The 72,089-nt window shown below is 44.8% G+C and overlaps 1 protein-coding gene across 1 annotated transcript; it reads right to left on the bottom strand.

Moving 5' to 3' along the window:
- Positions 1 to 32,281: 32,281 nt before the first annotated feature.
- LOC126991746 (polyamine deacetylase HDAC10-like) lies at positions 32,282 to 42,665 on the bottom strand. Its single transcript, XM_050850435.1, has 5 exons — positions 42,620 to 42,665; positions 35,555 to 35,633; positions 34,839 to 35,004; positions 34,312 to 34,469; positions 32,282 to 32,480 (listed from the first exon to the last, which is right to left on the bottom strand). Exons 1-5 carry the CDS (start codon positions 42,663 to 42,665, stop codon positions 32,282 to 32,284), a joined length of 648 nt encoding a protein of 215 aa, XP_050706392.1.
- Positions 42,666 to 72,089: the final 29,424 nt, after the last annotated feature.

Here is a 72,089-nt window from a genome sequence, read left to right as displayed (position 1 = left end):
ATAACGCGAGGGAGCATAGGCCTATACACACACACACACACAAACACACACACACACTACTTCTTCTTTTGGTGCCTGCTCCTGGAGAGAGAGAGAGAGAGAGAGAGAGAGAGAGAGAGAGAGAGAGAGAGAGAGAGAGAGAGAGAGAGAGAGAGAGAGAGAGAGAGAGAGAGAGAGAGAGAGAGAGAGAGAGAGAGAGAGAGAGAGAGAGAGAGAGAGAGAGAGAGAGAGAGAGAGTGTTGAAACGAAAGTAAGATTTGATGAAATTGCAACATAGCTGCGGTAGCTCAGTCGGTATAATGCCCACTTTCGCCTGGGAAGCCTGTAGTTCGATTCCTTCCTGGTCAGTGTAGGCGGATATCTGGTAGTCATTTCAGAGCACAATACATCACTGAGCTATGTACAGCGGCTAATTTTCATAATATCACACAAGATATGAAGCTACATTAGTAATATTTTCCTTTCTATTCTTTCGTTAGGATGACATACCACAAAAAACGACTCAAGCCTGTTCATTTGGTGGTAAACTATTTTTTGCTCTCTCTTTTTTCTTTCTTTATTTTTTACATTCTGATTTACACCATGGACAAAGAACACACACACACACACACACACACACACACACACACACACACACACACACACACACACACACACACACACACACTTCTTTCCTCTAAAATAAAAGAACACAAGCTACTCATAAAAACGAGAAAAGGAATAAACAAAGTACTCCTAAGGGTGCCCTTCGTGGTCAAACTCAGACCTAATTACCTTCCCTAGTCCCACAGGGCAATCAGATTTGGCGAGGGCCTTTAAAAACGCCGTATCCAAAAAATAAATGCAAGGATAAAAATGCAGGAATTTTTTCGGACAGTAAAAAAAAAAAAATAATAATGAATGGGTCCCCCCCCCCCCACACACACACACAAATATCTTTTGAATCTTGCCATGGCTTATTAGTCGTTAGAATTGTAAGGAATAATGAGAGAGAGAGAGAGAGAGAGAGAGAGAGAGAGAGAGAGAGAGAGAGAGAGAGAGAGAGAGAGAGAGAGAGAGAGAGAGAGAGAGAGAGAGAGAGAGAGAGAGAGAGAGAGAGAGAGAGAGAGAGAGAGAGAGAGGTTCAGCTAAACCCTTGGGAGCAGGGCGAGAAGGTTGAGGTTTCGAGGACTGTCACCAGATGTCAGGACCTCTCATGAGGAATATATTTATTTATCCTTATTTACGTCTCCCTCAAAACGGGCTCGTTTTCTTTAGACCACCTGTCGAACGCCTACGGAGAGTTACTGGCGCGCTGTAATTTATACGTATTATTAAGTGATTAATAAAGCAATTAGTAGAGGTAAATATTTTTGGAGGCTGCAGAAACTGATGACGAGTGCGTTGATATGTGTTATATAATGATTTGCGTTAGTGATATTTTTCAAAATTAACTCGCTTAGAGGGAGCATTCAGAATCAAGGCCCTCGCTGCTAAAGGGTTAAGGGTATAGATTCAGGAAGAAGCTTGTGTCTGAGTACGAGTCGCTGATGGAAGTGGCGGCGCTGTCAGCCAGAGTCCAGCTGTAACGGGCTTGTCGGGGGGCGTTTAAAGGGTGTTGATTAAGACTTCAGCTTCCTTAAGGCGAATTATATTCGTAGCCTTTATGTACAAGAAGCGACGGAGCGAGAGCGACTGTCGTTGTGTGTCAGTCGGACTCTCGTGAAGGAGTGGCGAGTTACAGGTTGGAAAATAATTGTTACAATCGGTCACGTATGTCAAGGTGACCTCCACGCACCATCGGAGTGCTAAGTATACAAAACTGAGACGGTAAACACTGACGGACGACATTCCTATAAGGTGGCGTGATCTATCTGTCGTGGGTTTTTTCCATTGACAATTGTATGCCTAATTCGTGGTGATATTAAATAATAATAATACATTGATATCCTACTATAACACTGCTCGGTCACCTACCAGTGATCGCGACCTCGCGATATATAAAAATCGAAATAGCAGTCTAGGTACCACGAACATACATAGTGGGAGTTTGTCAAGCAGACTGCCTATGATACAATCATATTAAAACACTGGCTATGTAAGAACAGATGTGGAATTATAATATATATAGGGAGAGGGAAACCACAACGTGTGTGACATGAAACATAAGAAACCTCTCAAAAGATAAATATAAGGACACATGTATAAGAAACTATCAACTGGCATAGTTACAGACAATGAAACGTTGATCTAGCTCCTAAAAAAAAAAATACAGTAGTGAAACACAGTACAATGTTAAGTATAGGAGCAGCCAGGTTTTTGTCCCCTGACTTGTCTGAGAAAAGGAAAACTACCTTGCCAGTGGCCTCCCGGCATCCAGTCGCCGCGTCTGCACAACCAAATAATCGTGCAGGACAGAGTTTCTCCTAATAAGGTAGCACATGACGACGAGACTGACGAACATCAGAAACATTGGTACAAAAAATCCAGGGTACAGGTAGGGGAGATGCAAATAATCAGGCAGCGTTTCCTCCAGGTTGCTGCAAACTCTGTTTTGTTCGCGAAAGACAATGAATTAAGGGAATTAGTCACATACGAGATGTTGGAGAAATGAATGTCATCGAGAGACCGTAGAGGAAACACTGATGGGAAATATTGGCCGTGAAAACCAGACGAATCCGGGACGGGTACGTTGTTATGTTAGTGGAGCGGATATAGCATGCTTCCGCTATGGCATAGTGACCAGTAACCTGTTGATAAGTGGTACCTCCGGGCAGATGACCGATACATAGAAGGACTGAGGAAATAGAAATAATGCAGACCCTGAAAGTTCTTTTGGAAATCTGGCTTTGGTGTTATCTGCTTGTAAGGGCACAGGAAAGAGCGTCAGACGCGTTCACGCGGGTGAGGGCGATCTCGCAAACCCTCCCCGAACTGGAAGGAAGGCAAAGAGAGACGCAGAGCAACAGAATCGCCTGAAGACCGTCTCCTTGCAATACTGCAAGAGTGAGTAGCTACCGTTGAATACAGAGCGAAATCCTTCGCGATTAGAACAAGAGACGGGACGTGTCCAGGGCCAACACACCGTCCTTTGCCGAAAAGGAACGGGACAATTGTGTGCCTCAAACACGTCCGCCGTCTGAAACGGAACATGAATGATTATGGCATCAGGGGTGAGGCTGACTCAATCAAGGGTAAAAATATTGACTCATGTCCGGGGTGAATAAAGGCGTCAGGCTATAATTTTGATACCCGATCTGGACAGTCGTTCTCAAATCGTAGAGGGAACAAGGCAGGTGTGACTTACCGTGCGCTGCATCAACCATGTTGCTAATAACCCGTTGATTAGCCGTTGCGACGGAGTGAATGACGTTTTCCAATACATGCAAGGCCTGATCTAGGAGGAGAAACTGATTCACCTGGTCGATCTGTTTGACAACTATGTTGATAACCTCTACCATCTTATTTGTCTGCTCTAGCAGTTCCTCAATGTTAGTATGCAATTGCGCAAGTTTTCTACAATTGGCGTTGATCACCCTGCGATTTCGAGCAGCAAAGGAAAGTACATGAGCGTAGTGGTCCCGCAAATCGCGAACGTCCTCGTCGGTAGCCGTACCGAAAAGGAACTTTGAGGCGGACCCCACGATGTTGAGCAATCCCCTCTTTACCCGAGAGTGAACAGAGTGAAAACTATAATCCATGTTTACCTCATCAACTTTTCCCCGTAAGAACAGAATCCTATCCTCCAGTAGTTGAAAAAGAGTCAGAGAGTTGGTACTAGAAGGTGCCTTTGATTCTCTAGTCTTGGTAACCCGATGGCGTCTGCCATGCCGAGTAGTTTTCTGAGACTATCCTGATTATGTCCGTGCTGTTGGTCAAGGAAGTATATGGATATTTTACGAGGAGCACAGCTTCTATGAGGAAGACCTCTCCTATGTGTGCCGTGAGGGCACCAGGCTTCAGGTGGATGGGTGTTGTTGCAAGGGAGCCGAGGGACAACAAGATGGTCAGAAAACGCAACATCATGATCTGAAAGTGGTGGGAATGAAGTATTTAAACCCGTGGTCTCAAGTTATAGCTATGGGTGTTGGGATTATCTTGTTGAACATATGACTCTGAGGGGGAAGTACCAATATCAAGGTCCAAAGGTGAGGGAATTACTTTCAGACGATCACTGTGAACTTCTAGACTGACTCCACTATTCGACTCGAGAACCTCGATCCGATTTCCTGACATTCCGAACAACTCGGTAAGGACCCACAAATTTAGCCCCCAGTTTCGAACTCCTTTCCGCTTGCTTAATCATGACTGTGTCACCCTTTTGAAATTCACCGACGGCCTGTTTGTGTTGTTTTGACATCATTTCAACCTTCGTAGCTTTTAACGTACACCTAACTTCTGAGTGTATCTTGGAAAACATATGCATCTGCTGTTGTGCGTACCTATCAATGTTGTAGAGAGGTTGCTGTGGGGTTGTTAGGAAGTCGTACGGAAGACGTTTCTCCACCCCATACAAGATGTAGTAGGGAGACTTCCCCGTAGAGTCGTTTATAGACGTATTTATTGAAGCGGCTATATGCGATAGCCAATCCTCCCAATTATCGTGGAGATCGTTCACGATAGGCCTGAGGACCTGTAAGATTTGCCTATTAGCCCTCTCCGCCAACCCATTAGCAGCTGGGTGGTAAGCTGTGATGAAGGATTGCGTGATGTTAAACTGAGCGCATATTTCGCTCAATACTGAGTTCCTAAACTCGGTGCCATTGTCACTCAGAAGAATTCGAGGAGACGAATGTGGACACAACACGTGAGTCACGAGGGCATGGGCCACGCGGGTGGCTGTCTTGTCCTTGAGAGGCGCTAGAACTAGAAACCTAGAGAACTGGTCGACGCACACCAATAAGTAGCGCGAGCCATGTTGGCTCTGGGGGAGCTGTAGTAAGTCTATATTAACAACATCCCATGGCGCCTCTGGTACTGGGTATTGCAACATAGGTGCTGGCCCTTTGACGGACCCCTTGTGCTTAGCACAAACGACGCAATGTGCGACATGTTTTTCTACATCAACCCGTAATGTGGGCCAGTAGAATTTTCGTCTGGTGACAGATAGCGTCTTGTCTCTTCCTGGGTGACCCGCAATGGGAGTGTTATGGACCAGCTTAAGCGTCACGGGGACGTATATGTCTGGGATGACCAGTTGGTCTATAGGTACCGGTTTGCATGGCCATGACCTACAAAGGAGGTTGTCCTCTGATAGGAAGAATTGTGAAAAGGAACTGGCAATTCAGGAAGGTTTGATTCGTCTCCCGACTCGAGGGTGTAAATTAACCTCTTCCACACAGGGTGGTCACGCTGAGCAGTGTGTAGCTCAGGTGAAGTGAAGTTGTGGATGACCTCTGGGTGGTACTCGCGCCTATCGGAACATTCCGAGATAAGGCATCTGCGACCACATTTGTTTTCCCGGTGATGTATTTTATCTCCGGATTGTATGCTTGGATCGTTAAGAACCATCTTGCCAGACGACCGTGTAGGTTTTTTCCCTTGAAAAGATCAGTTATGGCCGCGTGGTCCGTAAACACCACAATTTTGTACCCCATCACAATGTCACGAAATGCTTCAGAGCCCACACAATGGCAAGAGCCTCTAGGTGGGTAACAGAATAGTTCTTTCCGAAGCTGTAGGCACTGACTGGCGAACGCTATCACATGCTTTTTGCCGGACATATCTGTTTGCATCAGCGCGGCTCCTACTCCACCAGCCGAAGCGTCGGTACAAAGCTGAAAGGGGTCCTTGAACTGGAAAGACAAGGACCGGAGCCCGTAAGCGCTTTCTTTAAATCCTCAAAACTCGTTTGTTGAGCTGGGAGCCACTGAAATGGTACGTCTTTCTTTAAAAGATGGGTTAGGGGACTGCGCGAGCTGCGAAGTCCTTAATGAAATGCCTGTAATAACCTGCGACACCCAAGAAAGACCGTACCTTGTCCGCAGACGTTGGTTGAGGGAACTCGGCAATAGCCTTTATTTTGTCGTCCACTGTATGGATGCCGAATTCGTCCACGACATGCCCCAAGAACTTGATCCGAGGCTTTAAAATTCACATTTGGTGATTTTGAGCTTTAATCCGACCTCTGAAGTCTGTGTAGACAGCTTTTAGTGTTTCCATGCATGCACGTCCTTACTAGCTATGATGATGTCGTCTAAATACACATAGACAGAGTTGCCCACCAAGTCAAAAAATACTGTTCATTGTCCTTTGAAAGTCAAGGGAGCCTTTGAGCCTGAACGGCATCCTCGTCCACTCATAGTGGCCATGAGGCGTGCTGAAAGCCGTTATTTCACGTGACTCGGGGCCATGGGCAGTTGCCAGTAGCCACTGACCAAGTCAAGACTCGTAAAGACTTTATTTCTACCGAGACACATCAGAAGATCTCTAAGAACGGGAAGCGGAAAATGATCATCCACGGTCGCGGTGTTCACACGCCGGAAATCAATCACAGGACGATAAGAGCCGTCTTTCTTGGAACCAGGAATAAGGGCGAATTCCACGGGAATTCGATTCTTTGATGACACCTTGTTCTAACATTTCAGAGATAAGTTGTTGCACCACCTCCCTCTGACCGTGGGGAGCTTGTACGCATTGATATATACAGGATTTGTATTGGGTTTAACTTAATGTGGTGTTCAGCACACTGCGTAACTCCAAGCGGCTCGCCTGGTAGAGCAAGCGCCCCGATAATGTTCCAGAAGCTGACTAAGGTTGGCTTAATTTCGGAATAGTGTGCAACTTTAGGAACGCTCTCTAAATTAGCTGTGTCTTGTTCGGGAGAAGCCTGACACGCCGAGGTTATGCCTGAGACTTGGGCTGAAGAGTATTCAGCTGGTTCCGGGCGACATTCTCCCATACACTAGACACTGGCATAATCGAACACCGTGTTTTAAGGATACAGGGGATCCAGACGTGTTTATTACCAATGCCTCTGCAAAACCTCCCTCCTTGACTGTTGCAAGAGTTACCTCCACCGTCACGCTAGCAAACCTGCTAGAGACATAAAAGAAATCTCGAAAGGGACATACTTTTTCATGTAAGCTGACTGTTAGTGGTACTCGCCCAAGGATACCCAAAGTGGTGCCCGTCACGCCTATCACATTCAGGTCGTTCTCTTGGAGCGGCCAATTTTCCCCACTCGCTTGTCGTGTCAGTGACCTGTAAGCGGAGTCGGATATGACATTGACTGTGGCACCTGTGTCAACCGCTAAGGTGAGTGAAGTGTTGCCCACCTTGCAAGGGAGGGCAATTATGCTTGTCCGTCCCAAGGCGGCAATGACGGAGCCGGTTGCTCCCAATTAGTATTTTCCTTAAGGGACACTTGGATGTACGCCTGGGCTGTCACGAAGTCATGTCTTTTTATTCTGAGAAGAGGAGTGTGGTTTACTGTCCGCTGAGGACTTGTACTTCTGTTCCTCCTTGGCCTTTTGTATTGCAGAACAACTGTCTGAATCATGAAAACAATTCCCGTGGATATGGCAAAAGGCAGCCTTCCGCTGATAGTTTGGCCTAGGGTTCCTGTGTGATGAATGATGCCCGCCCCTGTAACCTCCTGACCTCCTATCTGAGTCCTGTCTTGAAGGTGTTGATTCCCTACGTTTCGCGAAGCAAGAATGTTCAGAATGTCCTGATTGCTTGCAAAAACTACAGGTGAGAGAGACCTTACTTTGAGCCTGTAATACTGCGGCTGGTGCGAGAGGATGCTGGTGAGGGTGTCCTTGAACCTTGAGTGGGTTGTAAGTATGCAGACGAACCCGGGGGTGAACGAATTCTGCGGCCTGTAATTGATAAATAATGAGTGCCTGAACAGAAGATTACCTTAGTAAATTCACTGGTTGTGGTATCGTGTTCCAGTCCTCTTCACTTGAAGGACGAGCCAACTGTTTAAAGGTGTCGCCGAGTTTAGCGAGAGTGTCTTTGTTCATACTATGGTGTAAATCATTTACAAAATAGGAGCATATGTTGATAGCTGTAAATATGAACCAATAACCGAACGTATGAATGAATAGTTTGCGTTGAAACCCTAAAAAGGCAAGAAAGAATGGCTAGCAAGGTGCCTGTTTAGACGTAATAGAAGTTAAGGTTATAAAGGAATGCCCTAATGATATGGGTATATATAGAAAGAATAACTATATAAACAAAGTGGTATGTTAAGTGAGTATACCATTGAAGCTCACGTTTTCTCTCGAGCGGTGAAAAGAAAACGGAGGCAGGGCACACTGATGAAGATTAAATTTGATCAGGGAAGTCACACTATACTCAATAGACTCGCTAGCAAACAATAAGAAAGAATCAATATCGTATGCGAATGAACGTTACTCTCACAATTATGACTGATTAACAGCGGTAGGAACACAGAAATAAAAAAATCGTGCCTTTGCACGGATAATAATGAAAATGAGCCGAGTCGGCATATTTGGACAAGAAGGGAATATCCACAAATACCAAGATTAATCAGCTGATGTAGTGGAGAGGGCGACGGCTTGTGATGCCCTGGGTTACGTGCAGTCGTTGTAGGCGCGTCAAGAAGCCTTGGCCGCGGCCACAGCGGCGGTGAGAGGTGAGGGATGGGCTGACATCAGAGGACTCGGCTTGGAGGTTGAAAAACTGCTGACCCAGCAAAATGAGCGGCCGCGGTGCGCGGCTGGGAGCTGGTACACTGCCGCCAGACGTATGATGGCCGCGTCGTCCTTGTTATAGTAAGAGATGGGCGGCGGTGGCAGATAAGACGACTTGGGTGTGTAACCTCTTGAGAAGACGCCTTGCAAGAAACGGTAGTGGGAACAGCTTGCAGGCACCGGGAGATGGCCGCGGGTACCCTTGCTGACTGTATGCCGGAAGAGGTTTGGGCCGATGCTCCCGGCAGCGGCGGTGGTGCCGCCAGCTGTGGAGCGAGGGGCATGCGGGGTGTCCCAAGGTCAGCGGGGCGTGCCTCCTCCTCGCTGGTGTGAATACTTCCGCCGTATCGTGGAGTGGCTTGCAGTGTTCGTAGCAGTGCTGGCTTGAAGCGGGGGAGCGGCTTGTAGATTGTGGCCCTCGCGTTCGGCTGCGTAGGCCGGAGGGTGTGCTCGGGGCTTGTAGGCTTGACGCCTGTAGAGTTGCTTGTAGCTGGTGTGCTCGAGGCTTGTAGGCTGGACGCCTGTAGAGTTGCTTATAGCTGGTGTGCTCGAGGCTTGTAGATGGCGCCTTGTGAGTTGCACGTAGGTGGCGACTTGTGAGATGCTTGTAGCTGGCGCCGTGTGAGTTGCACGTAGGTGGCGACTTGTGAGATGCTTGTAGCTGGCGCCATGTGAGTTGCACGTAGGTGGCGACTTGGGAGATGCTTGTAGCTGGCGCCTTGTGAGTTGCACGTAGGTGGCGACTTGGGAGATGCTTGTAGCTGGCGCCTTGTGAGTTGCACGTAGGTGGCGACTTGTGAGATGCTTGTAGCTGGCGCCGTGTGAGTTGCACGTTGGTGGCGACTTGGGAGATGCTTGTAGCTGGCGCCTTGTGAGTTGCACGTAGGTGGCGACTTGTGAGATGCTTGTAGCTGGCGCCTTGTGAGTTGCACGTAGGTGGCGACTTGGGAGATGCTTGTAGCTGGCGCCTTGTGAGTTGCACGTAGGTGGCGACTTGTGAGATGCTTGTAGCTGGCGCCTTGTGAGTTGCACGTAGGTGGCGACTTGTGAGATGCTTGTAGCTGGCGCCTTGTGCGTTGCCGCGGACGGCAGGTGCGGTGCCGCGGACGGCAGGTGCGTTGACTCCTTCTTCCCTTGTACGCCTGTCCCCGGAGTTGTGTTGGTGAGTTCTCGTGGCTTGGAGGAGAACGAGGTAGCGAAGGCACAGGCGCGGGGTGACCGCTGCCAACCAAATGTAACGGGCTTGTCGGGGGGCGTTTAAAGGGTGTTGATTAAGACTTCAGCTTCCTTAAGGCGAATTATATTCGTAGCCTTTATGTACAAGAAGCGACGGAGCGAGAGCGACTGTCGTTTTGTGTCAGTCGGACTCTCGTGAAGGAGTGGCGAGTTACAGGTTGGAAAATAATTGTTACAATCGGTCACGTATGTCAAGGTGACCTCCACGCACCATCGGAGTGCTAAGTATACAAAACTGAGACGGTAAACACTGACGGACGACATTCCTATAAGGTGGCGTGATCTATCTGTCGTGGGTTTTTTCCATTGACAATTGTATGCCTAATTCGTGGTGATATTAAATAATAATAATACATTGATATCCTACTATAACACAGCTGGCCACCTCTCCGGGCCCTTAGTCGTGGGTGGCATATTGGCGTAGTGTACTTTATGGTTCTTGGAGCTCCTGGCTCAAATTACAAGCAAAAGGTGTCTCAGTTACTGCCTCAAATTAGAGTATTATGGAAGATGAATTATGATGACTTACATGTCTCCAGTAAGTTTATAATTTCCTGCTGTATATAAATGCATCACCGTATCTTCTGGTCTGGTTTCAGTACTTGAAGGGCGGGAACTTCAGGCTGCTGAGTACCCCCTTGGCCGAGGGAGGGGACCAGGCCTTCCTCACACCTACTTTACTCAGGTGAGGTTGGTGGAGGTTGAGTTTAATGAGTCATTAGCTTGTCCTCACACTTCTTAAAGGTAGAGGTAGGTGCCTGTGGCACGGCTGTGGTGCTCATCTGCAAACCATTGGCCCTTTGAGCCTGTGTTGGGGAAGAAACACTCACACTGGGGCAGGCCAGGGGGAGTCCTGGGAATGCCACACTGTACCTTCCCCTGGTTTACTCAGCTGCTTGTTTATGGACCCTCCTCAAGGGGAGGATGAACAGCTGGGTGAGCTGCACGCCCTGCACAGGCTGGGATTCAAACCTTGGCCCGTGCAGTCATGGCCAGGCATGGTGACCATTGCTCCACTTTTACTGTCCTTCAAGTTATTTTTCCTGACTGTTAACTCTAGCCAGTAAGGTTGGTGGCTTTGGAGGTCAAGCTCATCATTGTTGTTGTGTGACTTTACAGGAGATTGTCACAGGCAGAACATAACTATAAGTGTCTGCAAAAGCATGATGACTTGTAAAAGGAAACAGAAGCCAGAATTGCATGTTTAACATTATGTTCCTCCTCTATGTATGTCAACCACAAGAGTCTGGACTTCCAGATCAAGTACGGGTCCAGCCTGCAGCACCTCCACGGGGTAGTGAGCCAGCTGGAGGCCCACCTGGAGCAGTCTGGCAGCCTCAGCACCCTGCTGGCCCTCGTGGAGCAGCTCACGTACAGGCTGGGCCAGCTGGCGCCAGGGCAGGCCGAGGAGGCACACCCACCGGCGCTGGAGTCAGACACAGACACACTGACCAGCAAGCAGCAGTTGATCTCAAAAACCTTGGGTAAGGTCTTGGAATGGTGTTAAGTTATTGTCTTGCTGTTTGGGGGTTCAGGAAGCTTGGCTTGCCAAGGGGAAAAAATGAGAAAGTGCTTGCCTCTCTCTGATCCTTGAAGCCTGATGCCAACACAGTGGCAGGGAAGGCACGGCTCATCTCCAAAACTTTAGGCACGGTTAGGGTAGTGATTGTCTTGCTGTTTGGGGTGACTTAGGAGGCTGGACAAGGGAAAGGGAAGGCACAGCTCATCTCCAAAACTTTAGGCACAGTTCGGGTAGTGATTGTCTTGCTGTTTGGGTGACTTGGAGGCTGGACAAGGGAAAAGAATGCAATCAAATGGTCACAACTTTTTAACCCTTTAAATTGGACACGGGCAGAGAGTGACGCTGGGTGTGGGTGGAGCAGCTAGATACATGGACCTTGCTGGGTGTGTGAGTGCCTCCCAAAAGAAGAGTTCCCAGCGCCACGGCTCCCAAGACCTCCACCAAGCTGGTCATTGGACACAAGTCGCGGCAGCCGGCAGGTGGCAAAAGTGGACGTGGCTGGTGAGTAGTGCGGACTTTGGTGAGTAGTGCGGCTTTGTAGTGATTCTTTTTATCCATGTATTTATTTATTTATTTATGTTTGGAGCAGGTTTTATAATAATTCCTTCTTCTTTTCTCTTCATTTTTCTTTTTCTCATTTTCTCCTGGTAATGTCCTTATCCTTTTTTTTCTGGACTAGGTTTTATTGTTGTAAGATTAGGTGTTGTTAGAGGAAGTGTTGTTAGGTGTTAATAGGTTTAGATGAGAGTATTAGTCTTCTTTTCTTTATCTTTTTCTCCCTTCTCCTCCTCCTAGTAATAGTGATTATTTTTCTTTTCTTTCTCTTTTTCTTTTTTTATATTTCCTCCTCCTTCCCCTTCTCTTTGTGTTCTTGCTCCATTCCTCTCCCTGTATATACAGTGATGCACGCTTTCTTTTTCTGTGTGTCTCTAAACATGTCCACTGTTCATCTCAGTAAACAAGTCTGTCTCTAACTCAGGGACTACTTGTGTATATGTACACTTCATGCATGTTGTCTTTGTATTGATAAACAAGTCTTGCTTTGTAAACTGAAGGAGGGCTGTTTATCATAGTATACAAGCCTGCTTCAACTTATGCTTATGCACTCAACCTGACATGCACTTATCTCCTAGACTATTGTTGCCACAAAACCTTTCCTCTCTGGGGGTTCTGGTAAACCTGCCTCTTACAACAATGGGTAATCCTAGACTATTGTAACTTACTATGGGTAATCCTAGACTATTGTAACTTGCTATGAGTAATCCTAGACTATTGTAACTTGCTATGAGTAATCCTAGACTATTGTTACCACATTTGCCACAAAACTTCTCCTCTCTGGGGGTTCTGGTAAACCTGCCTCTTACAACAATGGGTAATCTGTGGTTATTAGTTCTAAATTTACAAAGACTTATTCTGTACAGCTTTGGTAACCTTATTAAGTAGCTTTGAAAAGAGAAACTGTCCTTATAAGTCACATAAGTACTGCATGATGATTTACTGTTGAATGCCACTCCGAGATCCAGTGACCCTTAACATTCCTCTGGAAAGCAAGTTTCAAGCAGTGTGTTGTGAACCTCTTGTTCCAGACACATCCCCGACATACTCAGCTGAGTTGTTCAACAGTGATTTTATACTTCATCCTTGGTGATTTGTAACTATTTTCATTATGCATTTTAAAAAGACTGATACATTACATAACAGTTTCTCTTGTTTACCGGAAATTATCCTTGAGTCTACCAAAGCCGTGTCAAACTATCTCTTTGCTCTTCAAACTGCCCATGGAAATACTACTAACACAACCTCTACCAAAGCTGTGTCAAACTATCTCTTTGCTCTTAAAACTTCCCATGGAAATACTACTAACACAACCTCTACCAAAGCCTTGTCAAACTATCACTTTGCTCTTCAAACTGCCCATGTAAATACTACTAACACAACCTCTACCAAAGCCTTGTCAAACTATCACTTTGCTCTTCAAACTGCCCATGGAAATACTACTAACACAACGTCTACCAAAGCCTTGTCAAACTATCACTTTGCTCTTCAAACTGCCCATGTAAATATTACTAACACAACCTCTACCAAAGCCTTGTCATGCTATCACTTGGCTCATAAAACTGCCCATGGAAATACTACTAACACAACCTCTACCAAAGCCTTGTCATGCTATCACTTGGCTCATAAAACTGCCCATGGAAATATTACTAACACAACCTCTACCAAAGCCTTGTCGAACTATCACTTGGTTCATAAAACTGCCCATGGAAATATTACTACCAATACAACCTCTACCAAAGCCCTGTCAAATTATAACTAGCCTCGTACCACTACCCATGGATGTACCCAGAGAGTCTTATCCTTTGTTGGTGTGTGAGGCCTGAACTCTCTGAGGATACTGACCCAGGCCTTGAGATCAGTCCCAGCTATGTCAGTCAGCCAGGCACTGTTCCCTGCAGGCTTCCCACGAACTTCTGCTGTGGGTCAATGGCCACAGCAAACACGCTGATTGTCCCTGTCAGTAATAGCAAACAGACCCCAAAAAGTGATGGAAATGAACTCTATGGAATGTAAGGAAGGCAGAAAACAGTTTAAAAGCTGACATTGTTTTTTGAGCTGGTAATAGTTTGCATTTCTTCGTGAGGGAGAGCTGGCAATGCTGTTTTTCATGCCCAAGGCAAGGCTTAGGTAGTCTTACACATGACAAATAAAACGGATCAGTGGACACTTACTCTGACCTCTGCCGTGTGCATAACTAAACTCAATCCTCCCTGTCACCCCTGCCCTGATGTGCCATGTCCTCTGCCGCCCCGTGCTGCCCCGCGTCGCCCCGCCAGTGCCCCATCAGGACATCATTGTCTCCAGTCGTGTGGTCCAGCAAGTCACTGCTCTACCACACGGCATTAACCCCAAGGAAGTCCCAGTGAGTCAGTCCGTCTGTCAGTGAGGGACATAACCCCTGCCTGAGTTAACCCATCGCTGAGTCAGGCATTCATTATATGAGCTATTTCAAACCATAAGAGTAGCCTAGCATATGAGGAGGAGGAGGAGGAGGCATCCATCAGTTTACTCATGCATTATCTCAAGAGCATAATGTAACATAAGATAATAAGGAGTCTGCAAGAGGCTGATAGGCCAACACAAGGCAGCTCCTCACTATCCATGAACTTATCTAACCTCTTCTTGAATGTATCTTGTGTTGGCACCCACCACATGACTGCCAGGCCTGCTCCACTCATCCACCACTCTGTCAGTAAATCATTTCTTTCCTGTGTCCTGAATTTAGCTTACTTGAACCCATTGCTACGTGTCCTACCCGGCTCTCACACCACCAAAGCCTTATTAACACCCCTTATTAAAGCCCTTCATACATTTGTAAACCTCCGACAAGTCTCCTCACACCCTTCGCTTTTCTAGAGAATGCAGGTTTAAATGTTTAGGTCTGTCCTCATATGGCAAGTTTCTCACCCCTAAAGATGTATTGTAGAGGATTGTAACCCTTTCCCGTACACAAACACAGGTAAACATACACACATTGACCCTTCCTGACCTGTTGTAACCCTCCACAGGTCCACAGCAGGGATGTGGCCACCCCTGGCCACAGCCCCAAGTGTTCCCTGGTGGGCCATACTCACTGAGCTCCTCCTCCTCCTCCTCCTCCTCCTCACCCTGCTGCCATGGAAGGTGAGGGAGAGAGAGAGGGACTTTGATCACTGTCTTCAACACCAATAATCATAATATATTTAAAAAATGAGCTACATTAAATAAACCAGGAGGAACTACTAAATCTAGAAAATTCAAATGATAATTTTAATCTTTTCCATGAAAGAGTTTATGAATGTTACAATAAAAGTTTCCCCATTAAAACAAAATATGTAACTACAAAAAGACTTCATAATGCTTGGCTTACAGGCAGAATACCTAAATCTATCAAACATAAATGTAACTTGTTTAAAATGTATAAACTTGGAACAGTTTCTTATGAGACCTTTAAACAATATAGAAATTACCTTACTCAGAATATTAGGGTTGCCAAAATGAACTATTATTTCCAAATATTTACAATTTTTTGCAGAAATACCAAAAAGATTTGCCAAACAGTCAATGAATTAAAAGGTAATACATACAAAGCAAACAATATCAAGTCATTGCAGTATAATAATTCAGTATTAAGTGATCCGTCAGATATATCAGAAGCCTTCAATATATACTTTTCCACTATTGCATCTGAACTTGACAGAAAACTCCCAAATATAAATATAGACTCGAAAGACTATCTTAAAGGTAACTTTCCAAATTCTATGATGTGCCCTATTGTTACCACCTTTGATTTGGCTACAGTAATTAAGTCATTAAACAATAAAAAATCAGGCATTAAAGATATATCACCCTCTTATATTAAAAGAAACTCTCATTTCATTTCAATCCCTTTGACTATACTTTATAATCAATCTGTTACAACTGGAACTTTTCCATCTCTGTTGAAGACTGCAAAAATTACACCTATCCACAAGTCTGGTCCCGATGATGACCCTAAAAATTATAGACCAATATCTCACTTTACAATTTTCTCTAAAATATTTGAAACTTTAATGAAGGTTTATTTACTTGACTATCTTGAAACTAAGAATATATTAAACCCTTCTCAGCATGGTTTTAGGTGGAACTGCAGCACTTTTACAGCCTTAAATGTATTTTCTAATGATGTACTTTCTGCAATTGACAAAAAACTCCATGTCTTATCCATATTTATAGATTTTGCTAAAGCCTTTGATACAGTACACCATAACATTCTTATTAACAAAATGTACCACTATGGGATCAGAGGCCCAATACTCTCTTGGTTCAAGGATTACCTAACAGATAGACATCAATGTACTGTATTTAGCGGCGAAAAAACATCTACTACCACTGTAAAACTTGGTGTACCTCAAGGAAGCATTCTAGGCCCAATTTTGTTTCTAATATACATCAATGATATATCAAATCTTTTCTTTAAAGCTAAAAGTATATTGTTTGCCGATGACACGACACTCTACTTAACAGGTCCGAACCAAGATCAACTTGTACTAAATGCAAATCATGAACTCGAAAAATTATACCAATGGTGTCTATGTAACAGACTTACAATTAATACAAAGAAAACTTGCTTTATGCTATTCACTACTAAAAAAGCGTCTAACTTGATTAATTTAAAAATCAATAATGAAATAATTTCTAAAATGGATAGAGTGAGATTTCTTGGTGTAGATTATGATGATTCATTATCATTTAAATATCACATACATAACCTTACACTGAAAATATCAAGACACATTGCTTTACTTTATCAAATAAAGGATCTCATGCCTCAAAATGTATTAAAGTCAATATACTGTGCACACATTTATTCTCTAATTACCTACTGCAACCCCATTTGGTGTACAACATACACCACCTATTTAACCCCCCTAAGATTGCAGCTCCAAAAAATTGTAAGAATTATTACTAACAGCAACTATTAAGCACACACCAGTCCACTCTTCAAGGAAACCAAAATTTTAAAACTGGATGATATAACTAAACTGGAAATAGCTACACTCATGTACAAAAATAAGAATGAAATGCGTGACCTCCTCCCATCTCATGATTATAGTACCCGTCACCGCTACAATCTGATCTTTCCTATTCATCATCTTTCAAAATTCCAACATTCAACTACTAATTTGGGTCCTGTAATTTGGAATTCTATCCCCACACAAATTCAAGAAGCTCCTTCCCTCAACACATTCAAAAGCCGATCAAAAACTAATATTATAATGACCTATTAACTAATTCACTTTTTCCTTATAAATGTGCATATGTGTATGTACTTTAAAATATTATGTTAATGAATTAATGCAACATATGTGCAATTTACTTATGTATATGAATGGGTGTATGCGTGTGTATGTGCGCATGTGTATGTGTGCGCATATGTATATGTGTAAGCTTGTGTGTATGCATGTGTGTGTGTTTATGAGTATATATAGGTCTGTGTGTGTGTATGCATGTATGTATGTACGCGTTTATTCTATTGTGTTATCTCGCATGCTCAATATATGATTCTATTACTTTAACATTATGTAAAGTTATCATAATCATTTCATCTTAACTACAATTATTATTAATGTTGTCACAGCCACTAATTTTCAAATAAATTATATATGTCTTGCCTAAAAAGCTATGCTTTAGACAGGCTAGCTTTAGTTGTACAGCTTAAAGCTCTGTCCATATATATATGCATATAACATATATAATTTTCTCTCTCTCTCTCTCTCTCTCTCTCTCTCTCTCTCTCTCTCTCTCTCTCTCTCTCTCTCTCTCTCTCTCTCTCTCATGTACTTACTCCACTCACGCACTCACTCTCAGGACATGAATGAACCCACAAACCTCTGGTCCAGGAGTCACCACAGCTGTCAGCAGAACAACTTGGAGCGTCCGCCCTTCCTGCCACCAGTGGTCGGAGACTCACTCTTCACCACACGGTGTGCATGTCAGCAAGGCACTACATCGGACTCCACTACAACCTCCACAACCTCTACGGACTGTCAGAGACGAGTGCCACCAGTGCATAAGTCTATGATGCTCAGAGTTTTAGGTGCAGGGAGGGATATGCTGACAGTAAGTTTGTGGTATGCATTCAATATGGGCACAGTACATTAGTGATGTGCTTGCAGTAAGTTTGTGGTGTGCATTTAGTATCGTTACAATGTATTAATGATATACCCAAGTCATTGGCAAGAGGAAATACAGATGAAGGAAGGCTGTTTTTCTTTCAGAGTTTACCAGCCAAAGGGATGAAAGAATGAAGATGCTGGCTGGCTGACTCCTGCATAAGGGATTAGGGCAGCATAGGGATGAGCCAGTGTTTAAAATGATGGATGGTAGGGGTTGAGGCATGCAGCTACCAAGTTCAGGAGTGCCCGCCAGTCCTCTTTCTTATAACATATCAATACTTTCATTTAGTATCTATCAATATGGCCATTACTTGTTGCCAGACCCCTGCAGGGTGTGGGAGCCAGGCGGCCATTCATCACTTCCCGCTCGTCCTTCCACGGCCAGGGCCACTACGGGGGCCACTGGATGGGCCACGTGTGCTCCCACTCCTTCAACATGTGGCACTCCACCGCAGGTCAGTGCTGCTGGAATTTATTTATTATTTATCAATTTATCTATTTATTTTGTTTTATTATTATTATTATTATTATTATTATTATTATTATTATTATTATTATTATTTTTTTTTTACATCCTGGCCTACCGTTGGTAGGCCTTCTTTAGGGGCCTGGTGGTCGGCCTGAGCCCATCATGGCGCAGGGCAGGTGAGTATTTACAGTGATGCCATCTGTTCTGAGCGGGCAATGGGCCACGTTATTTAGAGATTCCAGCGCCCAAACACACACGTGACGTGACTTTTATAGGAGTTGTGGGCCTTTCCGTGGGTAGTTTTGTGACCCTGGTGGTAGTTTGACAAGGCTTCTGTGCCATGAACTCTAATTACCACTCCTGAGAATGCATTTTACCTCTCTCTTTGCCTTAAGAAATAGCTGGTGTGTGAGGGTCAGTAGTGTGTAAGAATCCCAGGCAAAGCATTCTCTTGTCAAGTTTATTCTTTGGTGACATGCAGCTGTGCCCTCTCCTCTACAGCAAACACCCTTGCTCTGTCCTTATCTCAAGTTGTTACCTGAAAACTTCTCATCCCATCTCTCAAAAACTTAATGTCTTCTTCTGGCACCTTGGCCCAGCCTGCCACATGGCTATTGTCCACTCAGGAAGGGACGGTCCACCACACAGCCTGATATCATGAGGACACTGTGAAGAGAACACTTAATATAACATGAGTGCATTGATGTATGGCAGAATTGTTACAATTTTTTAAAGGCTGAATTTATATTAACTTTTACATGGATGATATATTTTTGGAGTTCATATTATCAATTTTTCACCTTCTCTTCCTCCTCCTCTTCTTCCTCCATGTGCATGCTGTTTTTCACTCCAGTGTAATTGTGTGTTTGTGTGTGTGTGTGTGTGTGTGTGTGTGAGAGAGAGAGAGAGAGAGAGAGAGAGAGAGAGAGAGAGAGAGAGAGAGAGAGAGAGAGAGAGAGAGAGAGAGAGAGAGAGAGAGAGAGAGAGAGAGAGAGAAAGAGAGAGAGAGATTCTATGTCATCAACACCCAAAATGAGGCGCTGTAAGTCAGCCTATGGTCCTAAGCATATCAGGCTCCCACTGTTACTATTCCCCAAGGCCACAGAGAAGGCTAACCGTGTTTTCCTGGGTGGTGTTTTCCCGTTCAGGGTGCAAAAGCCGTGTGAAACTATCAGCAGCACCAGTCTACATCTCTGTTTGTCTGTACCTCTGTGTTCCCGTCTTCCTAAATGTATCAGGCTCCCACTGCGCCTATTTCCCAAGCCCACAGGGAAGAGTAACTGGGTTGTCTTGGGTGTTTTCTCCTTCAAGGCACAGAAGCCATGCAAAACTACCGCCAGGCTCAGGAAACCGCCCATGGAAACCCCAACAACCTCTGCGAGAGCCTTTTGAAATAGATGGAGCAAGCCTGTGAGGAGTTTGACAATATGGACCTTAACTTCATCGTCTGCCAACTTGACGCAGCCTTTCACGCAACTTTTCCCTAACCTTTACAATACTCAGCTGTTGCACTCTTCCACATGAAGCATTTACAATCTGTCCTAAATCATCTTCCTAAGTCCCTGTCACCACACTCAAATTCTTCCCTTCCTGTGCTGTCTTCTGTGCCTTCATTTCATAGTCACTGCTGTTCTGACCTTGCTAACAGCTGCTTCCTTCCAGCCTCCTGCAGTGCCCGAGGCTCTCTGCTCAAGCTCATTCCTCTGCTGGCATGGCAAACTTTTAACTGCTCCTGCTACAGTCAGTATGTTTAGTTTCTCTGTTAGTGTAAGTATCCTAAAACAAATTAATGGGAAGAGAACTTTGTGGAGGCAAGGAATATAAGTTAAGAAGCTGCCAATGGGTTTTTGTGTGCATTAACTGACACCTTTTAGTTAGGAAAAACTTTGATTTTGCCAGTACACACACACACACACACACACACACACACACACACACACACACACACACACACACACACACACACACACACACACACACCACCTTCTTCCTCCTCCCTACCAATTTAACAGAGGCAGAATATAACATAGAAGCTGCCAATGATATTTGTTTTGTTATTATTAATCAACATCTTTTAGTAAGAAAGAGCTTCACTTTCTCCAGTGCTCCTGTCACCTTTTTCCTCCCCTCAGAACACCTCAGAAATATGTCAGGGTCAAGAAATAGTTAGGAACCTGCCAGCATCAGAAATATGTCAGGGGCAAGAAATAGTTAGGAACCTGCCAGCATCAGAAATATGTCAGGGGCAAGAAATAGTTAGGAACCTGCCAGCATCAGAAATATGTCAGGGGCAAGAAATAGTTGGGAGCCTGCCAGCATCAGAAATATGTCAGGGGCAAGAAATAGTTAGGAACCTGCCAGCATCAGAAATATGTCAGGGGCAAGAAATAGTTGGGAGCCTGCCAGCATCAGAAATATGTCAGGGGCAAGAAATAGTTGGGAACCTGCCAGCATCAGAAATATGTCAGGGGCAAGAAATAGTTAGGAACCTGCCAGCATCAGAAATATGTCAGGGGCAAGAAATAGTTAGGAACCTGCCAGCATCAGAAATATGTCAGGGGCAAGAAATAGTTAGGAACCTGCCAGCATTTTTTTGTTGGTACAAATGACATCTATTGGTGAGGAAGAGCTGTGATTTTGCCACTCCTTCCCCTTCTTCCTCCTTCTCTCCTGTTCCTTCTTTCCTCCTTTCCTCCTGCCCCTTCTCCCCTCCCTCCTCCCAGACCCTCCAGGAATTATTCAACAAAGGCAAGAAATAGTTAGGAACCTGCCAGCATCAGAAATATGTCAGGGGCAAGAAATAGTTAGGAACCTGCCAGCATTTTTTAGTTGGTATAAATGACATCTATTGGTGAGGAAGAGCTGTGATTTTGCCACTCCTTCCCTTCTTTCCTCCTTCTCTCCTGTTCCCTTCTTTCCTCCTTTCCCTCTGCCCCTTCTCCCCTCCCTCCTCCCAGACCCTCCAGGAATTATTCAACAAAGGCCAGAAATAGTTAGGAAGCTGGCCGCAGTGTTTTTAGTTGCTGTAAATGACATCTTATGGTGAGGCAGAGCTGTGCCTTTGCTGTTACTCATACTCCTTTTTCCTCCTCTCAGACCCTCCAGGAATTTAATGAAGGCAAAAAATAGCAAAGAGGCTGCCAGTATTTAGTTCATATTAAGTGACATCTTTAGTGAGGAAGAACTTTGATTGATTTCCTTTTTCCTCCCCTCAGATTCCTCCAGTAGGCTGAGAAGAAGCTCCAGAGCCTGGCCCCGGAGATGGAGGGGCAGCGGCGGGCCAGGAAGCCCTCCGGCTCTGAGACGTGTGGCGCCACAACCAACAACTCTGCGTGCAGGGCGGGCTTAGAGAAAGGCTTTACACAGACCCTGGATAATGCTCTTGGTCTTGTTCCTCTTCTTGTTCTTCTTCTTTACCTTAGTCATGCTGCATTATGAATCATGTTAATTAATATATCCTTTTCTTCTTTACCTTAGTCATGCTGCATTATGAATCATGTTAATTAATATATCCTCTTCTTCTTCACCTTAGTCATGCTGCGTTATGAATCATGTTAATTAATATATCCTCTTCTTCTTTACCTTAGTCATGCTGCGTTATGAATCATGTTAATTAATATATCCTTTTCTTCTTTACCTTAGTCATGCTGCGTTATGAATCATGTTAATTAATATATCCTCTTCTTCTTTACCTTAGTCATGCTGTGTTATGAATCATGTTAATTAATATATCTTCTTCCTCTTTACCTTAGTCATGCTGTGTTATGAATCATGTTAATTAATATATCTTCTTCCTCTTTACCTTAGTCATGCTGCGTTATGAATCATGTTAATTAATATATCCTCTTCTTCTTTTCCTTAGTCATGCTGTGTTATGAATCATGTTAATTAATATATCCTCTTCTTTTCCTTAGTCATGCTGTGTTATGAATCATGTTAATTAATATATCCTCTTCTTTTCCTTAGTCATGCTGCGTTATGAATCATGTTAATTAATATATCCTCTTCTTTACCTTAGTCATGCTGCGTTATGAATCATGTTAATTAATATATCCTCTTCTTTTCCTTAGTCATGCTGTGTTATGAATCATGTTAATTAATATATCCTCTTCTTTACCTTAGTCATGCTGCGTTATGAATCATGTTAATTAATATATCCTCTTCTTTTCCTTAGTCATGCTGTGTTATGAATCATGTTAATATCAGACATGGGGTAATCGTAATCTGTAATCGTAATCGATTACAATCGATTACAGTTTTTCAAGTAATTGTAATTGATTACCCTCTTATTTTTTTAAGTAATCGTAATCATAATCGAATACATTATAAAAGTACAACTGTAATTCCGATTACTTTTGTGATTACATCATCAAAGTTTAGTTAATAGTTTCTCATACAGCAAGTGTGTGCTCTAAATATCTGTTGTAATTCAACCATTTAAATATTCAGTATGGTACATGTGTGAAATTTGCAAGTTCACCTTTCAGTCCTTCCTGTGATCATGATTGTAGTCACGATTAATACATCATGTAATCGTAATAGTACTTTATTACACCTAATTTTATTGTAATTGTAATCGTAATCGTTAAAATATGAAGTAATCATAATCGTAATCGATTACATAACATAAGTAATCGCCCCATGTCTGGTTAATATACAGTAAAATCTTGCTAACTTCTCTTCTCTCCTCCTTACCCTCCTCCCTTCCCCTCTCCCCTCCCTCCCCCAACACATTCCCTACACATTTCTCCTCCTCCCCAGCCTGAACACCTCACCACAAAGCTGTCCAAGATGCCTCACGTCCAAGAAGTCCCAGGTTTACAAGTGGAAGGGCCTGCTCAAGGAACTCCGCTGCTCTCTCCTGGACGGAAGGAACCAGGAGATGGAGAGGAGGTGAGGGAATAATGTAGGCTCCAGTATTTTAATTTTTCAGCTTATTCAGAGAGTTGGCAGTTTTGAGGTTTTATGGTGTCAGGCATGCATTCCCTTATCACTAATTCCTCCTCCTCCTGGCCCTTGTCACTTGCCTGTTACAGTGTGGAGAGGGAGGGAATACATGAGGGAAGTATTGAAAGGGAGAATTAAGATGTGATGAGGGAATGTCGTCAATTCCATTCTTTTCTTCATAATTGTAATTGTTTTCAGATTTGTTCTAATGCATATGTAGTGCAGCGACTAGGCCTGACGGGCAAGCCTCCCATAACCCACTCAGCCAGCAGGGTACCTCTTTGGCCGACTGGTAAGGCAGTGGCTCTCCCGTCACGCTGGTCACAGGTTCAATCCCCGGCAGCCAACAAAACCCTCTCCTTGTCTTGATTAATGTCTCGTGTGTTTCAATACACGCAGAGGACGTGTGGGACCGGGTGTAGTAGAAAAGAGAAAAAAATCTCGGCCTTAAACATATAACAGGGAGGCAGGACGAGGCGGCAGAACTATAGTGCTAGAAGGCAGGGAACGTATCAGGGAGGCAGGGACACACAGTTTTCTTATTTTTAGTATACGAATACTAATTCAACTTAACTTCTTCCATGGAATGAGATGAAGAAGAAGAAGAAAAAGAAGAGGAAGAAGACTTAGGAACAAAGGTAAAAAATAGCACATAATTTCTTTTTTATTCATTTTTTCTCCTTTTATTTTCTTTCTTCCATTTTTCATCATCATTTCTTCCTTCTCCTCCTCTTTCATTCTTTCTTTCTCTGCTCCTCCTCTTCTCCCTTCCTTCCCTCCTCTCTCCTCCTCCTGTCCACTCAACATGTTCTTGGTGACTGTCACCGTTGTCAAAATACGTCTGTTAGTGTTATTAAAACCCGTCTCTGGGCTGGGGCTAGAGTCTGTTGAGCTGCCCTGGCCTCTACAGGAAGGTCTGGGCACACTAGAAGGCTTGGAAGGGGCTGTTTTGCGGCTGAAAACATGTCGCATTGGCCCTGTAAATGTGGGGTCTGTTTAGGGAATTACTGTGTGTGTGTGTGTGTGTGTGTGTTAAGACCTCAGGGGCGGCTGGGGGAGTGATTCGGCCAGTGTCTTTTTCTTTATTTCCTTTACTTAATATTCTTGTTTTATTTCTGTTTTCTTTCCTTAACTTTTTTATTTGTTACTTTCCTTGTTTTCTTTCCCTAACCTGTTATTTTTCTTTACTTTTGTTTTCCTCTTTCCTTAATATTTCTGGTCATTATTTCATGTCTTCTTGCCGCTGGTCTTCCCCCTTTTCCTCCACTTCTCCATTTTATCTCCTCCTCTCCAGTTCTTCTCCTCCCTTTCACCTCCCTCCTAAGGTCGGAAGCATTTGCCCTTCACATCAGCTGTTCCCAAACGTCAAAAAGGAGGTCAGTCGGGTCAAAAGGAGTGCTCTTTTAGGTTCACGGTGCAGAGGAAGATAGATTATGACCTCCTCCTCCTCCTCCATCTCTCCTCCTTTCTCATATCTTCTTCCCTTCCTTTCTTTCTCTTCTTCTCTTCTCTTCCTTCTTTCTTCTTCTCTTCCTTCCTCTCACAATATTCTTCCTTCTCCATCCTTCCTTTCTTCTCTTCTCCCCCTCCCTCTCCCTTGCCTCCCTCCCTCCTCCTCTTCCTTCCTTTCCCTTCTCTCAATCCCTTTTCCTTGTTCTTGGGTCTATTGATAATAACAATGGTAATAATAATAGTAATATATATTTGTAATTTATTTTTATTGAGCATTCCTACATTATTTTATTATTACAGGAGGAACACACACACACACACACACACACACACACGCACACACACACACACCAGAATAAATGGGAGATAAATAGGGGAGAAAAGTGACAACTGTAGCAAGAGATGGAGTGCTAGTGAGAGGGAATGAGGAAATAGATAAACTGTAATGAATGGGAACGTGGGAGGGAAAGCAGAAGTGAATAGTGCAGGAATACAGATGAGTTTAGGGCGGCCAGATCCACAGGGAGGTGAGGTCAGGAAGAGAGCAGCGAAGGGCAGAGTTATGAAGGGAAGAAGTGTGAGCATGGAGGCCAAGAGGGGAAAAGCTTTAGCCAAGTTCTGTACATGGCACGCAGCAGAGCAAGGGGGAATACGTGCAGTGGAAAGGTGTTATACAAGAGGTGTGTGTGGTGTGTCAGGACGAGGCAGAATGAAGCGTGTATGAGCGGTTTGGTGTGGGTGTGGCAGCGAAAGAAGTGGAGTGTGCTGCGCCGAGATGGTTTGGACACGTGATGAGAATGGGTTTGTGAAGAGTGTATGAGGGAAGGCTTGAGGGAGGGACTGTCAGGGAAAGTGAGAAGAAGGAAGAGGAGGAGAAGACTGCATGGGTATATAAGTGAAGATTTAAAGAGATAGAAGAAGAGGAATTGAAGAGCAAGAGTGCCAGAGCAGGTACAGATGGAGGCACTTCTGAGATTGAGATACACACACACACACTGACTGACTGACTAACTACTGAGGAAATGTAGTAGTAGTAGTAGTAGAAAGAGAGAAAGAATAAGGAGAAGGAAGAGAAAGAGACAGAAGGCTGTTCTCTCTCTCTCTCTCTCTCTCTCTCTCTCTCTCTCTCTCTCTCTCTCTCTCTCTCTCTCTCTCTCTCTCTCTCTCTCTCTCTCTCTCTCTCTCTCTCTCTCTCTCTCTCTCTCTCTCTCTCTCTCTCTCTCTCTCTCTCTCTCTCTCAGGATCCACAGGATGCTCCCCACAGTATGTTGACAACCCCCACAGACACATGCCTCCACAGACACATATATGGGTCCCCCCCCCCCTCTTTCTCTCTCTATAGAGCTAATACTTTCTCATTATTTTTATTATTTCTCTTCCTATCAGAACCCCAACAAAAGATGAAGAAGAAGAAGATGAAAGAGAAGAAGAAGGAGGAAGTGAAGAAGAGAAGTTTGTCTTTCAATAATAATAATAAAATATATGTTGAAAGAAATCAGTTTAAATTCTGTCCATATAACACACACACACACACACACATATACCCTCTCCTCCTCTTCCTTCTCTTCTTTTCTTCTTCTTCTGCTTCTTCTTTCTGCAATACATTAAAACATATTACTATTCAAATCTAGAAGAGGAGGAGGAAGAAGAGGGAAGGAGAGAGAGAGAACAGAGTGGACCAAGGGAGATAGAGTGAGGGAGGAGAGAGAAGAGAGAGAGAAGTAAAGAGTGGTGGAGAGAAAGAGGAGGGAGAAGGTGGATAAAGAAGGGAATGGAAGAGGGAGAGGGAGAAGGAGGAGAGGAGGGAGGGAAGGAAAGAGAAGCGATTCTAACATAAGGAGAGATTTGGAGGAGGAGGAGGAGGAGGAGGGTGAAGAATGTAATGAAGGAAGAAAGGAAGAGAGAGAAAGGAGGAGGAGGAGGAGAAGGAAGAAAAGATATTATGAAAAAAAAACTAATATAAATCAAAATAAACCTTCTATTCCTTCTATTATCTCCTACTAATCACCAAGTCTTATACTGATGCTAGATGTAGACAACCTCTCCCTGACTCTGCTCCAGGGAGGCAAGGAGGCGCCACTATAAACACTCGCCTGCGCCAGAACGGGCTGAGCCGACCATCAGACCCCACCGGGAAGAAGCCTTGGGCCGACCATCAGGCCCCACCGGGAAGATGCCAAACAGCGCAATAGGCAGCGACGTAAAAAAAAAAAAATAAATAAAAAAATGTGAGGGGCAGTAAAAAAAGTAACCTTGCCCAGGGTCAGGCACCACAAGGACTCAAACTACAAGAAAAGACTGCAAAACATAGAGAGGATAATGTGTTTCGCTTCTTACTGTCTGATAACAACAATATCTATAGCCACTGAGAACTGAAGAAATATTTTGAGAAATCTAACTAATACATGTCCAATATATAGTTCTGGAAATGAGGTAGCATTCTATATTATGTACTGACAACACTACTAGGCACAGAACACACCAGCAGGACATGAGGGATAACGTTCACCAGTCCTACCCCTTAACCCCTTGACTGGATTTCCTACAAGAAGACCTCACCAAGCTACAGCAATGGAACAAAAAGTGTCTGCTACAATTCACTGAAGAAAAATGTAAAGTCCTGCACCTTGGGAGGGGATATCCAGCACACCAATACCACATGGGAAACACTCCACTATCACCACAGAGGCAGAGAAAGACCTAGGACTGTATGTTACCGGGCTACCAGTGAAGGCCAAATCCGTGCCAATTGCAGTGGTCGGATTAAAGACCCCCACACTCACCTTGAAGCAGAGCGCCGGCCAGTAGCGGCTGTGGGTACGGATGACACCATTGGTGGTCTGCACGGCACTTGTTGGGCACCAGCTGGGGCTCAAGGGGGGGCAGCAGATCCCCCAGCAAGGCCTTGGCACACAGCGTCATACAGTAGCTGATGGTGGTGAGGTTGAAGCCGCCCTCCAGTGCCAGAACTATGCGGTCCTTGGCCAGGCCAGACAGAAGGGCCATCATATGTCCACAGCAACCAGGACTCGCGCGGTAACCTGGGAGTGTGTGTGAGGCTGTTACTTTAGGTATGAGATGCATGAATGGAGGAATAAGGGAGGAGGAAGAGAAAGGGAGTCCTTTAATATGGAATGCTGTGTTATTTTGGGTATGAGATGCATGAAGGGAGGAATGGGGGTGAGGAAGAGGAAGGGAGTTCTTTAATATGGAATGCAATGGTTAGGGTGTGTTACTTTAGGTATGAGATGCATGAAGGGAGGAATGGGGGTGAGGAAGAGGAAGGGAGTTCTTCACTATGGAATGCAATGGTCTGAGATGACAATACATCAGGATACAATATAAGGAGACTACAAAATGCTTCATTGCATACACATGGCAGCCCCTGAAGATGAATTATTAAGGCAGATAAAAATAAATAAATAAAAAAAGCAAAAAGAACAATACAGAAATTTTGGATAAGAAAGAACACTAAAGGAATAAAGAGAGGAAAACAAGAAACCCAAACAGTGAAGGAGTGCACCAGGGAGTGCTGTTATGAAGCCAAAACTCCCGACCATGAACTGAAAATATAATTATGGAGAGAGAACTGAACTGAACTGAACAGATAGTGACAGAAAAAGAGAAAGAGGCAGCAGCAGGTAGTCATACAGATAGTGACACCATCCACCAACCTCCAAGTGGGTCCCCGCACCAACATCAAGGCTGGCAGTGACCAGGACCAGCTGTAGGTTGAACTGGAAGGCCACGGGCAGCACCACCTGAGTGAGAGCCTCTGCGTCACCCATGCCACTCTGAAACAACACAAGAAAAACACTGTGGCTTTAGTAAACACAACTTCTTCCTCCTGAACTGTGGCTGGGAGGAAGGACACTGGACGATGAAATACCAGAGCTGAGGACCATAACTGATTCTTGCATTGGGAGCTTGGATAGCAGGGTGAACCTTCATGTGCTGGACAGGGCTGTGTGGATCTAGACATTGATCACTGGGAATCATGACAGGAAAAGAAGAAAGTGTCAGGTAATTGTGACTGAATAAAAATGCAATACTTCGGCACCAGTGTAGGGAGAAAAATACTCAGAGGACTTAGCACTCGAGGGTTAATTTTCTGATTTGTAGCTGGGAGGAAAGACACGGGGTGGTGAATGAGATGAATCAAGGGTTTACCTGTTACATCTCTCTCTCTCTCTCTCTCTCTCTCTCTCTCTCTCTCTCTCTCTCTCTCTCTCTCTCTCTCTCTCTCTCTCTCTCTCTCTCTCTCTCTCTCTCTCTCTCTCTCTCTCTCTCTCTCTCTCTCTCTCTCTCTCTCTCTCTGCCAGCCTAGTTTCCTTTTTATCATCCCTTCTTTCCTTAAATTTCCTTGGACTCTTCCCTTCTTTCTCCATTTAATTATTCCTCTTTCTCCTCCTCCTCCTTCCTACCATCTTTCCAGGCCTCCTTTTCCTTCCTTCCTTCCTTCCTTTCTTTCCAAGTGAGGGCTGGAGCAATATTTCAAGTTGGTTAGCATGTGTTTGAATAGGTATTTAGAACAATCAAGACACCTCTCCTTCTGAAACTGATCTCTCTTTTGGCCACCTAGGAAATTATGGATAAGTAAAATATTGTGCCAAAATTGTTCCTGGTCCATGTAATGTGTCTGTATTTTTGGGGGGAGAAAGGATGGACTCTATCTATTTACCTCCCTTTAATACAACCTTGGTGATGCTGTTGTTATGTCCATTTATTCTGTTTGTCTCACAGTAAGCAAACTGCATTGCATTTCTTTCCTCTCCCTCTTCCTTCTCTCCCTTTTTCCTGAATGGTTCCTGTCTCTTGAGGGAAACAACCTCTCTCGAAATAGCTGTTCATTTATTTGGGAAAAAACAAACTCTGGGCACCTGGCTCATAGTTGTCATCATCTGATTAACCTTAAAAGATGCAGCATTGAAATACTCCATCTGACATCTTCACTACCAGGTCAATGAACACAGTACAGATAAACTTATCAATTCATGAAAGGTAATACAGCAAATGTCAGGAGATAACTGGGAGTACCTACCTATCACACTATCTATCCGTCTCTCTATCTATCTAGGCATAGTATTTGGACATGAAGAGCCCTCAGGTCAAAGGCAGGTCCGGTGAGGGTCAGAGAGTAGGACATGAAGCAAGCGACCAGTGAGCAGCATTCTCAAACTGCAACAATGTCTGTGTAAAAGTAATTCCAAAAAAGGGTCAAGGGAAACTTGGTCCCATGAAGGTGCAGCACACTTGTTAACCCCTTGGCTGCAGATTTCCAGCCAGAAGACAGACCTCACCAAGCTACAGGAGTGGAACGAAAATGTCTGCTACAATGCAATGAAGAAAAATGTCCTGCACCCTGGGAGGGGATATCCAGCACACCAATACCACATGGGAAACACTCCACTATCCACCACAGAGGCAGAGAAAGTCCTGGGAGTGTATGTTACCAGGCTACCAGTGAAGGGATATCCAGCACACCAATACCACATGGGAAACACTCCACTATCCACCACAGAGGCAGAGAAAGTCCTGGGAGTGTATGTTACCAGGCTACCAGTGAAGGGATATCCAGCACACTAATGCCACATGGGAAACACTCCACTATCCACCACAGAGGCAGAGAAAGTCCTGGGAGTGTATGTTACCAGGCTACCAGTGAAGGGATATCCAGCACACTAATACCACATGGGAAACACTCCACTATCCACCACAGAGGCAGAGAAAGTCCTGGGAGTGTATGTTACCAGGCTAACAGTGAAAGCCAAATCCATGCCAGTCGCAGCAGACAGGCTAATATGTGAAATGTACAACAAATAAATAGGAATCAAATATGAGGACACAGAGTCAAAGGAATCCAGTCATATGTAAAAAGACCCATTTTACTTATGAAAATTTAGTAGACTGAACATTCTAACACAGGGAAAACAAGAAAATTTTGACCTCTCCCTCCCTACTGGAAAGGTTCTACAAGCAAACCATTTTGTGACCATTACTCAACATCTGGAAGGGTAAAGTGTGACCAGGTGCAAAAAATATCAAACATGCACAAGAGAAAGGAAACTAGAACATAGTTATCTACATGAAAGGTAGAAAAAGTCTCTGCCTCTACTACACACCTAGGTCAGAACTGTCAAACGCCTCCGCCCTTCACATCAACTATTTCCAGAGGCCAAAAAGGAGACCAGTCGGGCTCTGATGCATGTTTTTTTTAGGTTCACAGTACAGAGGAAGGGTCAAACCACCACCAGGGCCATAAAACTACTCCTGGAAATGCCCACAACTATCATGAACGCCTTGTCAAACAGGTGACCTTGGGTGCGGAAATGTTTAAGAATGTGACCCCTAGACTAGTAGAGGGTGACCAGGGGTAAAATAAATACACTGATCATGCACAAGAGGAAAGAAACAAAAACATTTTCATCATCTACTTCAAAGGTAAAATAACAAAGTGTCTGCATCTACTACACACCTACACTGGCCCTGTATTCTCAAACCTTTGGGCACCCAAGCACACATATTTAACAGGGCTTCCATAGGCGTTGTGGGCATTACTAGGGGTAGTGTACTGTACCTGGTGGTAGTGTGGCCCTTCTTCTGTACCATGAATATGAAAAAATCCTCATGAAAACTCAATTAACCCCTTGACTGAGGATTTCCTACCAGAAGACCTCACCAAGCAACAGGATTGGAACAAAAGGTGGCTGCTACAATTCAATGAAGAAAAATGTAAAGTCCTGCACCTTGGGAGGGAATATCCAACACATCAGAACCACATGGGAAACCAGGCTACCAGTGAAGGCCAAATCCGTGCCAATCGCAGCGGATGGGCTAGTCTTTTTCGGCCTTTGGGAATAGTTGACGTGGTGGGAGGTGGAAGCGTTGAGAATACCGACACTGGTGGAGACTAAAAGCTGACCTAGTGTGCTAAAAAAATCTAGCGTTGACACAGGCACACACACTAAAAAAGGTCCTGCTCACCACCATCCTTTCCCCTGAGAAGAGGAGACAGAATGACCCACTTTGGCGAGACTCATGCATTTGGGAGTTAGTAAGTTATGTCTTCATGCATGCGGCAAAAAGTCAATTCCTGCTATACTTTTATTGGTACAGAGAAGAGCAATGAAAAAAAAAATGTCCTCGGAACACTTTTTTGATTTATGTGATGTTTCATTGATTTAGGTATTTATTGACAGATTTTTTTATTTTTTATTTATTTGTGTGTGTGTGTGTGTGTGTGTGTGTGTGTGTGTGTGTGTGTGTGTGTGTGTGTGTGTGTGTGTGTGTGTGTGTCTCGTCAGCAGAGATATGGCCCTCACCTTGTTCCAGGTAATGTTAATGTTGTAGCCTTGGCCAGGTCCCGTCCCCACTCGTCGTAGTTTGGGTCCTCAGAGGATGGGAAGAAGAGGCCGTGGTGGTGGCAGTGGAGGGACACGTACAGCACCCTCGGCTCGGCCACAAACACGTGCTGGATGCCGCTGCCGTGGTGCACATCCCAGACCACCACCAGCACCCTGCAGGCCACAGAGATGGGTGTTGAGAGTACAGTAGAATGCACACACACACACACACACACACACACACACACACATTTAGGCGAGATGTGAAAAAAGTTTAGCTTCCCAAACAGAAGCATTGAGCTATGGAATAGACTGGAGGAGGAGGTGGTTTGTGCAAGAAACATTAATGATTTTAAGGAAAAGTTGGATAAGAGAGGATATGGAGACGGGACAGCACAAGCGTAGCTCTTTTCCCGTACGTCACAACTAGGTATATACAACTAGGTAAATACACACAGACGGGACCACACGAGCGTAAAACCCAGGTCCTGTAAGACTACAACTCACCGTGTTGAACTAGGTAAATACAACTAGGTAAATACACACACACAATCACACCACACACCCACATGCACACACACACACACACACACATAACAATAAATCAAGGTGGACGGAAGAAACTAGTGTTTGCAATATATATAAGCGACATGACAGAAGGGGTGACAAGCTATATGAATATGTTTGCTGATGATGCTAAACTAATGAGGAGGGTGGCTAATGAAGAAGACTGTGTAGCCCTGAGCCAAGATCTCAACAGAATAAACAAATGGTCACGAAAATGTGAAATGACATTCAGTACAGAGAAGTGTAGTGTGATGGAGCTTGGTAAGAGCAGTAGACGAATATCGGGGAACTACTCTCTCAGTAATGAAAGAATCATGAAAAAAACAGAGGAAAAAGATCTGGGAGTGACAATAACAAACAGGTTATCCTTTGGAAAGCATATAAATCGGATAACTGGGGAAACATACAATCTTCTTAGAAACATAGAAGTAGCATTTACATATTTAGAGGAAGAAATGGTGAAGAAACTAATAACATCAATGATACGTCCAAGACTGGAATATGCAGCATTAGTGTGGTCACCTAGATTGAAGAAAAAAATTTTAAAGTTGGAAAGAATACAAAGAGCAGCGAGTAAATTACCGGAAACTCTGAGAGAACACACTTATGAAGAAAGACTGGAGAAATTGGGACTAACAACACTGGAGAGCAGAAGAGAGAGAGGGGACCTAATAGCATTGTACAGGATACAAGAGGGATTGGACAGGGAAGACCTAGTGGTACGTGACAGAAGTGTGACAAGAGGCAATGGTAAGAAATTGAAGAAGAGCGACTGTAGGAGAGACATCAAGAAATACAGTTTTCCATACAGAAGCACAACAACATGGAACGGACTTGACGAGGAGACTGTGTGTGCAAAAACGATTCATGACTTCAAAGCCAAACTGGATAATAAGCATTATGGAAACGGGACAGCACGGGCCTAGTACAGCTCTTTTCCTGTATTTCACAACTAGGTAAATACAACTAGGTAAATACACACACACACACACACACACACACATATACACACACTCACACCAACACACAAACACATTCACACACACACACACACACACACACACACACACACACACACACAGGACAATAAAGAAAGGGAGAGAGAAGGAGGAAAATGATAAAAGGAGATGAGAGATTTTTGATAAAAGAAGGAGATGGGATAAAGGAAAGAAGGACTATAAATAGATGATTCCAGATAGATAAAGGAAGGAGATGGGAGAGAGGGAATGAAGAATAGAGAGATAGATAAAACCAAAGAGATTACAGATAAAAGAGGGAAGGAAAGATGGAAGAGAAGGAGGAATAAGAGAGACAGGTGATGCAAAACAGATTCAGGATAAAGGAAGGAGAGGAAGAGAAATAGGTGATGTGAAGGAAATATTTGACAAAGGAATGATAATGATGATAATAAAAGGCAGAGTTAATGTGGTGCCAGGGCCAAGCAGCGCCCACCTTGGCATCCCAGCCTGTTGGCGGCGACGACCACGTTGTTGTAGAAGCAGAAGCCATGGGGGCGGTCCAGCTCGGCGTGGTGGCCGGGGGACGGATGATGCCCACGCCGGCCCTGGCTCGGCCTGCAAACACCTCGTCCACGACCTTCAAGGAAAGAGATTGTATCGTTCCTACATTGTTTTCCTCCTCTTTCATTACTGTCAATTCCAAATGCATTCTTGCGGGTAGTGTATTATGACTAGAAAAAGAGTACATATAAGTGTGTGTATAGAAAGTATAGAATGCAGAATGAGAAAAAGATTACAGGCTTTTACTATAATTTTTTTCCTTCTCCTTCTCCTCCTCCTCCAATCTAAAGACCCAACCATGAGCAGAGAGGAGTGACTCAATGCCATTCCTTTTCATCTCCTGCCTCACACACCTCCTCCTCCTCCTCCTCCTTTCTCTATCATCGTGAACACAACATTACTCTCTCTTACATGCATTTATGGTACTTCTTTCTCCCCCTCGTACCCGCAGCAGTGAGCCGGCCGAGAGCAGGGCAAAGGCGTAGGTGGCAGGGTGGAGGTAGACAGACTTGTAGTTCTCCTGAAGGGTCTGCAGCTCCTCCTCCCCCTGAACATGAAGGCCACGTTCCTGGCTGTGTGGGAGCTCCACCTCCTCACGCTGGGCCTGGAGGCTGTGCAAGGATGGAGAGAGGGAGGCAGAAAAGGGCTACATTAGGATTAGACTCTTTCTTTATTAATATCTCTTTGGCATCATCTATAAATCTCTCTATTTCTCATTTACTCTCTCCCATATCTCCTTCCTTTATCCAGAATCTGTTTTGCATATATATATATATATATATATATATATATATATATATATATATATATATATATATATATATATATATATATATATATATATATATATATATATATATATATCCTTCCTCAATTCTAATTCCAACAATGAGAACAACTTCTTTGCCTCAACTCAACCCAACTGATCCTACTGGCTGACACTGCATCAAGTTTATAAAGCAGGTCCAAGGAATAGAGAGAGCTGCATACCCTCTATGCTTTACTATGGGTGGCTATACAGGTGTTAGCCAGTGCAGGTGTGAAGGGAGACTCATACTAAGCAAGGCGAACAAGGAGAAGTAAACAACTGAACAGTGAACGACGGAACAGTGACATAAACATGAACACACACATCATACAGACAGTGCCTCCACCACCCACCTGCAGCCGCTGGCCTCGCCCCAGCACCCCGGCACGCCCCAGCATCTCCCACACCCGCTGGATGCGCTCTGGATGTTCCCTGTGTGGGGGGGGGAGAGGGTGAATTAGTGTGTACCTCTGTGTGTTGTGGTGTGAGGGAAACTTGTCTGGTAAAAAAGGTTGCTCTAGTACGAGGGTAGAAAGCTGCCTCAAGGGGTTATGTGTGGTCAAAGTTATGGTGGTTAAGTGTTGGTTAGATAAGTGAGGAAAGCTTTGTCTTCTAGCTCTGGTAAAGAGTATTAAAGCTGCCTGAATGGGTGACATATGTAACAAGGAATTGGGTGAAAATAAATAAATGGTATGCAGAAAGTTGGAAAGTTTGGTTTAGTCGGCACAATATATGTGGTCATATGCCAGAGAGAGACAGAAGGGAAGGAATTATAGGAGAAGGGAACAGATCCCAGGAGACGGGACACAACCCCCGATTAATACCTGGTACCCATTCACTGCTGGCTGGACAGGGGCATGGGGTATCGGAAAAGCCTCCCAAATTTTTCCACTCCACCCAGGAATTGAACCCGGGCTCTCTCGGTTGTGAGCCGAGTGTGCTAACCACTGCACCACGAAGTCCTCTATAAATGGTATGTGTGAGGGAAACTCTGTGTCTTCTTGAGGTAAAAGCTCTGGTAAAAAGATGCCATGTGCTGCCTCAGTGGGTTTGGTGTGGACAAGAAATTCGGTCCAAGTAGATATATATGTGAGGGAAACTTGGTCTTCTTGAGGTAAAAACTCTGGCAGGTACCAAGAGCTGCCTCGGGTACATCAGAGTACTTAGACTATCTTCATTATGTTTTGTCTGTGAATGAAAAAACACCTTAGTGTGTAGTGCACTTACCCTTCCGTAAGGCTGCGTGTTGCTCCACCTGCTCGTCACACACCAGACAGCCTCGGAGACTCACTCAGCACCACGGCCTCTGAAGACAAGGCACAGAGCTCCTCAGTGACTCCTGTTTGCTGTGACTGAGCTTCCTATGAAAGGTGTACATCCCTCCCTCTTCCTTCTCCTCCTCCTCCTCAGCCATTATTATTGGTCCACTGCAGTACAAAGGCATTTCTTAATGTTCCCAACCTCTCTCACATCTCCTTCACTCCCTCCCTTCCCTTAACTCTCCTTTCCCCTCCTTTACCTTTACCTTACAGTGAGAGGACTTCCCTGCTGATCCACGAGCGGTTAAGTTATATATCGACTTTTTTGTGTTTCCTGTCTTTCCTCAATAGGATTACAACTACACGACCTAACACAGCACCCAGTGAAAGACAGTGAGCTTCTTGTGTCTAACTAACGTAGAAAATCTGTCACTAACGTAGAAGTACAAAGCTTGACCCGTATACCAGCACACCTGTTTTGAAAAGGAGGAAAAGTTTAATCCCCCAGAGAATTTTAATCCCGGAGGGAAAACACGTGTGGGCCCTCATAGACGCCACACCTTAAACTCTCCCGCGTGACTCGACCGATTTAAAGCCGCCTCCCTCTAGGTGTTCACCACAGCCCACGCGGATACAAAATTCATCTTAACTGTAAAGCTCACAGTTATATCGTTTTGCAACAGTAAATAAAAAAAAGAAGTAATCATGCCGTCCAACTATTTCAATTGCTGTAATTGTTCAAAGAAATATGCTGCGATTCACTACCAAACCAGCAACTCGATGTGTAGGTACTGTGTCTTAGACTTACGTATTCAGGCACTACAAACAACCAACGAGGATCTACAACGCTCCAATTCTTTACTTTGGGACATCGTGACGTCATACCCTCAACTCCCTACTCCTCCTTCTTCTTCTTCTTCTTCTTCTTCTTCTTCTTCTTCTTCTTCTTCTTCTTCTTCTTCTTCTTCGTCTTCTACGTACTCCGAAATCACCCGATCACATACCTCCTCCTCCTCCTCAGCCCCCTCCATTTCTCATCCCTCCCCCGCCTCCTCCCTTCCCTCCTCCACCTCATCACCACAGGCCGCCAACCCCCCCCCTTCTTCACCCTCCACCACCAGCACCGCCATCACTCCCGCCCCCTCCCCCACCCATCCCACCATCACCACCACGACCTACTCTTCCTCCTCCCCTTCCTCTTCCTCACTCTTCTCTTCCGCCCCTTCCTCCTCCTCCAACTCTGCCCCCTCCTCCACATCATCAACATCCTCCTCCTCTACTCCCCCCCAGCCAACCCCTTCCGCCTCTTCCTCCTCCTCCGCCTCTGCCGCCTCCTCATACATTTCTTCTCCCCCCTCCTCCACATCATCAACATCCTCCTCCTCTACTCCCCCCCAGCCAACCCCTTCCGCCTCTTCCTCCTCCTCCGCCTCTGCCCCCTCCTCCACATCCTCAACATCCTCCTCCTCTACTCCTCCCCAGTCAACCCCTTCCTCCCCTTCCTCCTCCTCCGCCTCTGCCCCCTCCTCCACATCCTCAACATCCTCCTCCTCTACTCCCCTGCAGTCAACCCCTTCCGCCTCTTCCTCATCTTCCCTTGGCTCCCCCTTGTCCCTCTCCTCTACCAGCCCTCCTAACGCCTCCACGTCCAGTCGCCACCACCCTCCCTCCCTCACTACTCATCCATTAGACGCCACAAGACCATTCTTCCTGCTGTGGTCTGCGTAGATCAGACACAGTTTTGGGGCACAGACAAGCTGAAAACATCTGTTAGACTTCTAGGGGACTCGCTGGTTAGAGGTCAATTAACGGAATTCTGCGGCAGGAATACAGAGACGCGGAGGCGTTATTGTAATCCGGGAGCCAAACTGGACGACATTACTTCAGCTGTCGATGCTGTCACGGAACTCGCGAAGGAAGACACAGTTTATTTGATTCACGCGGGGACAAATGACGTTCAGTCTACTCAAACTCAGGCCCTACTATCAAAATACCGTCAGGTCATTCGGCGTTACAAGACCAAGTCCCCTCACGTCATTGTCTCTGGAATTCTACCCAAAATCAGCGCTTACGCCGGCTTCAACAGCAAAGCGAGCAACATCAATACTAGTCTGAAGGAAATTTGTGACGACGAAGGCGTAGCGTTTACAAACGCCTGGCACCACTTCCTTGAGCGCCCAGACTTGTTTTGGAACGATGGACTACATCTGAATGAGGTTGGATCGGCGCGCTTCGGGAGGCTTCTGGACGAGGCAGTGAAAAGCTTTTCGAAAAGCCTTTCAAAAAACGGCGGGCGAGGACGGGGCAAAGGCAGCCCTTGATCAACCAACCCGTAGCGTCAGTGCGACTCACAAGAAACTGTGTAACTAACCACGCCTCCGACAAGCGAACTGGTACAACTCGTCACGGCCACATTTCTATCATGTACACAAATGCACGTAGTTTAATACCCAAAAAGGACGAAATTAGGGCGTATATTGCAACAGAGAAACCAGATGTGGTAGCCATCACAGAGATTTGGGCCAACTCTACCCATCTAGAATCCGAAATGTCATTCCCTGGGTACAGCTTCCACAAAGTCGAAAGCACAAGAAAGGAGTATGAGTAGATTGATACGTAAAAAGTACACTCCCTGCCATAAAAATAGACAAACAGGACGCAGAAAAATACGATTCTGTCTATGTGGAAATAACCGCAAATAACAAGAAACTAACACTTGCAACCGTATACAGGCCTCCGAAACAACAGGCAGCCGATGACACTGCCCTCTACGAAGAGATTCACTCTCTAACACAAAGCAAGGAAGCAATTATAATTGGGGACTTTAATTGCCCTAACATTGACTGGGGACTGATGACTGGAGATCAAGAGGGTAACAGGCTTTTAGAAATGGTGGAGGATTCGTTCCTCACTCAAGTTGTAACTCAACCAACAAGAGAAAACAATCTGCTGGATCTGGTATTAGTAAGCGACCCCGACCTCATTCGCGACTGTACAGTTGGTGAGAAACTTAATGGGTGCGATCACCACTTAATCCGTTTTAATATCAACATATGTCACAAACTCGTAGATAATCCATCAGTGATACCAGATTACAAAAAAGGAAATTTCAACTTTGCCCGTGCACTGCTTCCCCTTACGACCTGGGACCAACTTGGCATCACCGACAATACAATCGACAACGCGTGGAACGTCTTCAAAGATAAGCTGTTGCAAGTAGAGAAGGCTACAGTGCCTACGAAATCCAGGCGAGTAAATGGGGCCGTAGATCCACCGTGGATGACCAGAGAAATAAAAAGGGCAGTAAACCTAAAAAAAAGGACATATAATTTGATGAAAGAGAACGCTACGGCCGAAGCCAGCACACAGTACCACAACAGCCTCAGAGCTTGTCGCAGCCTTATTCGGAGTAGCAAACGCAACTATGAAAACCAAATAGCGCGCGAAATCAAAACTAACTCCAAGAAATTCTTCACGTACATAAGATCGAAAAAGAAAGTAAAATCCAATATTGGTCCCCTGACAGACGAGACTGGATCTGTAACCCAGGACAGTAAACAGATGGCCAGAATCCTCAACAGTAACTTCGCATCCGTATTCACAGTCGAGGACATCGAAACCATTCCCGAGAGCCCTGCCCCGCCGAGTGAGATCACGCCGCTGGAAATTGACTCAATATGCGACCAAGAAGTAAAAAAGTACTTGGACAAACTCGACACGAACAAGTCAACGGGACCCGACAGTTTGTCCCCGCGGTTATTAAAAGAGCTTAAACAACAAATTCTTCAACCACTCACTACCATATTCAACCGGTCAGTTCAACTAAACAAGGTCCCGGAAGACTGGAAGATGGCGAACGTAACACCGATTTTCAAAAAAGGAGACAAAAGCGTTGCATTAAACTACAGGCCCATAAGTTTGACATCAGTGGCAGGAAAATACTCGAAAAGATTATTAGAGATAAACTTGTTAAGTTTCTAGAAAACAATAATATAATCTCCGACACCCAGCATGGCTTCAGAAACAAGCGCTCCTGCCTAACGAATTTATTAGACTTCTTCCAAGGTATATATAAGAACTGGGATGCCCACATCCCCAGTGATGTTATATACCTGGACTTTCAGAAAGCCTTCGACAAGGTACCGCACGAGCGACTCCTTAAGAAACTGCACTCGGCGGGCATCGGAGCCAATCTGATCGCGTGGATAAGAGATTGGCTCACAGACAGAAAAAAACTAGTACTACTCAACGGACAGCCTTCCGATTGGCTACCAGTCACTAGTGGAGTGCCTCAAGGGTCAGTGCTGGGACCCATCCTCTTTATCATATATATCAATGACCTAGAATCAGGACTGAAATCCACAATATCGAAATTTGCAGATGACACCAAGGTGGGTGGAGATGCCCTCACAAAGACCGACTGCGAAATCATTCAGAAAGACCTCAATCACATTATCGAATGGTCGGAAAAATGGCAAATGTCTTTTAATGTTGACAAATGCAAAGTCATGCACATTGGGTCCCAAAATAGTAACCACACATACATCATGAATGGGAGACCTCTGCAAGCGATGCAGGAGGAAAAGGATCTTGGAGTCACTATCAGCAGTGACCTGAAACACGCGAATCACTGTAAAATAGCATACAACAAGGCCAACATTATGCTCGGGTTCATAGCGAGGAACTTCGAGTGTAAAACACCAGACGTGATGCTATCCTTGTATAATTCCATGGTAAGACCGCACCTCGAGTATGCAGTGCAGTTCTGGTCTCCCAATTACAGAAAGGACATTGCTTTACTGGAAATAATTCAACGACGCGCCACAAAGATGATTCCAACCTTCAGGGCTCAACCATACGAGGAACGACTCAAGCGACTCAATCTCTTTACATTGGAGAAAAGACGCCTACGAGGGGATATGATTCAAGTCTTCAAGTATCTAAAAAAGTTCAATAACGTCGATTACTCCAAATTCTTTGAACTGCAAACCAACTCAAGAACTAGAAATAACGGTTTACCCATTCAGTCGAGTCGATGTAACACAGACATTGGAAGGAGTTTCTTTTCAAACCGAGTCATCCGCCACTGGAACAATCTTCCCTCAGAAGTAGTAAATGCGAATACCATCAACTCCTTCAAATATAGAATCGACCGTCATTTCGCTGCGTCAGGAGTAAACTGAATAACGAGGGGCTTCCATCTGCTCCTCAATATCGAGGTGCTTTCATCTGCTCACCAAGCCCAAAGTGGCGGTCGAGCAGATTAAATCACCCAAGCGGGCGATCTCGTAATGAGCCAATAGGCTCTCTGTTGCCTGCATTTCCATGTTTCCATGTTTCCATGTTTCCTTTCCCTTTCTTTACCTCCCTCTCCCTTCCTCCCTGCTTCCTTTTCTTTCCCTCTCAACCCCCCTCTCTCTCTCCCTCTTCCTCTTTGCCTTGCGTAAGCAACATAAGGAGCGTAACCAACAGAAGCCCCGAAGTCTTCCTCAAACTATATTTAGCATTAGTTAGACCTCATCTTGACTATGCGGTTCAGTTCTGGTCACCTTACTATAGAATGGATATCAAAATGTTAGAATCGGTGCAGAGGAGGATGACTAAGATGATTCAGGGGTTGAGAAACTTGCCATACGAGGAAAGACTCAAACAGTTAAACTTGCATTCTCTAGAAAGGCGAAGGGTGCGTGGAGACATGATCGAGGTTTATAAATGGATGAAGGGCTTTAATAAGGGAGACATTCATAAGGTTTTGTTGGTAAGAGAACCGGGTAGGACACGAAGTAATGGGTTTAAACTGGATAAATTCAGATTCAACAGGGACATAGGCAAAAATTGGTTTACTAACAGGGTGGTGGATGAGTGGAATAGGCTTAGCAGTCATGTGGTGAGTGCCAATACAATTGTCACATTAAAAAACAGACCAGATAAATTCATGGACAGCGATATTAGGTGGGGTTAGATACACGGGAGCTTAGGGTCAAAGGAGCTGCCTCGTACAGGCCTACCGGCCTCTTGTAGACTCCTGCGTTCTTATGTTCCCTCCCTCTCTTCCATTGTTTACTTTCTCCTCTTCCTTCCCTCTCCCTCTCCCTCTTTCTCCCCTTCCTTCCCTTCCTCCCTACATACCTTCCCTCCTCAGTTGCAGCAGTTTCTCACCAGTCCTCTCCCTGAGCTGCTGTGTCTGTGGTGTCAGGAGCTGCATGGTGTCTCTGGTCTGGAGGCGTAAGGGCCAGACACCCACCAGGCCCTTGGAAGGAGAGGCTCGGGGTGAAGGTGCTGGGGTCAGCCTCGCTCCGCACCTCCTGCTGGCATAAGGACCCCTGGTACTGGGAGCAGCGCCAGTGTGCCCGCTGGACGTACTCCAGGCTCAGCAGTGTCTCCTGAAGGCTGGGGAGGACAGGGAAGGGAGAGGAAGGTCAATGTTGAGAAAAAGAGCAGGTTAACTATAGGAAAAAGACATTGTTTCTGAGATCCAAGAAAGGCCATCAAGGAAAAATAAAACAATGCTACAGGCCCAAACAACTTCCTCTTAATGAGCAGACACGGATGGGGAAATTAAAATAGACAGTGACAGTAAAGTAAGGAGAATAATAATAATAAAAAAGAGGGACAAAAACAATATTAAAATAAAACAGTTCAATAAATCCTGCATCAGAGATAAGGCAGACAGAGAGATAGATAAATGGATATAGACAGACTGAGATAGATAGATAGATAAAGACAGATATAAGCAGAGATAGATAGACAGGCATAGAGATGGACAGATTGATACAGAAAGATATAGACAGACAGATAGATAGATAGACAGACAGCTATCAGGCACCTTGGTGATGGCTGCGGGGGGCAGTGGTGGCCCAGCAAGGCACTGAGGGTGTGGGCGGCACTCTTGGCCTGGACGGCAGGCAGCCCCCACCCTGCACACACAACAGGGATTGCTTATTACCATTACTATTATTATTATTATTATTATTATTATTATTATTATTATTATTATTATTATTATTATTATTATTATTATTATTATTATTATTATTATTACTACTCTTATTATTATCAATATTACTATCATCCTGCTATGTAATAATAACTGTCTAAGCTATTTTTTAGATTTCTGCGCCAGGGCCATCAGCTGGGAGGTGAGGTGTGCGTACAGGCCTGGCCACACCTCCAGCACCAGCACCACCTTGCCCCACGCCAGGGCCATCAGCTGGGAGGTGAGGTGTGTGTACAGGCCTGGCCACACCTCCAGCACCAGCACCACCTTGCCCCGAGCCAGGGCCATCAGCTGGGAGGTGAGGTGTGTACAGGCCTGGCCACACCTCCAGCACCAGCACCACCTTGCCCCGAGCCAGGGCCATCAGCTGGGAGGTGAGGTGTGTGTACAGGCCTGGCCACACCTCCAGCACCAGCACCACCTTGCCCCGAGCCAGGGCCATCAGCTGGGAGGTGAGGTGTGTGTACAGGCCTGGCCACACCTCCAGCACCAGCACCACCTTGCCCTGCACCAGGGCCATCAGCTGGGAGGTGAGGTGTGCGTACAGGCCTGGCCACACCTCCAGCACCAGCACCACCTTGCCCCACGCCAGGGCCATCAGCTGGGAGGTGAGGTGTGTGTACAGGCCTGGCCACACCTCCAGCACCAGCACCACCGTGCCCCGCGCCTGGGCCATCAGCTGGGAGGTGAGGTTTGTGGACAGGCCTGGCCACACCTACAGCACCAGCACCACCTTGCCCCATGCCAGGGCCATCAGCTGGGAGGTGAGGTGTGTGTACAGGCCTGGCCACACCTCCAGCACCAGCACCACCTTGCCCCGAGCCAGGGCCATCAACTGGGAGGTGAGGTGTGTGTACAGGCCTGGCCACACCTCCAGCACCAGCACCACCTTGCCCTGCACCAGGGCCATCAGCTGGTAGGTGAGGTGTGTGTACAGGCCTGGCCACACCTCCAGCACCAGCACCACCTTGCCCTGCACCAGGGCCATCAGCTGGGAGGTGAGGTGTGTGTACAGGCCTGGCCACACCTCCAGCACCAGCACCACCTTGCCCTGCACCAGGGCCATCAGCTGGGAGGTGAGGTGTGTGTACAGGCCTGGCCATACTTCCAGCACCAGCACCACCTTGCCCCGAGCCAGGGCCATCAGCTGGGAGGTGAGGTGTGTGTACAGGCCTGGCCACACCTCCAGCACCAGCACCACCTTGCCCCATGCCAGGGCCATCAGCTGGGAGGTGAGGTGTGTGTACAGGCCTGGCCACACCTCCAGCACCAGCACCACCTTGCCCCGAGCCAGGGCCATCAACTGGGAGGTGAGGTGTGTGTACAGGCCTGGCTACACCTCCAGCACCAGCACCACCTTGCCCTGCACCAGGGCCATCAGCTGGGAGGTGAGGTGTGTGTACAGGCCTGGCCACACCTCCAGCACCAGCACCACCTTGCCCCGCACCAGGGCCATCAGCTGGGAGGTGAGGTGTGTGTACAGGCCTGGCCACACCTCCAGCACCAGCACCACCTTGCCCTGCACCAGGGCCATCAGCTGGGAGGTGAGGTGTGTGTACAGGCCTGGCCACACCTCCAGCACCAGCACCACCTTGCCCTGCACCAGGGCCATCAACTGGGAGGTGAGGTGTGTGTACAGGCCTGGCCACACCTCCAGCACCAGCACCACCTTGCCCTGCACCAGGGCCATCAGCTGGGAGGTGAGGTGTGTGTACAGGCCTGGCCACACCTCCAGCACCAGCACTACCTTGCCCCGTGCCAGGGCCATCAACTGGGAGGTGAGGTGTGCGTACAGGCCTGGCCACACCTCCAGCACCAGCACCACCTTGCCCCGCACCAGGGCCATCAGCTGGGAGGTGAGGTGTGCGTACAGGCCTGGCCACACCTCCAGCACCAGCACCACCTTGCCCTGCACCAGGGCCATCAGCTGGGAGGTGAGGTGTGCGTACAGGCCTGGCCACACCTCCAGCACCAGCACCACCTTGCCCCGCACCAGGGCCATCAGCTGGGAGGTGAGGTGTGTGTACAGGCCTGGCCACACCTCCAGCACCAGCACTACCTTGCCCTGCACCAGGGCCATCAGCTGGGAGGTGAGGTGTGCGTACAGGCCTGGCCACACCTCCAGCACCAGCACCACCTTGCCCTGCACCAGGGCCATCAGCTGGGAGGTGAGGTGTGTGTACAGGCCTGGCCACACCTCCATCTCACCCTGAAACACCAGATGGTAAAATAAAGTATAATAAATATACTGTATTATTATTATTATTATTATTATTATTATTATTATTATTATTATTATTATTATTATTATTATTATTATTATTGTGTTTGGCTTCCCTGTTGAGAGTGGTCCATAATGGGAGGTTTGTGATATAGTTGAGTAAAATAAAATATACATATACCATCTATTATTATTATTATTATTATTATTATTATTATTATTATTATTATTATTATTATTACTATTATTATTATTATCATCATTATTATGAAGTTTGACTTGCCTGCTGGAATGATTCACACTGGCAAGTGTCTGGATGAGGAGACAGAGTTGAGAACATCCATGAATTTATGAAAGTAAGTACAGTTGTATGAAAGCAGATATGGAGGCAGGTCAACACAAGCTTAGGTAAAATCCTCTATACTATGACTAAGTAAATGCATACAGAAAACAGACAAACGGACAAGCAGGCAGACACCCACCCACCCACACACACAGATCCCCATAGATACATTGTGACCTAAAATGACCTTGGAAATAGAGAAAATTGAGTTCAAGCTAAAAATATTCATGAATTTAAAGTTAAACTTTATAAACTGAAATTTGGAGACAGAACCAGTGTAAAGCATCCTGCATATTACTAGGTAAATACACACACACACACACACATACAACCTCCACCCTAACGGACATACAAAAGAGCCCACAAGTGTAGCTCAATTCCTATATATCACAAATATAGTCTGTTCACTTAATTCTGACCCAAGCTGACAACATAAACCTAAGAGTGGTCATAAGCACAGTGCAGATTAGCAGAAAGTGCTGCGTGAGATAAACACAAACAGAGGTTAAAGAAAACTTGGAAGCCACAGCAGCAGCCAGTCAGCACTCAGCTTGCAAACACGCTTAGGTTTATGTTGTCAGCTTGGGTCGGACTTAAGAGAACAGACTTTAGTAAGGCTTTAGGCCAAGAGAGAGAGAGACTGAGAGAGCAGGACTTGCCTTTTCACCCCCCACTGCCGAGTCATAACCAGCAGACACAACACTATAACTAACTCAGGACCAAACTAGAAGAGAAAATAGTCGTGCTTAGGGTTCAAACGGCACACCAGGTTCAGTCTAGCCTCCTCCGATCACATGCTGAGGTTTGTGCATTGGTGTGTGTGTGTGTGTGTGTGTGTGTGTGTGTGTGTGTGTGTGTGTGTGCGCGCTCTGAGGGACAGTAGAGTGCTTGCAGCTATGAAAGGTTGGCAGGACAAGAAAAGACCATCCATTGCATTTTCTCAGACCAATTCACAACCATTCAACTCTGAGGTCAGTAATATCAGACATTTTCGTTTCTCACATCAACTAGGTATTTCTAAAGGTCAAAGAGGGAACCAGTCGGGTTCTAAGGAGTATTTCTTTAGGTTCAAGTGTCATGCCCCGAGATTTTGATTTTATCTTTCCTACAACTCAATGATCCCACACGTCCTCTGTGTGTATTGAAACACAAGGGAAATTAATCAAGACAAGGAGAGGGTATTCACTGGCTGCCTGGGATTGAACCCGCGACCAGCGTGACGGGAGAGCCACTCCTTACCGAGTCGGCCAAAGAGGTACCTCACTGGCCAAGTGGGTTATGGGAGGCTCCCTCATCAGGCCTAGTCGCCGCACTACACAAGGAACAGAAGAAGGGCCAAACTACCACCAGGGTCATAAAACTACTCCAGGAAATGCCCACAACTCCTACGAAAGCCTTGTCAAATATGTGAGCTTGGGCGGCGAAATGTCTAGTACTACGGCCCTGAGACTCAGGTTATAAACATTGAGTAAATAGAAAAAGAGTAAATAAATATATTAAAAAATCATCAGACATGCTAAAAGTTGCTCCTGTAAAAGTGTCCAGAGCTGAGTGGCAAGAAGAGAGTGTCACTTTCAGAGAGTGTGTCTTGATACTTCCCTCCTGAAAGTGTTCAAGTCATAGGCAGGAGGAAATACACACAAAGGTTTTGAGGCTGTTCCAGAGGAGGAGATGAAAGAATGGAGATGCCAGAAACTCTTGCATAAGATATTTGGATAGCGCGAAGCCATGTGGTGAAGGGACTGAGGAAGCTGCATTAGTTGGACATGGTGTATGGTAGCATCAGACAGCCTGGCAGCAGCATGCAACTCAGCACCTGACCTCAGAGGCTACACATCAACACACACAACTGGCTCTGACCTCAGGACATCCCAGGGCAGCCTTATAGCCAGCCCACACTATCACCAACTCAGGGCTTAACTGTAGAGAGCAAAGCTTGGCGAGATAATAACTATTACACTAATGACTTCAGGTATTGAAAAAAAATATATTATCACTAACAGATGTATGGTTGAGGACAAAAATGTTATATGATCACCAACTCAGGACTGAACTGTGGAGGCAAAGCTTGCTGAGATAATCCCTATTACACAAATGACTTCAGGTATTGGAAAATACATTATCACTAAAAGATGTATGGTTGAGGACAAAAATGTTATATGATCACCAACTCAGGACTGAACTGTGGAGGCAAAGCTTGCTGAGAGAACACCTATTACACTAATGACTTCAGGTATTTAAAAAAAAATGCAGGAAAAAAGAAATGACGGAAGAATAAAATAAAAAAAGAAAGGAGTGATGAATGAATGAAGGAACCACAGAACACACACACACATATATACACACACACACACACACACACGCACATATATACATACACACACACACACACACACACACACACACACACACACACACACACACACACACATATACACACACACACACAAACCAGGAAACAAAGACTCACTGGATGGTAGAGTATGGAATCAAAGCGTGCAGCAAGGTCCTCCAGCTTGTTGGCGTAGTAGTAGCAGTAGTAGTATTATCAGTAGTAGTAGTGGTAGTAGTGGTAGTAGTAGTAATGAAGGGAAATGAAAAAAATATGAAAGGAGAAAAAATATGAAGAAAATGAATATAACAGAAGATTGACAAAAAAGTATAAAATGAAGGAGTAAGTGAAGAAAATGAAGCATAAAGGGAGTGGAGGGACGGTAAGGAAGGGAGAGAGAGGGAGGGTAAGGAAGGGAGAGAGAGAGAGAGGAAAGGCTGGGTCACACGAGCTTTTATTTCGGCAATTTTTGACGCCGGTACTTTTTCACGCCGGTGATCTTGCCTCCGGTGTGGTCACACGACGCTAGCCAAAAAAGAGTTTTACCTTGGCGGGCTGTAATATTTCGGGGCTGGGCCAAACAGTACTAGTATGAAAAGTTCATAAACAAAGCAGCAATCAGCTGGCCTGGTGTTCGTGATGGAAGAAGAGGACGTACTAGCTGGCTTGGCTCTGTTACTGCTCTTGAAAAAGAAGCAGGAAAATGAGAAGAGGAGGAAGTTATGGAGTCGTCGGTGGCTCTTGAGGAGGAGAGTGTGGCCTTCAGACTAATGAAAGAGCTGAGAGAAGAGGACCCAGCCACCTTGAGACAGTGGATACGCCTCGATCGGGAGCAGTTTGAAGAGCTGTTAGCCCAGGTTACTCCTCTCATAGAAAAGCAGGACACAAATATGCGGCAGACTGTGACTCCTGCTGAGCGTCTCACTCTGACCCTCCGCTATTTAGCTTCAGGTGAGTAATTCTAAAGTTTCACTGTAGACTATAACTCTATTAGGCTAATTTATTCAACCTAATTTAATTAGCCAAGTCTAGCCTTGTGGGATATTTGAATTCATAGGTATGATTAGACAGGCCAAATATTGACAAACAGCTAATTAACTGCATTGGCCCTTTTATTATATATTTCATTAAGTGGCCTCCTGTGGTGCTGTGTCTTTCAAAATGAGATCATCATCATCATCATATTCAGCCTGGAATAGTGCAATGCAGGACATTCTTATCTGGGCACTTACTCCTGAGTTTGTGTTCTAGGCAGCGCCAGATAGAGCTACCACTGGGCCCTGGTGTGACGAGCAATTACTATAATTGTTATAAACACTATTAGCTATGAAAATCTTAATTTACACACATCATACCCGGGCAGCTGAGCCCCCTATGAGGCCGGGCCCTGGTGCTGAGATACCAGCTCCCCCCCTCTCTCGGGCCCTGGTTCTAGGCTCTGTTATATTCCAGGTTTCTGATCAAGATTAGCGGGGAAAACCTAAATATCTGTCCACTGTATTTCTTTTAAATTTTAATTCATAGATTTTTTTACCCCAAGAAATAGTGAGTTTCCAGAAGTTGTTAAAATGAGTTTGAGACATGTACGCCAAAGAAAGATATATTCTTTTCCCATAAAATAATGGGAACCCAAAGTTTTGCCTGGGAAAAGTCACATCATTTACTGATTTGGATTAGAAATGAGGGTCAAAATCATTCGAAACACATTAAAACAAACAAGTACCGCCAGTCACCAAAAACTGCCTGACTGCCATCACCGGCAAGCCATATCTCTTAACACAAACAAAGCTAACCTGACGTGAATATAACCCGGCTTAATTTAACCTAAACCTAGCTCCTATTGCCAGAGACTGCCAAAAGTAATTTCTTTTGAAAATATCAAAACTAGCTTTTCACGTTAATATTTATTTGCCAAAGGTGTTGTTGAATTTCAAAATGCTCACGAGGATATCTAGATATCTGTAACAGCAAATTAGAGATTGTTTATCATTGTGCACTTGTAAAATAAAACTGTCAATAGATTAGCATTGTCTCGAAAAAGTAACCTACAATTAACCAAGCCTGCAAATTTTTGGTAAATCTCTCGAAGTATATATGCTCCAGTTTGTTGTGAAGGACACCGATGGCGCATATGTTTCCCTCTTGCATGTAAAAGACACTATTGCATTCTTTTCCTGTTGCAAGTAATTTGCTCGAGATATTTATTACATTTAGTTGTTTAAATTAATCTAGATTTGGCTGGCTTTAGGTAGGTTACGGTACCTTCGATTTTATTTGATGATATCAATGTCAAATGTTCAGCACTTTGCTAGTTTCATAGGACAGGAAAAGTCTTGGGGTTATTAAACTGGCTTACTATTTTTTTTGTGAAATTACTACGGTATTGTATTAATTTTGTCATGTTTGTTTGTTTCAGAAGAGTCTTACCGGTCACTGTCCTGTCAGTTCAGGATAAGTCACAACCTCATATCCACTATTGTCCCATCAGTCTGCAAGGCAATCTACGAAGTCTTGCGACCGAGGTACGTCTCCCTACCAAGAACAGAAGAGGAGTGGCAGAAAGTGGCAAGTGATTTTTACACACAGTGGAACTTTCCTATGTGCATAGGTGCTCTTGATGGGAAAAGAATTTTGATACAAAAGCCTATAAATTCAGAGTCAAGTTTTTATGATTACAAGGGTCATTTCAGTGTGATCATGATGGCACTTGTTGATGCAGATTGTAAATTTTTATATGTGGATGTCGGTTCTTGTGGGAGAGCAAGTGATGGTGGTGTGTGGGACAGGTGCACTCTGAGGCAGGCAGTGGAAAGTGACATCCTGAATATTCCAAAGCCTCAGACAATTCCCTTCACTGGAACGCAGTGCCCATATGTCTTTGTCGGAGACAATGCTTTCCCTTTGAAGAAATATCTGATGAAGCCGTACCCGGGCAGAGGTGGAACAGAAGAAAGTGTGATTTACAATTACCGCTTGTCTTGTGCTCGGAGGATATCAGAAAATGCATTTGGAATTATGACAGCAAGATTCCAGGTCTTTAAACAACCTATAAGAATTGCTCCTAAACATGCAGAGGACATAACCCTAGCTGCTGTAGCCTTGCATAACACGTTGAGGGAAAAATCAAAGGACATATATTCTCCGATAGAATTATTAGACCGAGAGATGTGGGAAATGGAAGGCTGCAGCAGGGACAAATGCACCAGCATGCAAATGCTGCAATGGAAGGCCTTCATACAGTTGGAAGAGGACACACCAACGATGCCAAGGAAGTGCGGGATACACTGAAGGACTATTTTAATAATGAAGGACAGGTCCCATGGCATGCACAAATGGCACTTCTGCACTGATATGAGATGCAGCATTCATAATGTACTAAAATAAAATAAAATTCAACTGAACTAAAATTATTTTACCCTTTTAATTTCAATCTGAACCTGACAATGTATATCTAAGCAAGTTTGTAAGTTGAGCGCTGATTAGCTGCTGCTGTGATGTTCAAGTTTCCATGATTTTATTTTACAGAAATGTGAACATTACAGCAGAAGCTAATCAACGCTCATTTTACAAACTCGCTGCAGTTTAGGAGTTAAAAAAGAGATCACAAATGTCAAAATAAATAATTCTTTTAACTGAAAAACTATATATAACCTTCACTATTTCCTGAATCAATCACAGATGTTAATAAAAAAAATTCCTGAATCAATCACAGATGTCAATAAAAAAAAAAATTCTTTTAACAGAAAAACTATATCTAACCTTCAATATTTCCTGAATCATTATTTACTCTTTCTATGACCTTGGCTATTTCACACATGTGTTTGATCTGTTTGTCAAAGGGCATTTTCTCTGCTACAGACTCAACAAGTCTACCCATATTACCTGCAATATTATTAGAACTTTGTTTGTTTCTAAAGTAATCACTGAGCAATTCTATTGAAGTATCAACAGGATTAGATGTTTTAGGGGTGCGTTTTCTCTTGCTTGAAAGAGATGCCAATTCCCCCAGTTGAAACTGAATCGTACCATAACATTTCAGTTTTGCAAAATTGAAACCAAGCCGATTGTGTTTTGCACACGCCTCTTCATCACTTGTATATTTATATATTTACCTCTCTCATGCTGGAAGGTAGCTCAAAGGTAGAGTTGCTTGATGCCAGGTCATCCTGTACGTCCACCAAATAAGTGGCAGCATCATACAGTGGCCACTTCATGCCTGGACATCCTGCAGAGCCACTTGGAGCATCTCTAATCTTCTTGCATTGATGCAAGAAGTATGTCCGGAGATTCTTGAATTTGATTCGGACTTGGTCTGCAAAACACTGTTGCATGAGTTTTCAGGAAAATAATAAACATAGTACATAATTTTTTGCTACCATCAATAATATGACTACAATCATAACATAAAAATTAAATCAGTCACTTGTTCACTGGTTTGAATATTTCAATCGGAAATTAAATAAAACTGCAATGCATTTACTTCGTCACTCAAATTTTGCATGTTTTGATTTGCAAGTTTAGGCCAAGATAGATTAATAAGTTGAATATAATATTTGCAGTTATGTCAAAGTTTAATGAAGTTTACTTGCATTAATAATGGTTGATTTATGGTAGCCGAAGTTAAGTTAGCTTAGAATAATTTGTATTACATCAAATAAGCTATTAGTGGTAAATGTTCAACATTTTACTAGTCTTCCGAAACAGAAATATTCGGGGAAATATTCAAACATCTTTAAATCCTATGTATACCCAAACTTCATTTTACCTTATCGAAACTAATCCAGCCTAATGTCATACCTGAAGCACCATGATATAATATAATGTAATGAAAAAAGCTAACCAAACCATATACAAGTGTATCTGAACCATTCTAACCTGACCTGACATGAGCTGGCCTGACGTATTTCACAAACACACAAAAAAAATATGAGCAATTTACCGTTTCACCCAACCAACGATTTTTTGACGTGATTCATGTTTTTCTGGTGATAGATGTAGTGAACTGCACAATTTTGTACCTCATTTCCGTCGCAAATGTCTACTTTTCGAGTTATTCAATTCACTACATCTATCACCAGAAAAACATGAACCACGTCAGAAAATCGTTGTTTGGGTGAAACCAGAAATTGACCAAAAATATTTGACGGAAATAAATACAATATTGGGTAAAGATTCATTTTTTACACCCCTTCTACTTTTTTACTACACTAACACTACCTTAACTGAACACTATCATAACCTTACACTGCTCTAACTTAAACCTTACCTAAATCTAACCTAACTAAAACCTAACACAAACCTAACCGAAACCTAGCACTAGCCTTACCCTAACCTAACCCAAATTGCAAGGAGTGCGCCTTTTACATGCAAAATGGACCATGTGTATGATACAGGCGTAATGCTGGCAGTTTTTGGTCATTACCTACTTTCCTCTGCACATAAATCCTTTCTCTACACACATTTTTCCCAGCATCACAACTGCCATATCTATAACTTATCACCTGCAGTCGCACCGGGTCTGTTTATTGGTAACATATGAATGTAATAAAGCACTTCTTACCTCCATTTAGCTGGCTCAGTTCAGGGAATTCCACTTTCAATGCTTCCGCAACAGATTTGAAGGCCTCCTGTCTGAGCTTTGTCTTGTGGTACATAGAATCCTTTGGGTCCCATAGAAGCCTTTTCTCCCTTACAAGCTCTAGGAGTAAGGCCTCAGAGTTTCGACCCCATATATATTTTGTAGATGCCTTTATTAGAGGAGCAGGAGGAGGCAGCAGCGAGAGTGGAGCATTCAAACGTTGTGTACACACACAGCTGAGGAGTCTAGGACTGTCTTTTCCACAGCACCACATAGGTATGCCATGTTTTTAGATATGATGTATTGCCTTTTTAATGCAAATACCACCTCAATTACTTCAATATGGTCTTAGTAATGTATGAGGTGAAGCCATGTTTCTATCAAAGTGTTCTCAGTATCGGGAATACTTGACGGGCATGTTCATCTCCGTCCATATCGAGAAGAGAACCCGTGTTTCGGAGTTGCCGGTGCCGCCAATGGAAAAATTCTCAAAATTGATGAAAAAATTGCCGAAATAAACGCTCGTGTGACCCGGCCTTAAGTAAGGGAGAGAGAGGGAGGGTAAGGAAGGGAGAGAGGGAGGGTAAGGGAGTGGAAGGAAAGTAAGGGAGGGTAAGGGAGTGGATTGAGGGTAAGGGAGTGGAGTGAGGGTAAGGAAAGGGGTGGAGGGAGGGAGGAAGGGCATTATTATTATTATTATTATTATTATTATTATTATTATTATTATTATTATTATTATTATTGAGATTTCTGAGAGGGCAACAAGGTACAATAGAACAATGCTCTAGACCCAAAGTTCCCTTAATGAGCAGACAAGGATAGGGAATACAAGAGAGACAGTGACAGCAGAGTGAGGAAGAGAAAAGGAAAAAGGGGGACAAAAAACAACACCCAAGGTTCACTTGAGGAGCCCAAGCAGCTTGCAAATGATATATAGCTCCTAAGGAACACTTATTCATCATTTACCTTCCCTGGCAAAATGTGAAAGCTGAAAATTTTCCTTCCTTTCTTCCCTCCTCCCTCTCATTTTTTCCCTCTTCCCTTTCTTTCTTTCTTCCTCCCTTCCTTCCATTCTTCCTGAAATCTACCTAACCTCCATATACAACTCTCCATTCAATCACCAATATGACCTATGGAGAGAAACAAACACACACACACACACACTCTCTCTCTTATCCATCATAATCTCACAATCTCTCTCCCAGCCTATAATCTCTCTCTCTCTCTCTCTTATCCATCATAATCTCATAATCTCTCTCCAGCTCTCTCTCTCTCTCTCTCTCTCTCTCTCTCTCTCTCTCTCTCTCTCTCTTGCACACATCAGATATGCAAAATGATTATCCCTTGCCTGCATGTGTGTGTGTGTATTTATCTAGTTGTAAAATACAGGAAAAGAGCTGTACTAGGCTTCTGCTGTCCCGTCTCCATAACGCTTATTATCCAGTTTGGCTTTAAATTCATGAATCGTTTTTGCACACACAGTCTCCTTGTCAGTCCGTTCCATGTTGTTGTGCTTCTGTATGGAAAACTGTATTTCTTGATGTCTCTCCTACAGTCGCTCTTCTTCAATTTCTTACTATTGCCTCTTGTCACACTTCTGTCACGTACCACTAGGTCTTCCCTGTCCAATTTCTCCAATCCCTCTTGTATCCTGTACAATGCTATTAGGTCCCCTCTTTCTCTTCTGCTCACCAGTGTTGTTAGTCCTAATTTATCCAGTCTTTCTTCCTAAGTATGTTCTCTCAGAGTTTCCGTTAATTTAGTCGCTGCTCTTTGTATTGTTATAGTAGGATATCAATGTATTATTATTATTTAATATCACCACGAGTTAGGCATTCAATTGTCAATGGAAAAACCCCACGACAGATAGATCACGCCACCTTATAAGAATGTCGTCCGTCAGTGTTTACCGTCTCAGTTTTGTATACTTAGCACTCCGATGGTGCGTGGAGGTCACCTTGACATACGTGACCAATTGTAACAATTATTTTCCAACCTGTAACTCGCCACTCCTTCACGAGAGTCCGACTGACACACAACGACAGTCGCTCTCGCTCCGTCGCTTCTTGTACATAAAGGCTACGAATATAATTCGCCTTAAGGAAGCTGAAGTCTTAATCAACACCCTTTAAACGCCCCCCGACAAGCCCGTTACATTTGGTTGGCAGCGGTCACCCCGCGCCTGTGCCTTCGCTACCTCGTTCTCCTCCAAGCCACGAGAACTCACCAACAAACTCCGGGGACAGGCGTGAAAGGGAAGAAGGAGTCAACGCACCAGCCGTCCGCGGCAACGCACCTGCCGTCCGCGGCAACGCACCTGCCGTCCGCGGCAACGCACCAGCCGTCCGCGGCATCTCACACGGCGCCCACCTACGTGCAACTCACAAGGCGCCAGCTAGAAGCATCTCACAAGTCGCCACCTACGTGCAACTCACAAGGCGCCAGCTACAAGCATCTCACAAGTCGCCACCTACGTGCAACTCACAAGGCGCCAGCTACAAGCATCTCCCAAGTCGCCACCTACGTGCAACTCACAAGGCGCCAGCTACAAGCATCTCACAAGTCGCCACCTACGTGCAACTCCCAAGGCGCCAGCTACAAGCATCTCCCAAGTCGCCACCTACGTGCAACTCACAAGGCGCCAGCTACAAGCATCTCCCAAGTCGCCACCTACGTGCAACTCACAAGGCGCCAGCTACAAGCATCTCCCAAGTCGCCACCTACGTGCAACTCACATGGCGCCAGCTACAAGCATCTCACAGGTCGCCACCTATGTGCAACTCACACGGCGCCAGCTACAAGCATCTCACAAGTCGCCACCTACGTGCAACTCACAAGGCGCCATCTACAAGCCTCGAGCACACCAGCTATAAGCAACTCTACAGGCGTCCAGCCTACAAGCCTCGAGCACACCAGCTACAAGCCTACAGGCTCTACAGCCTACAAGCCTCGAGCACACCAGCTTCAAGCAACTCTACAGGCGTCAAGCCTACAAGCCCCGAGCACACCCACAGGCCTACGCAGCCGATAGCGAGGGCCACAATCTACAAGCCGCTCCCCCGCTTCAAGCCAGCACTGCTACGTACCCTGCAAGCCACTCCACGATACGGCAGAGGTATTCACACCTGCAACGAGGAGGCACGCCCCGCTGACCTTGGGACACCCCGCATGCCCCTCGCTCCACAGCTGGCGGCACCACCGCCGCTGCCGGGAGCATCGGCCCAAACCTCTTCCGGCAAACAGTCAGCAAGGGTACCCGCGGACATCTCCCGGTGACTGCAAGCTGTTCCCACTACCGTTTCTTGCAAGGCGTCTTCTCAAGAGGTTACACACCCAAGTCGTCTTATCTGCCACCGCCGCCCATCTCTTACTATAACGAGGACGACGCGGCCATCATACGTCTGGCGGCAGTGTACCGGCTCCAGCCACCGCGGCCGCTCATTTTGCTGGGTCAGCAGTTTTTTAACCTCCATTGCGAGTCCTCCGATGTCAGCCCATCCCTCACCTCTCACCGCCGCTGTGGCCGCGGCCGAGGTTTCCTGACGCGCCTACAACGACTGCACGTCACCCAGGGCATCACAGGCCGTCGCCCTCTCCACTACATCTGCTGATTAATCTTGGTATATGTGGATATTCCATTCTTGTCCAAATTTGCCGACTCGGCTCATTTTCATTATTATCCGTGCAGAGGCACGGTTTTTTTTTATTTCTGTGTTCCTAACACTGTTCTTCAGTCATAATTGTGAGAGTAACGTTCATTCGCATACGATATTGATTCTTTCTTATTGTTTGCTAGCGAGTCTATTGAGTATAGTGTGAGTTCCCTGATCAAATTTAATCTTCATCAGTGTGCCCTGCCTCCGTTTTCTTTTCACCGCTCGAGAGAAAACGTGAGCTTCAATGGTATACTCACTTAACATACCACTTTGTTTATATAGTTATTCTTTCTATATATACCCATATCATTAGGGCATTCCATTATAACCTTAACTTCTATTACGTCTATACAGGCACCTTGCTAGCCATTCTTTCTTACCTTTTTAGGGTTTCAATGCAAACTATTCATTCCTACACGTTCCGTTTATTGGTTCATATTTACAGCTATCAACATATGCTCATATTTTGTAAATGATTTACACCATAGTATGAACAAAGACACTCGCTAAACTCGGCGACACCTTTAACCAATTGGCTCGTCCTTCAAGTGAAGAGGGACTGGAACACGATACCACAACCGGTGAATTTACTAAGGTAATCTTATGTTCAGGCACTCATTATTTATCAATTACAGGCCGCAGAATCTGTTCACCCCGGGTTCGTCTGCATACTTACAACCCACTCAAGGTTCAAGGACACCTCACCAGCATCCCCTCGCACCAGCCGCAGTATTACAGGCTCAAAGTAAGGTCTCTCACACCAGTATTTTTTTCAAACAAAAAGGACAATCTGAACATTCTTGTTTCAAGAAACGTAGGGAATCAACACATTCGAGACGGGGCTCAGATAGGAGGTCAGGAGGTTACAGGGGCGGGCATCATTCATCACACAGGAACCCTAGGCCAAACCATCAGCGGAAGGCTGCCTTTTGCCATATCCACGGGAATTGTTTTCATGATTCAGACAGTTGTTCTGCAATACAAAAGGCCAAGGAGGAACAGAAGTACAAGTCCTCAGCGGACAGTAAACCACACTCCTCTTCTCAGAATAAAAAGAAATGACTTCGTGACAGCCCCGAGGCGTACATCCAAGTGTCCCTTAAGGAAAATACTAATTGGGAGCAACTTGACTCCGTCATTGCCGCCTTGGGACGGACAAGCATAATTGCCCTCCCTTGCAAGGTGGGCAACACTTCACTCACCTTAGCGGTTGACACAGGTGCCACAGTCAATGTCATATCCGACTCCGCTTACAGGTCACTGCCACGACAAGCGAGTGGGGAAAATTTGGCCGCTCCAAGAGAACGGCCTGACTGTGGTAGGCGTGACGGGCACCACTTTGGGAATCCTTGGGCGAGTACCACTAACAGTCAGCTTACATGAAAAAGTATGTCCCTTTCGAGATTTCTTTTATGTCTCTAGCAGGTTTGCTTTACCTGTGGATGGGATCTTAGGATTGAACGCCATGATAGACCTGCACATAACCATAAACCCTGAATACAACGCGATCGTGTATCAAGGCCGACGCAATACAGGGGATGGTCAATCCATCGCCTCTGTCAACTGTAATCTCACCCTCAGAGGTGGAAAATGACCAACCCACCACAGACTCAGGGGCTGCCACCGCCCAAGTGTCCCCTCTTACGGTCAAACCACACGAAACCATTGCAGACTTGTGGCGGACAGTAACGGCAGTCGTAGAAGGTCCTCATATAGTTCCGGATCGTGCTGCAAAACTTGTTAAAATCCGTTTGCCTAACGACCCTCCGGCGGGCAGTGATGTGTGTATCGACGGAGTTCCTCACGTACACCGCGTGACGGTGGAGGTAACTCTTGCAACAGTCCAGGAGGGAGGTTTTGCAGAGGCATTGGTAATAAACACGTCTGGATCCCCAGTATCCTTAAAACACGGTGTTCGATTATGCCAGTGTCTAGTGTATGGGAGAAATGTCGCCCCGGAACCAGCTGAATACTTTTCAGCCCAGGTCTCAGGCATAACCTCGGCGTGTCAGGCTTCTCCCGAACAAGACACAGCTAATTTAGAGGCGTTCCTAAAAGTTGCACACTATTCCGAAATTAAGCCAACCTTAGTCCAGCTTCTGGAACATTATCGGGGGGCGCTTGCTCTACCAGGCGAGCCGCTTGGAGTTACGCAGTGTGCTGAACACCACATTAAGTTAAAACCCAATACAAATCCTGTATATATCAATGCGTACAAGCTCCCCCACAGTCAGAGGGAGGTGGTGCAACAACTTATCTCTGAAATGTTAGAACAAGGTGTCATCAAAGAATCGAATTCCCCGTGGAATTCGCCCTTGTTCCTGGTTCCAAAGAAAGACGGCTCTTATCGTCCTGTGATTGATTTCCGGCGTGTGAACACCGCGACCGTGGTTGATCATTTTCCGCTTCCCGTTCTTAGAGATCTTCTGATGTGTCTCGGTAGAGGAAATAAAGTCTTTACGAGTCTTGATCTGGTCAGTGGCTACTGGCAACTGCCCATGGCCCCCGAGTCACGTGAAATAACGGCTTTCAGCACGCCTCATGGCCACTATGAGTGGACGAGGATGCCGTTCGGGCTCCAAGGAGCTCCCTTGACTTTCCAAAGGACTTCAAGAGGTCGGATTAAAGCTCAAAATCACCAAATGTGAATTTTTAAAGCCTCGGATCAAGTTCTTGGGGCATGTCGTGGACGAATTCGGCATCCACACAGTGGACGACAAAATAAAGGCTATTGCCGAGTTCCCTCAGCCAACGTCTGCGGACAAGGTACGGTCTTTCTTGGGTGTCGCAGGTTATTACAGGCCTTTCATTAAGGACTTCGCAGCTGGCGCGAGTCCCCTAACCCATCTTTTAAAGAAAGACGTACCATTTCAGTGGCTCCCAGCTCAACAAACGAGTTTTGAGGATTTAAAGAAAGCGCTTACACGGGCTCCGGTCCTTGTCTTTCCGGATTTCAAGGACCCCTTTCAGCTTTGTACCGACGCTTCGGCTAGTGGAGTAGGAGCCGCGCTGATGCAAACAGATATGTCCGGCAAAAAGCATGTGATAGCGTTCGCCAGTCGAGTACTTACAGCTCCGGAAAAGAGCTATTCTGTTACCCACCTAGAGGCTCTTGCCATTGTGTGGGCTCTGAAGCATTTTCGTGACATTGTGATGGGGTACAAAATTGTGGTGTTTACGGACCACGCGGCCATAACTGATCTTTTCAAGGGAAAAAACCTACACGGTCGTCTGGCAAGATGGTTCTTAACGATCCAAGCATACAATCCGGAGATAAAATACATCACCGGGAAAACAAATGTGGTCGCAAATGCCTTATCTCGGAATGTTCCGATAGGCGCGATTACCACCCCAGAGGTCATCCACAACTTCATTTCACCTGAGCTACACACTGCTCAGCGTGACCACCCTGTGTGGAAGAGGTTAATTTACGCCCTCGAGTCGGGAGACGAATCAAACCTTCCTGAATTGCCAGTTCCCTTTTCACAATTCTTCCTATCAGAGGACAACCTCCTTTGTAGGTCATGGCCAACCAAACCGGTACCTATAGACCAACTGGTCATCCCAGACAAATACGTCCCCGTGACGCTTAAGCTGGTCCATAACACTCCCATTGCGGGTCACCCAGGAAGAGACAAGACGCTATCTGTCACCAGACGAAAATTCTACTGGCCCACATTACGGGTTGATGTAGAAAAACATGTCGCACATTGCGTCGTTTGTGCTAAGCACAAGGGGTCCGTCAAAGGGCCAGCACCTATGTTGCAATACCCAGTACCAGAGGCGCCATGGGATGTTGTTAATATAGACTTACTACAGCTCCCCCAGAGCCAACATGGCTCGCGCTACTTATTGGTGCGTCGACCAGTTCTCTAGGTTTCTAGTTCTAGCGCCTCTCAAGGACAAGACAGCCACACGCGTGGCCCATGCCCTCGTGACTCACGTGTTGTGTCCACATTCGTCTCCTCGAATTCTTCTGAGTGACAATGGCACCGAGTTTAGGAACTCAGTATTGAGCGAAATATGCGCTCAGTTTAACATCACGCAATCCTTCATCACAGCTTACCACCCAGCTGCTAATGGGTTGGCGGAGAGGGCTAATAGGAAAATCTTACAGGTCCTCAGGCCTATCGTGAACGATCTCCACGATAATTGGGAGGATTGGCTATCGCATATAGCCGCTTCCATAAATACGTCGGTAAACGACTCTACGGGGAAGTCTCCCTACTACATCTTGTATGGGGTGGAGAAACGTCTTCCGTACGACTTCCTAACAACCCCACAGCAACCTCTCTACAACATTGATAGGTACGCACAACAGCAGATGCATATGTTTTCCAAGATATACTCAGAAGTTAGGTGTACGTTAAAAGCTACGAAGGTTGAAATGATGTCAAAACAACACAAACAGGCCGTCCCGGTGAATTTCAAAGAGGGTGACACAGTCATGATTAAGCAAGCGGAAAGGAGTTCGAAACTGGGGGCTAAATTTGTGGGTCCTTACCGAGTTGTTCGGAATGTCAGGGGTAATCGGTTCGAGGTTCTCGAGTCGAATAGTGGAGTCAGTCTAGAAGTTCACAGTGATCGTCTGAAAGTAATTCCCTCACCTTTGGACCTTGATATTGGTACTTCCCCCTCAGAGTCAAATGTTCAACAAGATAATCTCAACACCCATAGCTATAACTTGAGACCACGGGTTTAAATACTTCATTCCCACCGCTTTCAGATCATGATGTTGCGTTTTCTGACCATCTTGTTGTCCCTCGGCTCCCTGCTTGCAACAACACCCATCCACCTGAAGCCTGGTGCCCTCACGGCACACATAGGAGAGGTCTTCCTCATAGAAGATGTGCTCCTCGTAAAATATCCATATACTTCCTTGACCAACACCACGGACACACTCAGGATAGTCTCAGAAAAACTACTCGGCATGGCAGACGCCATACGGGCTACCAAGACTAGGGAATCAAAGGCACCTTCTAGTACCAACTCTCTGACTCTTTTTCAACTACTGGAGGATAGGATTCTGTTCTTACGGGGAAAGGTTGATGAGGTAAACATGGATTATAGTTCTCAATCAGTTCACTCTCGGGTAAAGAGGGGGTTGCTCAACATCGTTGGGTCCGCCTCAAAGTTCCTCTTCGGTACGGCGACCGACGGGGACGTTCGCGATTTGCGGGACCACTACGCTCATGTACTTTCCTTTGCTGCTCGAAATCGCAGGGTGATCAACGCCAATTGTAGAAAACTTGCGCAATTACATACTAACAATGAGGAACTGCTAGAGCAGACAAATAAGATGGTAGAGGTTATCAACATAGTTGTCAAACAGATCGACCAGGTGAATCAGTTTCTCCTCCTAGATCAGGCCTTGCATGTATTGGAAAACGTCATTAACTCCGTCGCAACGGCAAATCAGCAGGTTATTAGCAACGTGGTTGACGCAGCGCACGGTAGAGTCACACCTGCCTTGTTCCCTCTACACGATTTGAGAACGACTGTCCAGATCGGGTATCAAAATTATAGCCTAACACCTTTATTCACCCCGGACATGAGTCAATATTTTTACCCCTTGATTGAGTCCAGCCTCACCCATGTTCCGTTTCAGACGGCGGACGTGTTTGAGGCACACGAAATTGTCCCGTTCCCTTTTTCGGCAAAGGACAGTGTGTTGGCCCTGGACACGTCCCCGTCTCTTGTTCTAATCGCGAAGGATTTCGCTCTGTATTCAACGGGTAGCTACTCACTCTTGCAGTATTGCAAGGAGACGGTCTTCGGGCGATTCTATTGCTCTGCGTCTCTCTTTGCCTTCCTTCCAGTTCGGGGAGGGGTATGCGAGATCGCCCTCACCCGCGTGAACGCGTCTGACGCTCTTTCCCTGTGCCCCTACAAGCAGCTACCACCAACGCCTGTTTTCCATAAGAACTTTCAGGGTCTGCATTATTTTTATTTCCCTCAGTCATTCTATGTATCGGTCATCTGCCCGGAGGGTACCACTTATCAACGGGTTACTGGTCACTATGCCATAGCGGAAGCATGCTATATCCGCTCCACTAACATAACTACGTACCCGTCCCTGATCCGTCTGGTTTTCACGGCCAACATTTCCCATCGCGTGTTTCCTCTACGGTCTCTCGATGACATTCATTTCTCCAGCATCTCGTATGTGACTAATTCCCTTAATTCATTGTCTTTCGCGAACAAAACAGAGTTTGCGGAAACCCTGGAGGAAACGCTGCCTGATTATTTGCATCTCCCCTACCTGTACCCTGGATTTTTTGTACCAATGTTTCTGATGTTCGTCAGTCTCGTCGTCATGTGCTACCTTATTAGGAGAAACTCTGTCCTGCACGATTATTTGGTTGTGCAGACGCGGCGACTGGATGCCGGGAGGCCACTGGCAAGGTAGTTTTCCTTTTCTCAGACAAGTCAGGGGACAGAAACCTGGCTGCTCCTATTCTTAACATTGTGCTGTGTTTCACTACTGTATATTTTTTTTTAGGAGCTAGATCAACGTTTCATTGTCTGTAACTATGCCAGTTGATAGTTTCTTTTACATGTGTCCTTATATTTATCTTTTGAGAGGTTTCTTATGTTTCATGTCACACACGTTGTGGTTTCCTCTCCTATTTATATTATAATTCCACATCTGTTCTTACATAGCCAGTGTTTTCATATAATTGTATCATAGGCAGTCTGCTTGACAAACTCCCTCTATGTATGTTCATGGTACCTAGACTGCTATTTCGATTTTATATATCGAGGTCGCGATCACTGGTAGGTGACCGAGCAGTGTTATAGTAGGATATCAATGTATTATTATTATTTAATATCACCACGAATTAGGCATACAATTGTCAATGGAAAAACCCCACGACAGATAGATCACGCCACCTTATAAGAATGTCGTCCGTCAGTGTTTACCGTCTCAGTTTTGTATACTTAGCACTCCGATGGTGCGTGGAGGTCACTGACATACGTGACCAATTGTAACAATTATTTTCCAACCTGTAACTCGCCACTCCTTCACGAGAGTCCGATTGACACACAACGACAGTCGCTCTCGCTCCGTCGCTTCTTGTACATAAAGGCTACGAATATAATTCGCCTTAAGGAAGCCGAAGTCTTAATCAACACCCTTTAAACGCCCCCCGACAAGCCCGTTACAGTATTCTTTCCAACTTTCTAATTTCTTTCTTCAATCTAAGTGACCACACTAATGCTGCATATTCCAGTCTTGGACGTATCATCGATGTTATTAGTGTGTGTGTGTGTGTGTGTGTGTGTGTGTGTGTGTGTGTGTGTGTGTGTGTGTGTGTGTGTGTGTGTGTGTGTGTGTTGGGGTCCTAATCTGTCAATCAGATTGTATCTGACTGACAAAATGTGTCAAATGTAGCAATTTAAATATTTTATGACACATAAAATGTACTGCATTGTAGGGATCTTGCTTTTCCTGTCCCTCAAGCCTGGACATCTAATGCCGCCTAGTAATGAAGGGGAAAAAATTCACTCTAAGCTGCACACAACTTTCTACTCTGTCTCATTCCTGTGCTATACAAATCCCTTATGCAGGAGTAAACCACCGTCTGCATTCCTTTATCCCTTTTGCTGGTACACTCTGGAACAAACAAGCTTCCTTTGCCTGTGTTTCCTTCTGCCCATGACTTGAACTCTTTCATGAGGGGAGTATCAAGACACCTCTCCACCTGTAGCTGACTCTCTCCAGACCACTCACTTCTATCTACTTTTACAGGAGCAATGCATAGTGGGCTTTTTTTCCCCTTGAGCTGCTTCATTTACTGGACAAATGAAAAAAAGAAAAAGAGCTTCTCACTCCCTTGGCCTCTGCCTTTTCCTGACCTAGTAACAAAGACCAGAGCTGCCCAGCCTCAACCATTGCCTCACCTGCTTCTCCAGACTTGCCATCGGTTGCTGCCGCTGCTGTGCCCCCGGCAGGAGGCTGACCTCGCGGGGATTCCTGGTGACTTCTTTCTCTGGGGCGTGTCTTCCGTCATCCTGCAACACAAAGGTTCGCCTTCATCAACTGGTTAAGATTTATTTCAGTGGCAATATTTTCCCAAGGTTTTTGATATGGGGTGATTTTCAATAATTTTAAATATAGAAATTCAACTGTCACAAAACAGAGCCTTGAGGACACATTATTGTGGGGATAAATGCCTAACAGATAGGTAATAACCAATATCTATAACCATCGCAAAGTGGGTCACAGGGATTTATCAAAAACTACCCCGTGTGCTGCCACTCCATGTTTTCTAAGGTGAATACTAACCCATCAAAGCCTGACATGATAACCAATATCTATACCCTTGTAAAGCATATCAAGAATTTATCAAAAATAATATACAATAATCAGTGGTAGGCATTGCAACCAAGAAAGGATCTTGCACAAGCACTAGGTAGCTTATGACACACTTGTGAGACCAACACTTGAATACTGCTCCACGGTGTGGGATCCTTACACACAGAAACATTGATAGGCTAGAACAAATCAACACCAAGGCGGCAAGGTTCATTACAAACAATTACACTTGAACGCCTGGCATCACAACACGGATCAAACAACAGATAAACATGGAACCTCTTCACATACGCAGACAAGCACACAGACTTACACTGATATACAAGATCACAAGCACTCACATTGACATTGACCCACACACATACTTACACAACACAAACAGTCAACGTATTCGTAACACACACACCCATAAATACCAAACATATCACACTAACACTGAAGCATACAAGCACTCATGCTTTCTATGCACCATAAGTGACTGAAACAGCCTCCCTCAACAGATTTTAGACTGTGGTACAATAGACTCATTCAGAAAACAAATACACATTCAATTGTCACCACAACACACCAACACTAACAATTACACTGGATTCACTTCCCTCCCCCACACACCCAGCTCCCCCAACAGCCAACACAAATATGCATGTTATGCACCTGAATGGGTGCCCTGCGTATTATAGATCAAGATCAAGGTAATTTAGCTGTGCAGGTGTAACTACTAATTTTGCACTTGTGCACCGGCATGAGTGCAATATTACACTGTGCAAGTCATTGCACAGCGCCCCACCACTAAACTTAACAGATCTATTCAAATTCAACATCACCTGCTGGGTGGGGTTTTGTCCCCATCAACCCTTCCTTGGTTTAAAATATCAAAATCTGACACAGCACCTCCTTAGGGGGGCATTACCTTTGTTCCCCCTTGACCCCTGGCGTGTGTCTTACCTAAATTTCTTACCTAGATGGGGAGAACCCCATCTAGAATCAGGTGACGCCTCCAACCAAGACAGCAAGTAGATTGTCCTTTAGATGTTCTGATGGTTGGCTAATGTGGCATCACCAAGACCACACAAACAACTGCCATAATACTCTTGAGTAAGTGTCAAGACAATATAGTCAGGTTGGCAATCCCGAGTGGAGACACAGCACAGCACAGGACACAAGTTTACAAGTTAAAGAGATACTCAACAACCCAAAGTCAATCAAAATCATACAAAATTTGACCAAGAGAAGTGTGGAGATGCCGTTTGAAAGTATTAACAGAATTCTACACAACAACTGATTCTGGTAAATTATTCCAAATGCTAATGACCCGCACAGAGAAGAAACGAACTCGAACATCAGTATTGTAACAAGGAACAAAAAGCTTAAAGGAGTGGCATCTCGTGTCTGTTGAAATTTCTAACAAAGAGGTGACCTAGATTCGGACAAAACCCTTTCAGAATGTTGAACACCATAATGAGATCAGCTCTGATCAATCTTCCTTTAATGGAATAGATACTCAATCTAGCGAGACGTTCACTGTATGGCAGATCATGGAAACCGGTAGTTTTCTTGGTCCACCTCCTCTGAACATTTTCTAAAAGCCTAATATCTCCTGTATAACCAGTGAACCAAACCACAGAGGCAAAGTCCAAGATAGGGCGAATATGCAAGATAAAAACTGCCTTCATGAGATCAGATCTGCAAAGGGTACCCTTTAGCATACTGTAACCAATGCCTCCAGCCTTGCCAGTGATTTCTCTCACATGCAAATGAAACTTTAGGGAGGAATCCACCCTGACCCCAAGATCCTTATAGTTATCTACATCTTGTATGGGTTGGTTTACAATAAAATATGGTAAAGGAGCAGGAGCATAAAGGAAATTCCTACAAAAGTTCATTCTGGCACATTTGCCAACTGAGAAAGATAAACTCCAAGAGCTGCTTGTGTTGTAGAGAATGTTGATGTCTCTCTGCAAAATACTGTGAGAAATTAATTGGTAAGACAGAAATTTCAGTAGCTAGGTATAATTTAAGATCATCAGCAAATAAACAAAACTTACAATTTAGTTCTGAAACAACATGATTAATGTAAATGAGAAAAAGCAAGAGACCAATCATTTACAGACCCTTGGGTATCACCACTGCTTACACCCGCTCTATAACTCTTACTTCCATGGACAACTACTTGCATCTTTCTCCCACTCAAATAGTCTTTCAGCCATCCCAGCAAACACCCCCCAATCCCAATACTAGACAGCATTGTGAGTAATAATCTATGATTAACAACATCAAAAGCTTTCTTGAAATCAAAAAATATCACATCCACTGACATACCACTATCATAGAAATGAGTCACATAGTCATAAGTAAACAACAGTTGCTCGAAAACTGATCTACCCGATCTAAAACCATACTGATGCTGTGAAAGTAAGTTATTATCTTCCAAATAAGAAGTAAGTTGAGACACAATTATTCTTTCAAAAGATTTACAGCACACTGATGTCAAACTGATTGGTCTATAGTTGAGGGGATCAGAATGGATTCCACCTTTGAACATAACATTAGCATCTTTCCAGTCAGATGGGACTTGCATTGATAAAAGTGATTTTCTGAACAACAAGAACAAAGGATAACTAATGGAGGGGGCACATCTCTTTAAAAATACTGAAGGTATACCATCAGGGCCACAACAAGCAGAAGATTTCAGCTTAGAAAGGATAATCTCAATTTTAAAAATATCAAAACTAAATATATTAAATATAAATGAATTGTCACAATGCTTAACAGGATAAGGATTCAATAAGTCAGCAGAAGAAAATACACCAGAGAATGCATCAATAAAAAGATCTGCCATGTCAGTTGTGTCAGCGCACCAGCCATTATCTCCATACAGCGGTCCAATAGTAGGACGCTGAACCTTCTTGCTACGAAGATAGGAGTGAAAACGTTTAACATCAGGATTTTCAGGAGAAACTAAAGATCTTTCATACTTAATTACAGATTGATGGACAGCATCTTTATGTTGAACAGATATTGTCTTAAAAGAATGCTACAACCTCAAGGCTATTGGGGAAGATCTGCCAAACTTTGTCCGAGCATCCTTATACTCCAACCATACCTGTTGTTTATGCCGTTTTAAAGAAGGAGGTATAGATTTTGCACAAGGAGGTTTCCTGATTCCTGTTGCCTTCTTAATTGGAATAAATAGCTGAATGGCATTAAGCATTAAACTTTTAAATCTTAAATATGATTGTTCAATATCTAAGCCAAGGAATTCATTATCCCAATCAAAGTTCAAAATGTGATGGTTTAACAAGGTGTAGTTGCCATTATAAAAGTCAAAGTTGTTATGTACATTATTAATGTTTGGATTAGAACTAAATAAATACTCAAACAAAACTGGAAAATGGTCACAACCTGGAAAGGGGTCTATTATATCTACATGGGAAATTCTATCATCTTCAGATGTAAAGACCAAGTGAAGTATATTATTATACCGGACATAGGTACTTTGCGTAACCCACTGCATGAGACCCAAAGATGAAAACAAATCTAGAAATCTAATATCAATAGAGGAAGTGCAATAAGGAACCTCAGTGGACCAGACAACAGTAGGGAGATTAAAGTCACCAACCAGTATTAATTCTTTACCAACACAGAAAGATTCCAGGTATGAAACAAGAGCAGTATTATCTTCCAAAGAATTACTTGGGGGCCTGTAACTACTAATATAGTAACGCCAAAATCAGGCAAAAATACCCCAACAGTATTCGGATGATCTGAATAAGTTTTCCCCACTTTAATATCATCTCGAATGTAAATCCCAACACCGTGAATTCTTAGATTTAAGGGAGAGTCATTTCGGAAAAATTTATAACCCGATATACTGATAACTGGATCAGAAACATTGCAAGTTAGCCAAGTTTCACAAACACAACATACCCCAATACTGTGACTAGAAACGAACTCTGCCAAAAAGTTAACTTTATTGATTAAACAGTTGAGATTCAAAAGTACAAAAGTAATGAAGAGGTTATCTACAGAAGAATTACTCAGATTTTGCCAAGAAGAAAGTTCTATGTGAGGTTTTTTTGAGGGTTCCCATCTTTTGAACATACTTCAAGGTTAGAGGCAGAGGATGCAACTAAGTGAGATGTGGGAGGAGTATGAGGGGACTCATGACTGGGCAAAACAACAGAGGCTAAGCTTTTGTTAAAGATGTGTGAAGAACTAGCAGGCTGGGAGTTCCTCATGGCCTGGGCAGAAGCCCTTTTTTTCCGCAGCTCTTCCCGCTGATTGTAGGTGAGGTCCTTAGAGATAAAAATGGTGGAAAACTGACTCCCAGAAAGTTTACTGCACCTAGACAGTAACTCTTGCCTCACCCTGACATTTGATATCTTGGCTCTCACCAAGGAAGCAGAGGAAGGCACAATATCTACAAGTGTGATTGGTTCAACTCGCTCCGGCCATAAATAGGAAACAAGTGGATTAAATTTGTCCTGAAAATTTTCCCCAAATGCAAGCCCTTTGATGATGATACTGTCCTTCCTCTTTTCCCTCTCGCTCAACTCATGAACTTCTTCTTTAATAATGGTCCGAATATCAGAATGTCAGAATATCAGAATGAATATCGAATGTCATGCTCCACCCACTCAACAGGAACAGCAGGCACCCATTTAACAGTTTCTGCAGGGAATGATTATGTAAAAAGCTAAGCAGCAGTACAAGGCACCTCAATAAGGTGCCCGGCAGCCCCGCGGGGCGGCGGGTGTGATACTGGAGGAACACCAGGGGCCGGGGGCGTATTGGCGATGCCGGTCACACACTCCATCATTACCTTCCCCTCGTGGGATCAGCTTCACCTAGGCTTAGGCATGCCCCGCTAGGCCTTGTTCAGGCTGTCATGGTGGTCAGGGAACTTGGCTGTCATACTATAGAAGTCTGGCAGGAGGCTGTGGGTGTGTGGTGGTGAGTCTGCCGCCCGTCCTTGCACGGAGATGACACACACACACACACACACACACACACACACACACACACTGCCTGTCGTGTGTCCCCGCCAGGCCACACGCGGCACACAGTGGACAGTAGTGTTGCCCCGGGTACTCGCGCGACGGTCCCCAACACTCTTCTTCTTCTTCGTGGGTGTTTTATGGGGCTATTTAGGCTGTGGACCCACAGCCTCTAGAGCCCCGTCAGTGGTAGTTGTTATCAGGAGTTGTTGGTTGTGCTGGCCGTCCTGTCACCAGGGCGGGAGTTAGATCCTGTCGAGTTGCCCCGACTTCTGCAGGAAGGTCGTTCCTGCAGAGTCGCTGCTGCCAATGTTTGTGTTTTTTCAACGGGACGCTTATCGTGCCACACCTGCTCATATTCCTTTTCCTCGTTTCTGAGTAGTGTGAGGATGAGACTGTTTTGCTCCTATTATTTATTTGTTGTTGATTTGTGTCGTCACTTTTTGTGGGTACTGGATTCTCACCAACACCGGCGTTGGTATGTTATGCAGGCCACCAAATGGAAGAACTGGCGAGTAATTATTATCACCTGAGAATATTCTGGAAGTAGTTTCGGAAGCGAATGTGATGTGCTGTATATCACGGGGGATTTTAATCTCAGTCTGTTGAACCACAAGCAAGGCAATGTTCAGAATCTTGTGAACCTTCTTTATGCGCGCTCGGTCTTCCGGCGATAACTGAGCCAACCAGAGTAACCAACACTTCAGCAACTTTAATTGATCACATACGGACAAATGATTTACAACACTACACGACAAGGGGCATATTACATTCTTCTTTCAGTGATCATTTTCCAGTTTTCAGTTCAGTCAGTACTCGAAGTAGTGCATCTTACAATCACACAATAGTTAAAAGATAATTTGATGAGGATTCGATTAAGAGATTCAAAGCTGACTTAATAAACCACCAATGGAACACTGGTGTTAATGATTTATATGTCAACGATGACTTTGATAGACACATGGAAAACTTTCTAACTATTTACAAGAATAAATTTCCTGTTAAATAATATGTAATCAAAAACAAGCATATGGGTAAACCTTATAAAGAGTAGCAATTGAAAATCCAATAAGACAACGAAATGCAATGCAAAAATTGTAAGCCAAGTGTCCTCTTGTGTATGAATGTACTTGTAAGAAATACAGAAACACGCTAACATCAGTTAGTCGAGCAGCAAAGAAAACT

This window comes from Eriocheir sinensis, unplaced genomic scaffold (genome assembly GCF_024679095.1).
Source record: "Eriocheir sinensis breed Jianghai 21 unplaced genomic scaffold, ASM2467909v1 Scaffold33, whole genome shotgun sequence".
In the NCBI taxonomy this organism is placed as follows: Eukaryota; Metazoa; Arthropoda; class Malacostraca; order Decapoda; family Varunidae; genus Eriocheir; species Eriocheir sinensis.
This window is presented reverse-complemented; position numbering and strand designations above follow the sequence as displayed.

Bases quoted from the DNA above. Each gene is read 5' to 3' on its own strand.
- LOC126991746 (XM_050850435.1), bottom strand. From the start codon at position 42,665: ATGCAGCTCCTGACACCACAGACACAGCAGCTCAGGGAGAGGACTG. The intron at 35,634-42,619 runs GTGAGAAACTGC...CCCCCCACACAG, and splicing joins GCAGCTCAGGGAGAGGACTG to GGAACATCCAGAGCGCATCC. The intron at 32,481-34,311 runs GCCCTGGCACCA...TGTGGCCTGCAG, and splicing joins GCCAAGGTGGGCGCTGCTTG to GGTGCTGGTGGTGGTCTGGG.